At 53.9% G+C, this 56525-nt stretch overlaps 3 protein-coding genes across 10 annotated transcripts; 2 read left to right on the plus strand and 1 right to left on the minus strand.

Annotated features, from left to right (window-relative positions):
* The first annotated feature begins 3540 nt into the window (after nucleotides 1-3540).
* On the plus strand, nucleotides 3541-8328 carry ANKRD63 (ankyrin repeat domain 63). Its single transcript, XM_047861308.1, has one exon. The coding sequence runs from the start codon at nucleotides 4062-4064 to the stop codon at nucleotides 5208-5210; it is 1149 nt and encodes a 382-aa protein (XP_047717264.1). The 5' UTR covers nucleotides 3541-4061; the 3' UTR covers nucleotides 5211-8328.
* A 944-nt stretch (nucleotides 8329-9272) lies between these two features.
* PAK6 (p21 (RAC1) activated kinase 6) lies at nucleotides 9273-45308 on the minus strand. 7 transcript variants are annotated; one of them, XM_047861302.1, is made up of 13 exons: nucleotides 45130-45308; nucleotides 44557-44638; nucleotides 34295-34373; nucleotides 33607-33724; nucleotides 22004-22133; nucleotides 21319-21527; nucleotides 19775-20428; nucleotides 13774-14271; nucleotides 13533-13666; nucleotides 13049-13175; nucleotides 12809-12934; nucleotides 12207-12341; nucleotides 9273-10833 (listed from the first exon to the last, which is right to left on the minus strand). In XM_047861302.1, the coding sequence occupies exons 6-13, from the start codon at nucleotides 21520-21522 to the stop codon at nucleotides 10666-10668; spliced, it is 2046 nt and encodes a 681-aa protein (XP_047717258.1). In that variant the 5' UTR covers nucleotides 21523-21527; nucleotides 22004-22133; nucleotides 33607-33724; nucleotides 34295-34373; nucleotides 44557-44638; nucleotides 45130-45308; the 3' UTR covers nucleotides 9273-10665. The 7 variants fall into 7 exon arrangements, with proteins under 7 accessions (XP_047717258.1, XP_047717261.1, XP_047717256.1 ...); XM_047861305.1 differs by having other exon boundaries at nucleotides 21662-22133; XM_047861300.1 differs by lacking the exon at nucleotides 22004-22133.
* LOC125167326 (uncharacterized) lies at nucleotides 33324-48818 on the plus strand. 2 transcript variants are annotated; one of them, XM_047861309.1, is made up of 4 exons: nucleotides 33324-33845; nucleotides 36502-36627; nucleotides 47886-48103; nucleotides 48562-48818. In XM_047861309.1, the coding sequence occupies exons 1-4, from the start codon at nucleotides 33447-33449 to the stop codon at nucleotides 48734-48736; spliced, it is 918 nt and encodes a 305-aa protein (XP_047717265.1). In that variant the 5' UTR covers nucleotides 33324-33446; the 3' UTR covers nucleotides 48737-48818. The 2 variants fall into 2 exon arrangements, 1 of the variants encoding a protein (XP_047717265.1); XR_007152762.1 differs by lacking the exons at nucleotides 36502-36627; nucleotides 47886-48103; nucleotides 48562-48818 and adding an exon at nucleotides 35852-36045.
* Nucleotides 48819-56525: the final 7707 nt, after the last annotated feature.

Here is a 56525-nt window from a genome sequence, read left to right on the forward strand (position 1 = left end):
TGCAATCCTGCCTCTTGGAGAGGCCTCTGCATAGCAGGTTGGGGGCCAGCCCCAGATACCCACCTCCCTGCTTTCTGTCCTCTGGGAAAAGGGCAAGGTGCCCCCCTGGGAAAATGTCATAGTTTTTGGGCCCTGGAGATGAGTTAATCTCTGGCTGTAGGGGATGTGCAGAGGAGAGGTTGATGCCTTCCCTCAGGGCCCTGACCAGGTGAATTCCTGCTGTGTATCTGTGGGGCTGGGGCAAGGTTCCCCGTCCATTCATCATGCCTCAGTTTCACCTTTTACATAAAGAGAAGGGTCCCCGCCCCTTCCCAGTCCCATTGCTGACTCAGATACTAGAGTCCCCTGCTGACTCACCCCACCCCCTGCACCCCCCCACCCCCTCCCCGGCTCTCTGGATCTCCCAGGCATGTGCCACCTGGCCCAACCCTGCTGAGCTGGTGCAACATGACAGGGTGAGGGGGCTGGTGACACTTGAGGGGGAAAGAAAGGGGTCTGGGAGGGGCGCTGGCTGCAGACAGAATGACAGACTGCAGACCTGAGCCTAGCGCCTCTGGGAGGAAGCTCTTTTGCCAGCCTGGGGCCTGCCCCGGGGGAGAGGCTCAGCAGGTGGAGGGGAGGAGAGTGTGGAGTGCCTGCCTGCTCCCTGCCTCAGCTCCATCTCTTGTCAGCCTTCAGCTCCCTAAGCGACAGCTTCTAATTCTGGCTGTTGGGGCCTCTGCTCTGCAGCACCGTCTCAGCTCTTCCCGCCCCCCCCCCCCCCCCCCAGTTTTGCTATTTCATTTCTCCTCAGAACCCACTGAGCCTACGGAAAAGTCAGAGCTAGGGCTCCAGGGCCTGAGACCCGCCACAGGCCTGACTGGCTTGGTGATGACAGATGGGGCAAATGCACTGGCTGCTCCTTCTAAAGAGTGGCCAGCATGGCGCTGTCTGCCAAGCCAGGGTGGAGGCCCTGACAGGAACCTCCGGCTCCTGTGCTTCCCTGGAACTGTCTCCATCCATCCCAGGAACAGAGGCGGAAGCCCCAGTGAGGAGGGAGTCCATGGTTCTTTAGGACAGAGCAGTGACCCATTCCATGTTCCCGCTGCTTCTCTCCTCTACCTGGGGTGTGTCGCTGCCTGGCGTGTCAGGCGGGCCTGCCACATGCAGATTCCAGGGTTACCTCCTTCCCCGACTCTGGAAACAGGAGGGAAGAAAGCAATTTCCCTCACGCTGCAAAAAGGGGAATTGAGTCATGAAGGGAAGGAAAGCCTTTCTTCTGCTGAGGTGGGGGGGGGGAGAGCTTTCCTGCACCCCCACTGGGGTTGGAGAGTCTATACTCACCCTGAGGCGACACCCCAGGAGGGGCCCCCATGTCTGGGGTGGGCGAGTTTGGATTTTCTACACTCTGAATAACCGTGTAGCTCTTTCCCTGACACTCTCTAGCTTGATCTTGCCAGAAGTAGGCAGGGCTAGTATTGTCGGCTTCATTTTGCAGATGAGACAATGCAGGCCTGGAGCCACACTGCTAATAAATGCCTTCAAGCTGTGACTTAACTCCAATGTCAAATGCTGTGCCCTTTTTGTGACACCAGGAGAGAAAATGGGCAGAGCAGAGGGATTAAAGAATGAAAGAAGATAAAGGGAGTGGGAGCTTGACAGTGTGTACAGGTATATATCACATGCACACACACCACCACCGCCACCACTCCCCCCCCCCCACCGCCCAGAACAGAGGGGTGTGGGAGTCCCCGCCCCATAGCTGGGCTCAGGATGCCAGTGGGCATCCCTGAAGCCTGGGAGCTGGAGAAAGGCAAGAAGCCTGGAGTGCAGGGTCCAATGTGCACTTTGCCACTCACCCATCTGAGCCCACTGTCTTCTTTCTGGAAGGGCAAATCCTCTCCTTGCCCAGAACCTTTCCACAGGCGGCTCCTGCTGCAAAGCATACTATCAATGCTCTGCCCAGGCTCAGGACACCTTTAGGATTCCCTTAATTTCCTGTCTTCTATAGGAAGGTTCTCAGTAAAGCAGCCCTCAATACTGTCCCCTACAGGTGTTTTTCTTGCTTCCTGGCCTGGCCTCAGTAACCCTGTCTGGAATGTCTTCCTCATTTCCTAGCAGCCAGATCCCCCACAGGCTTGAAGACCACCTCAGAAGTCCTGTCTTCAGACTTCCTCCAGAGCCTTCTCCTCCCCACAACTCCACCTTTTCCTCTGAGCACTGTCTCAGTTTTGTATTTAACCATGTATTGAGCCCTTGGTGATAGCCTCTACTTTTTTGTCCCGGTCTTGTCTTCCCTGCTTGGGAGGGAAGGTCTCTTCGACCCAGAACTGAACTTCTGTGTTTCCCCGCAACTGCGAACACAATACTTGGCTCATGAAAAGTCTCAGTAAATTCTGAAGCTGATACCTGATTCTCTTCCCCCCATTCATCCCCCCTACACACACACCTACCCTCTCAGCCAAACCCCCCACCCCCAGCCCGCAGCGTCTCTGAGGAGCCCAGACTCCCCTCAACCAAGGCCTCAGCACCTCGGCCCTTCATCTCAGGAGCGAGTGGGGTTGCCGTGGTTTTTCCACACCCCCCTGACTCGAGCTCTCTTCTTCCCTTTCAAACGGGTCAGTTAGTAGTCAAAATCAGAGCCCTGTGGTCTGGGGGTGGTTTTGTGCTCAGGAGGGAGCCGAGGACCGTAGGGGAGGCTTGCGTGTTTGTCCCTCGCATTTTCCGGGGTGGCGGCGCCAGGGAACTCTTCACGAGGCTGCAGCACTCCAGGCTCCGGCTCGGGCCGCGCGTCTCGGCTCCTCCCTCCTGTGCCTGTCAGCCGCCGGGAGCTGGCAATCAGGCGCGTGGTCGGGGTTGGAGACGTCGGAGATTGGAGAGCACACTCTCCCCTCCACCCCCGCTCAGAGTGAGCGTGTGCGGGAAGAACAATTGTGTGTGAGTGCGTGATTCGCTACACTTGGAGTGGCAGTTCTCAGCCAGAATGAGCCCCCCCCCCACCCTGTGCGCAGCGCAGATACCCCCTCCCCCGCCCCGCAATTACTTCCAGTTCGCCTTTCGCCGCCAACTCCCAGCTCGCTTATGGTCCAGTTCTGCCCTCTTGGGGTCCCATTTCCTTCCACCTGGACCGCTGGGGGCAGCGAGAAGCCCTCCGTCTTCCCCGACGGGTCCGAGGTCCCAAGTTTCTAAGGAGCCAGGAGCATCGACTCTGGTGGGGGCGGAGGGCGGGGAGACGAGGAAAGACGACTGTGACTTTGGGATTGGCCTGGCCTGCTGCATGTGGCCCCCAGCAGCAGCCGCCACCCCCGCCCCACAACTGCCGCCGCAGCCCCAGGGGAGCGCGGAGGAGGAGCCGCTCCCCGACTTCGTGGCCCACAAAGGGGTGGGGGTCAGGGGCGGTCTCCCCCGCCGCGTGCGTTCCTGCCCTGACGGCTCAGCCCGCTTCCAGGGCAGCCATTGCCATGGAGACCCCCGAGGCTATAAAGCCAGGTGTGCAGGCTCGCGGCGGCTCCCGCGCCGCTGAGCCCCCCAAGTAAGGAGCAAGCGCCCCGGCGCGGCCCGGCCCCCGCGAGCGGGGAGGAGGCGGAGGAGCGGCGCCAGCAGCTTGAGGAGCGGCGCGCCCCGCCAAGGCTGGAGGCAGGCGCGCTCGGCGGGCGCCACCGTCTCAGCAGGGGAGCGGGGGCTGCCTCGGGTGCGGGTGAGTGGCGCGGCTCCAAGCCACAAGGGACGGAGGGGCACCGGACACGCGGAAAACAGCGGGACAGACAGAAAGGGGCCGAGCTTTCGCTCTCGTAGTCTTGTAGCGGGCCAGGAGCGGAGCTCAGAGTAGCGAGCAACCTACACTTCCAGGCGGGAAGCTCAGGGAAGGAGCAGCGAGACGCCAGGCGTGCGGCTCAGGAGCGGCGGGGCAGCGGAAGCCGCCGGAGCAAAAGACTGGGAACATCAGGACCCTCGGCTGCAGCCGCCCACGCGCGGAGAGAGCCAAACCAGAACACCAGCGGGGCCCAGAGCCCGGCGGGGCGCGGGAACAGGGGCGCCCCCGTGCGGAGCTGCTGGGCCGCCTGGGAGCGGCGGCCGGGGTCATGCTCAAGCCCAAAGACCTGTGCCCCCGAGCGGGTACGCGCACCTTCCTGGAGGCCATGCAGGCGGGCAAAGTGCACCTGGCCCGCTTTGTGCTGGATGCGCTGGACCGCAGCATCATCGACTGCCGCGCAGAGCAGGGCCGCACGCCGCTCATGGTGGCGGTGGGCCTGCCGGACCCCGCGCTGCGCGCGCGCTTCGTGCGGCTACTGCTGGAGCAGGGTGCAGCAGTGAACCTGCGGGACGAGCGCGGCCGCACGGCACTCAGCCTGGCTTGCGAGCGCGGCCACCTGGACGCCGTGCAGCTGTTGGTGCAGTTCAGCGGCGACCCGGAGGCGGCCGACTCGGCGGGCAATAGCCCAGTGATGTGGGCGGCGGCGTGCGGCCATGGGGCGGTGCTCGAGTTCTTGGTGCGCTCTTTCCGCCGCCTCGGCCTGCGCCTCGACCGCACCAACCGAGCGGGTCTCACCGCGCTGCAACTGGCCGCCGCCCGCGGCCACGGGACCTGCGTGCAAGCCCTCACCGGGCCCTGGGGCCGCGCAGCCGCCGCCGCCGCGGCCCGGGGCTCCAACTCCGATAGCCCTCCTGGCCATCCGGCTCCCGCGCCCAGCCCCGAGCGTCGACGACCCAGTCCTCGCCGCTTACCTCGGCCTCTCCTGGCGCGCTTTGCGCGAGCGGCCGGCGGCCACGGTCACGGTGGCGAGGCAGGGTCAGGGGGCAAGGGCTCTGGCCGGCACCGAGCGCAGGGCAGCGACAGGCCCGAGCTGGGCCGGAGCATGAGCCTGGCGCTGGGTGCTGTAACCGAGGAGGAGGCGGCTCGACTGCGGGCAGGAGCCCTGATGGCCCGACCACAGTCGCCCCAGTCTTCGGGGACCGGGAGGTGGCGTTCGCAGGAGGTGCTGGAGGGAGTGCCTCCGACCTTAGTGCAAGCCCCCATTGGCCTTAGCCCCCACCCGGAGGGCGGCCCCGGCTCTGGCCGTTTGGGTTTGCGCCGACGCTCCACAGCTCCAGACATCCCCAGCCTGGTGGGGGAGGCACCAGGGCCCGAGAGCAGCGCAGAGTTAGAGGCCAACGCTCTGCCCCATTCGGGGCCTGGGCCTCAGCCTTGGCAGGCAGGCACAGAGGCCATGGTGCTGCACTCTCAGCGGTAAACAGCGTCAAGGTTGAGCCCTGCTCCCCCTGCTCTTAATGTCTCACCTCCACTGGGATTTCTCTCTTCCAGGTCCTTCATTTAACTGGCAGTTTCCCCGGCCTGTGATCCAGAACCTGTCCCCCACTGCCAAGGCAAGACCTTTACCAACCCTCTCTCTGAAAAGAGCCCCTATTTTATTTCTTTTTTGTGCTTGTTGGTATTCCCTGCCTAGGTCTCTCGCCTTCCCTACAGCCTACCTTTCCTGTCCTGGAAGAGGAAGAGTGGAAGACTGGTTCCACATGCTACAGCCTTCCAGCCAGGAAGATGGACCCCCTACTCTGAGCCCTAAGGCTCAGTTCTGAGTCTTGCGGGACTCCCGCCCCGACACTTCCTCCTGGCCAGTCTCCCACACCCTAGTAGCCAGGCAGCAGAAGAGCTGACTTGTAGAACAAAGGCCTAGCCTCCCTCCTCTGCATAGTGATAAGACAGTAATTCTGCACGTGACCTAAGTCTCCCTTCCTCTTAAGTGTTGGAGAAGGAGAGCAAGGAGACTGGCCTCTGAGCCCTTCTGGACAGGAGGGCTGATTGTGAAGGAGTCTGAAGGTTACGTTTTTCTGGGGAGAAACTTCTGCCTCGAGACAATGAGAGCATATTTGGGGGTGGCAGAGGCCTTGGTGTTGGATGCTGGTTGTCTCCTGAAACAGCTCCTGGGTGATTCCAGCTCCCTGTGCCTCTGGCTGACCCAGGATTCAACTTCATTGATGATGGGGGGTCATTGCCCCACACCAACCCCTACCCAGCCCAGCTCCCAGCACCTGAGCCAGCCTGTACTTCAGCTCAGGGGCATTTGAGTTTTATCTTTGAGGTCGTGTCCCTCGTGATCCAGCCTTACTTCTGCTAACTGTTAGAGGCCTGAAATGAAAGGACTTGGCACTTCCCCGCCCCCACCACCTCCCAGCTCCCCCCGTCCCGCATGTGGGTGCCATGTGGGTGCTCCCGCAGGGTGGAACGGTTGCGAAGGCTTGGCTTAATTGTATTTCTTCCAATCCTCAAAGAACTCGTGTTTTGAGTCTTTGTATATGAAGCAGAAAGCAGCGGGTCTGATCCGAGGCTTAAGAACCTGACAATGTCTCTTTAAATAGAAGCTCTGCGAGGGGGATAATTGACTGAAGTGTTTGCCACGTTGAACGGCGGCGCGAGGGAGTCGGGAAGCCCACACGAGCCGCAGGTCCGGGTTTAAATTACATCAAACTCTGGCGAGAGCTGGAAGGGGGCTGTTAAAGGGCTCCTGTTTCTCGCTGGGCTGTTAATGGAGGGCAGGGCGGATGGTAGATGCTGGAGGTCGAGACCAAGGACCCCTGCCTCTGCCCCAGCGCGTGGGACGTAGGCCGGGCAAAGCTTCATTACTGGGCAGATTAGTGAGTCAGAGGCAACCGTGGAGAGGTGGTTAAAAGCCCTTTTCCGGCGTGGTCCTTCCTCTCCTCCCCTCCCCTGTCTCCTCTTTGTGTTGGCCTAAGAGGGGGATTCTAGGAGGTCGGATGAACGCGTGCCCTAGGACCCTGCGGAAACCCTAGCACGGGTACCTGTGCGCCCAGCCCGCGGGATGGCTGCGCTTGGGGGCTTTTTTTGTGAACCCCGAAGGTTGAGCTGCAGCACCTCACCCGTCTGAGGTGGGGGCTTTTCAAGGCGTCGATCTAAAACGCCTTTGCAGAACGAAAGGTTTCTCACCATAACTCTAAGGAGACTGCCCAGAGAGAATGATCTCTGCTGAGAAGTTGGGGCGGGGTGGAGGGTGGTGGTGAGTGGGCGTTGTATAGATGTCAGACACCTTTCCAATCCTTCTGCCCCTCAAAAGTCAGCCACCCCACCCCACCCCACCCCACCCCGCACTGGACGTGATCTCTGGTGCCCCCTGGTGGCAGCGCTGCGCCTACCTCGCAGCGCCCTGGCTCAGAGTTCAGACTTTTTCTGGTTTCACTTGGGATCACGGCAATGTACTTCTCCCTCCGTGTGCATTTACCCATGGACTCCCCTTACTCTTGTAGTATATTAAATCCGGATACTTGAAGCCATTTCCCAGCAGTGGAGTGAGGGACAGTAAACAAAAAACCCGGATTTGGAGTAGCAGGAGCCCAGACCCTTCTTCACTAAGGACCCCAAGATCTTCCAAATTAAGGCTCCCAAGTCCAGAGAGTTCCTGCTCTCTTCTGAAAGACAGGGGCTTCCAACCCCTTCTTTATAATTTCTGAACCTTGGGACCTGCATTGTTTTCTTATGATGAGATTTGCTTTCGTTTTGGGGGTGTATTGCCCTCCCCTCATTCCTTTCTCCCCAGACATCTGCCTCTCCTTAGTCCCACTGTCTGGGTGGTGGGTGAAGGATACAGAAGCACCTGAAAAGCCAGGTGGAGAGGATCTGGGGTGGGATGGGGGATAACTGGACAACCCAAGCACAAACTCTTGCCCCCCCCCCCAACTCCAGCCGATCCCTGCTTGTTCACTTATTCCCTTTCTGACTGTGTTTAATTTCCACAGTGTTTTTAATGGTGTAAGAATACAAGTATTTTGACTTCTTCAAAACACTGTAAGGTCTGGGGTGAACATTAGGTTGATGGTGCTGTCATCTTTCAAATGTTGCTGACCTGTGGCTTTCTGGTTGAATGTCACCCTGGGCCTTCCTTATTGAGTAAACAATCATGAGGGCTCCTCTCCACGGAGGTGCCAAGGGCTTGGTGGTTGAAAGCATTGTTTCTAAAAGACCACAGCAGATCTTTCCTGTCTGCAATGAACTGTGTGTGACTGACTTTCTGTTCTTGCAGATTACTTACTAGTCCCAGCTCTGTGCAAAACTTCTACATCTCAGCACATTTTGCTCTCCTGCACTTCCTTCTCATTGTCAGCCCCCAGGCATTGAGGCTGGGGTCCTCTCTAGCTCGCTCACTTTAGAAGAGACCTTTCTAAACAGTTTTCTTTTCCAATCCTTGTTGCTTTCATCGTTGTGAAGAGTCACACAGGCCACTGGAGCTCAGTACCCTAACATCAAACTCAGAACTAGGCTGCATGGGAGGCCAAATACGTCCGCACACGCTTTTGGAATGACACTGGGCGGTGGAAGGACTATTAGAACTCAGAAGAATAGTTAATAAATCCAGTATTATTCAGTTGCAAGAACTGGCCTCTCTTTGCCTCGCCAACTGCTCCTGATTCTGGGCTCCCTATGGAGTGACAAGAGGGTGTGCTTGCTTCCTGTGAAGGTTCTGCCTTCTGTCAGCCTCCATCCCTGCCTGTTCCACCGTGCACTGTGGCCGCCTCCTGAAGGAAGGACTCAGGTACCGCTTCCAACTGAGCTTGTGGGACCAGGACCCTGAGACCAGGGCAGCTCTCCGGGTGGGGCTGGTGTGGGGAGCAGGAAAGGGTCTGTGTGACTCCTGGATGCTGGGTAAGAGGTTTCAGTGAACCCTGGTGCTGGGGGTAGGATGAACTCTCAGGAAGGAAGTGCTGGAATCAGTGTCAGAGCTAGAAGCTTAAAGATCATGCCATCTACCTCCCCTACCTGCAGGACTAGGACCAAGGTGTATTGATTTCCAGTCACTGCACTGCTGCTCCACAACCCCTCAGTTCTGAGAACAGAAACACAGACTGCTTTCTCCCTGGAAGCAGTTCCAGGCCACTTTCTATGGACAGCTGGAGGAAAGCAGCCTCTGACTTTCCTTGGAGTGGGAAGCAAAAGGGAGAAGGGAGACGCCGGTGCAGAAAGTGGCCATCAGCTCCAGTGGCTGTCCGCAGAGCCCCCGTGGTACCAGCAAGCAGAGCGCATGGCCCTGATTTTCCTGGCTGGGTTCTTCTCCCCTGGGAAGGACAGCTCTGTCCCTTTCTCAGTTCTTTCAGTCCCAAGGGCCTTTCGCTTCCCGTTTCCCTTCTTATCTGCCCTCATGGGCCCACATGCCACCAGGGAGTTGGGTTTTCTGTGGACTGAGTGACCGCTGGGGAGCTCATATGGGAGGGGGGCACACCAGACAGCTGCTTGAAGTATCCAGCTTGAACATAGCCTGGCTCCATTGTCAGAGACAACAGCCCAGAGGTTTTGAACACTCAGTTTAATTTAAAACAGGCACAAGTGCAAACAATTCACAAAAGTTTCTAGGGAAGATGCTTTTGTTTTTAAAACTCTGACCCTTAAAAAAGTCCTTGCAAGTTTTTTTTGGGGGGGGGGCCCAAAGCAGGCCACTAGGGAGCAGAGGAATCTAAAAATATTATCTAGATAGGGTCCTGACACCTGGAGTTCTTCCCTGGATTCCCTGACTCACAACATCCCTGAAGGTGGGGAGGGAAGGGGGACAAAGAGACAGGTGTCTGAAGAGGCAGCTAGGGCAGATGGTTTGCACAAAGGGGGTGTCCATTTTCTTGACAGGATGGAGCCCCAGGGGGTGGTTCATCTCCCTCAGACCAAGATTTTTGAAAATAATGGGTCCTTGATGACCTGGTTATTGAGAGAAAGCTCACAGGCAAAACAAAGTTTGTTCCTTTACCATTCCCATCTCTGGCTCTCAGACTCCACAGTACAGGAGACACCTGAAATCCGCGAAGCCCCTGGGATGTGTCAGCTCTCTTCACTGTTCAGGTAGAAACACGGGACTTAGGAGGTGGGAAGCCAGGCCAAGAAAGCAGTCCCTTCCTGGTAGAATTTAGTGGCAGAAAGGATGGGAAGCCTTACTGAAGTAGGTGACCTGTGAGTGACCTGAAGGGAGCCAGGCTGTCAGGGTGACTGTCCTCCACTTACACACACACACACACACACACACACACACAGTGTTCTCTCCATCCTGTAAAGTGAGATTATGTTTACCACCAACTGCATTCTTTCTCTTTTACCCAGACAAATGCCCTTCCTCCACCCCTGGCCAGAGAGCAGGCTGTTCACAGTTTGGAGCAGGCTGTGCAGGGAGAGTGGTGTCAGTGCAGGTGGGTCAGGAAACAGGTGAAGGTTGGACCGTACCTTCAGGAAGTCAGACGTAAAGGAGGAAGACGGCTTCAGGCAATAGAAACCTTCCCTGTGGCCCTCTTGAGACCCCAGGGTTTAGAGCTGGAGCTGAGAACAGCAAGTATCCTGGCGAAGACAGGCAGTCTGCCCTCTCGGTGACCTGGGATGCTAATGTACAACTACTTTTAAAAAACCGCAGCAGCTTTTTCTGCTGTGTTGGCCACGTGGCCAGGAGTGCGGGTCTCCACGTTTCTTAGAAATATCCCTGTGCAAATAACAGAGGGTCATTCTGTAGAAGGGGGTCTCCACCATCCCAAAGGCAACTGGGGACTCTCTTGGGAGGCAGAGAGACCGAGGGGCAGGTCCGGCCTGGCCCAGTGGGCTGAGGGGCAGAAGGGTGTGGGTGGGGTTTCACATTCGATCTTTGGAGAGAATACTGAGAGAATGAGGCAGGCAGGCCCCGCCGGCAGGCTGGCTGCCCAGTGTCCCCGGGCTCAGCAGGTGGAGGTCTGCTTGCGGTAGAGCTGGATCAGGGGCACCAGGCACTCGGGCAGCCCTGTCTGCAGCAGGAAAGGGTGGTCCAGGAGCTCCTGAGCCGTGGCTCTCTCCTGGGGGTCCCGCACCAGCATCCGTTCCAGGAAGTCTCGAAGCACTGGGGAGACCTGTGGAGACAGGGCATCGGTGAGAGGAAGCCACAGCATGGGGTGGCTTCGGGGTTACTTGTCTGCCTGGCCCCACCATCATTTGAAAGTCTTGAATTCTCTCGTTTCTTACTTCCTGGTAGTAGCTCCCAGGCTCAGTACTTTCTGGATTATGGGATAGGTAAAGAAAATTGGCATCGGACCAGGAAAAGTGGCTAGATCACCTCTAGGGGGTGCTACTGAGCAGTGGGATTAAGAAGCCTGGTGTCCTGGGAAGCTGGGCTCCAAATATAGCCCATTCCTCACCCTGCTTCTCAGGGCTCTCAGCCTTCAGGTTCTGTGGCTCTGCGGGAGAAGCATGGGATTCATATTAGTGATCCAGTCCTGGGTCTATCCCTGATCTTGGGCAAGTTGCAATTTTCTCTAGACCTCAGTTTTCTCATCTGCCCAATGGGCTAATGATAAAATGTGCTTGCCCTGTCTTTAGTGAAGATAAGAAAGAGATCAAGGATGAAGTGTTTGGAATAAAAGAAAAAAACAAAGTGGGACCTGAAAAGGGAGATTTCTTTACTGCTCTAAGCCTTAGAGTCTAAGTCAGGGGCTTATCTTAGTTCATTCTGCGCCAATATCTTGGGATTAAGCTAAATCTTGGGCTGTTACAGAAGGCTACCTCCTCTGGGGAATTAGCCAATTGGAAATCTCCCCATATGTTAATCTTGGGGCTGGTGGTGCAGGCTCCAAGGACCAGTTGTCTCGGAAGGTGTCTTCCTGTCTGTTCTCCCATCCAGCTGTGGTGGGGCCATAGAACTATTATTCAGGGACTGGGCTTCACCCCTCTGGGACATTTCTCGATCTGGCCACGAGATGGCAGTGCCATTTTGCCGCCCTGTACTGACCTGCCCACCAGCAAGGAGTGTCCACTGGTAAAGGCCTGTGAGTTTGGGTGGATTTGACAGAAAAGGGTTACACACACACGCACCACCTTTAAGGGAAAACCTGTGGTTCAGACGTGGTCAGGATGTGCACCAATGAAGGACAAGGCAATTTGCTATGACAGACTCGGAACACTGTGCCTTGGTATGGCTCCCCTGCCAGATGGGGTAGAGGGGTTCCTGCTCAACTAGCTTCTCTAGATTCCTGGAAGGCTTGCTTTCCATTTTCTCAGGCTCTTGTCATTTGCCTGCAGGCAGAAACTTGTCTGAGTGACCACAGAGGTTTGTGTACAGATGTGGCTCCACACCCAGGTGCAGGTTTTGTGCGGAGAAAGAAGAGCCTTTTCTGGGAGCCTCTGGCTTCTGTGGAAGGGAGAAGCTGGGCCTGGGAGCCCAGGCTCTGGTCCTCCAAGCCTCAGGAAGAATGGGGTCAGCAAGGGCACACCCTGTGCACTGACTGACCTTGTGAGAGTTTTTCAGCCTGGGTGGGGGGCTGTCCCGGAGCCTCTTCATGGCTTGCACTGGGGAGTCGCTGAAGTAGGGTGGCTCCCCATCCACCATCTCAATCACCATGATGCCCAGAGACCAGATATCCACCTGCAGGAAGAGAATGTCCCTGATTCCACTGACCAGAGCTGACCCTTCAGTAGCAGTGGACCGCGGGGGGATGGGAGCAGCTGGCCCCAGCTTTCATCGGTGAGCTGGCCTCCTTCCTGGCCACCTGCCTCGTGGTCGGTTCCTTTCTGCATGAGTGCCCACTGACTGCAGGGACATAGCTGTCAGCCATTCTCTGAGAATGGCCATCACACATGAGGAAGCCGGCCATACCCCACCTTGCCCTTGAGCTGCCGTAGGAGCATTTTCGAGAAGCAAAGTCACAAGTGAGAGCAGACCCGTCTAAGAGCGAGCAGGGTGTGATGGGCAGTGGGGTAGGGTACTGACTAAGTAGGAATCTGAAAACTAGGGCTATTTTGGGGAGCGGGGGCAGGTCTTTGCAAGGGCCACAAGAGCTATTTGTTCCCAAGCTGCTTCTGGGAGGACTGGGGGATGGAAGGACCAGTTACCTCAGTCGCGTACAGAGACCTGGAGATCACTTCAGGAGCCATCCAGTAAGGGGTGCCTACCAGGGACTTCCTCTTAGGGACGTCTTTGCTGATCTGAGCACAGAATCCGAAGTCAGAGAGTTTCACCTGCCGTTGAGGTGAGAGGGGGAAAAACAGGAGTGAGTGGTGGAGCAGGAGCCGAGCTGGGAATATGGAAGCAGGCGGTGGGACGCGGGTGTACCAGGGAGGGGAGGGGCCTACCCTGCCATCCAGGGTCAGGAGGATGGAGTCACTCTTGATGTCCCGGTGGATGACACCTTGGGCATGCAGGTAAGCCAGGGCCTGCAGCACGGCCTCACACACAGTGGCGATCTGCTCCTCGTTCAGCCTGGACAGGAAAGGCCACAGGCAGAAGAGAATGTTAGCTTTGGCGGGGCTGCAGGGCAGCTGGCTGCCAGATTAGGTGCCCCTGGTACCGAGCCCCACAGCTCCTAGGCAATATGTGTGGGGGTCCAGTCAGGCCAGGGCCCTGGTGGAAATGGGCCTGGACTTAGGCTGGAGACATTCTGGTGTTCCCCAACCCACTCTCCTGAATGCCATGAGTCTGTTAACCCCAACAGACGGGAGGTGCTCACAATGACGTGACAGGCACCCCAGTGTCCTTGGCCTGAGGCTGCACAATACTCCTTCCAAGACAGTGGAGGGCAGCCGGCCCTCCCACTGCCCAGCCCTCGCAGCTGCCCACCTGACTTGGGAGACGATGTCTGTGAGGGCCCCGCCCTGCAGGAACTCCATAAGCACCCACAGCTCCTCGCCCACCAGGTAGCTCTTGTACATCTCCACCACGTTGAGGTGCTGGTAGTCTCGCATGATCACCACCTGGGGGGGACAGGTGAGGTTGCCTGAGTGCCAGGCACAGTCCCCACTGCCCCCGCTCCCAGATGTTCATCCCGAGCGCCCCGCCACGTCCTGCCCTCTCCTCCCACCTCATTAAAGAGCAGCTCCCTGCGCTGCTGCTTCCTGAGGTCCATCATCTTGACGGCCACCTGGCGGCCTGAATGCTTCTCCCGGGCCAGGCAGACGATGCCCGTGGAGCCCTCGCCGATCTTCACGTAGCTGTCCAGCAGCATCCGGGGGTCACCCTGGTCCACCACCATCCTGAGCGCAGCCTTGAACTGCTCGTGTGTCACAACACCTGTGTCCTCGCCAGCCAGGGCACCCTTGGCCACCGTGGGGTCCTGGGGCAGGTACAAGTTGCTGGTGCTGATCTGGGCTTGCCTGGTGCGTGGGGAGCCCGCGGGGGAAGACCGGCCTGGGGGTGGGCCGGCAGCTTGGGCTATGCGGAGGGACTTCTGGGGGCTGCTGGTATCCGAGGTGGTCAGAGGGCTGAAGGTCCCCATGGGCTGGTCTGAGGGCAAGGACTGGGCCTTGGCCACCAGGCTTTGGGTGGGTTCTTTCTGCAGCGGTCGAAAAGAGGAGGTGGGCTGCAGGGAGGGAAAAAGAAACAGAAAGGGGTTTGACTGTGGGAGCGTTTGCTGTGACCTTTCCGGAAGCAGGGGTTGACCTCTGGACAGGGGCAGGTCTAGAGGGTGTCAGACCAAATAGGGTAGGTGCTACAGGCAAGGATTTTCAAACGGAGCAGAAGCCAAAGCTTGGTCCTGCCTGGCAACCCAGCCCCCAGCATTCCCAGGTGAGCAGTCCAACAGCAGCTCTTTACATCCATTCTGCCACTCCTGGGAAGCTGAAGAAAGCAGAGTCCCTGGGGTGTCCTCTGCTGGGTATTTCTTCCTGGGTAATTGACAGCCAGACCCCTGGGAGGCCATCCAGAGGCCGACTTCCTTCTGTGCTGCTGGGCTGTGCGGGGAATCTGGGTCAGAGGCATTCTTCATTCCCAGGGTGCTCCCACCCAAGGGGCCATGTGGGTGGAAGAGGCCCTGGGTAGTGGGGTGGGGGTGTGGACGGCAGGGCAGCTGTGACTGGCTCCCAGCACAGGGCAGGGAAGCCACAGCACGGGCTCTGATAACCCCACTTGTGCCAGACAGCAGGGAGTCTGCGTGTCTATGCTGTGAGAGTGTGTCCCTAACAGAGGACCATAGAGCCGTGTTACCATCTGAGTGTTCTCAGGTATGCTTCCTGGGCTAGAGATCTGGAATCAGGAGGGCAGGTCTAGCCAAACCCAAGCCCTGGGGCCAGGGGTGGGGAGGTTTCCTAGGGGCTCCACAGAGCAGCCTCTCTACCTGCTCCCAAGCATGAAACTCCTGGCTGATGACCCCCACAAGGAAGGGAAGGCAGGGGCCTATCTCTATGGCCTCTGGTAGGACAGGAGGGGAAGTGGAATTGCGTGGCAGACTGGGCCTCAGTGAGCCCAAGCCCTAACCCTGGAAGCCTCTGAGGTTCCTTGCCTTTCAGGTCCTAAGCCCTCCTGGCAGCCCAGCAGGAAAGGGTCCCATTCTTGGGTTCTCTCCAAGGAGCTGGTGATGTGCAATATGACTCTTCCCAGGCATTATATGATTTTAAAAGGGGCACCCCAGAAAGGGCCAAAGTTACCTAACGAGGGACACTTCAGGAGCTGCAGAGAACTTCTTGGAATGTCTCAGAACCCATCATGTAGCAGCTGCCTAGGTCCCCAGTGGGTCCTGGTCCAGGTCCCCAGAGCTCCATTGACCTCCAGGAAATCTCCTCAGGCCCTCAGCTTGGGCTGAGGGACCCTGAGTCTGGGCCTTCGGTCCTACCAGGTTCAGCAGAGCCTTGTCAACCTCTTCAGCACCCTCTCCCCAGGCTTCGGGGCGCTCACACCACCCCACTCGGCCCCTGGTCTTGCCTAGGGGTGAGCATGTGTGCGAGGGCCCCTGCTGGCAGAGAACCAAGTTGTGGCAGAGTGTGCTTGGGTTCAGCCTACACGGTGAAGGAGCCAGGAGAACCTCCCAGCACCCATTGTGACTACTCCATCCTGCCCACTGAGCACATCTGGGTAGTAAATAGATCTTCCCACGTCTTTGCCAGCACCTGGCCCGCACCCACCTTTCCCCACTCTGTGTGGTTGGAGCAGTGAGACCTCTGGACTGGGGGGTCACAATCTAGGTTTCATTACTACACTGCTCTGACCAGCGATAAGTCTTAGGCACCTCACCCTCTCTGAGCCCCGGTCTCCTCTATAAATGCACAGTGATCTGGGGAGCTGGATAAAATGCAGATTTCTGCCTCGGTAGGTTCCCTAGAGCAGTGACCCTGCATTTTAACGAGGCCCCTGGGTTCTGATGTAGGAGGACTGTGGGCCACGCTTGGGCAGCTTTGGACAAATGGGGTCTGTGATTCCATGGCCTCAGGGAGACTGTGGGAGGACTGGGATGGGAGTGGAGGGGGCAGGGCCACTGCTGAGGCTGTGAGGCCATGTCCCAGGAGCAGATGGTTCACAAGACTTCAGCCTGCACAGCTCACTACATCACAGGATCACCAATCACGAGGTAGCCCCTGAGGCCCTGTAGAAAGGCTGTCTGCTGGCCTGTGAGGTATGGCTCACAGAAAACATGCTCTCTGAGCATCTGGGTGGGGCTGGACAGAGTTTGGAGGGCCTACAAACACCTACAGCTGCTCTCTCTACCTGGATTTCTAAGGAAGGCTGTAAAATGATTCCCTTCACCTTCTGGCTTCTTGGCCTCCTACACAGGCTATCTCTGCTCTGTGGTTGAGCGGGTGCTGTCAGTCGGCCGGGGTGGGGGGGGGGGGGCGGGGCGGAGGGGAGTGGGCGTGGTAAGGACAAGCCCTGTGGATGGGCCTAGGAGGGGATTTGCTCCCCCTCCGCTCTCAAGGCCCCTGTGGAGACACTGCTGCAGGTGCTGGCTGAACCCAGGCACCAACGGTGCAGGGGTAGGTGGGTGGATGATACAGTAGGGATCCAGCTGAGAGCCCAGCTCCAGTGTGGCCTGGAACATGGGATAGGGGGTGGTGGGGACCCACCACCCGGACTCAGTCGTCACCTCAGCAGCATCTGGTCCCTTTGTTGGCCTCGCTGCCTGTCTCTGCAAGAAGGGAGTTTCTACTTCATGTCACCACAAGAAAAAATCAGAGGAAACCTATTAAGCCACACCAAGAAAGAGAAAGGGGGACAAAAGATGGAATTCACTGTTGTGGGCTCTGGAGTTCCTGGTGTGATAGAGACGTCTCCTCGGGCGGGAAGCCACCAGAAGAGTCGTGCGTAGAGTTACAATGATGCCTCATTTTCCCTTCCCCGGCTATGATGACAGGGCCAGGCTCTCCAGCCGTGGGCTTAGGGGCTGTACTGTAAGTGCCTCAGAGGCAAAGGCCATGTCATAATATTTTAAAAATGATAGAGCCATTTATTGGGGGTATACCACTCTGACAAGGCCCTTAAATGCATTTTCTAATTTAATTCTCACAACCTTGGGGCTTGTTTTATTATCCTATGGGTACTATTATTATCTGTATTTGTAGATAAGAAACAGGCTCAGAAAGGTTAAGTAACTTGCCCAGCGTCACCAGGTAGTAAGGAGCAAGGCCAATGTCAGCCCTGGTCAGCATAACTCCCTACCCCTATGCTGTGGTCCTACGGGAGGTACTTGGAATTTAACAGAGTACAGTGTACACAGTAGGTGTTTAACCAAGGCTTGCTGATTCTTGAGGTCTTCTGATTTGGCCTTTCTGCCTCTAAGTGGAACCACTCCTAAATCCCCCAAGTTCCTGTCTTAACTCTTTGGCCTCCAGCCCCCACTCAGGGTTGAGGTCTTTTGCTGTTTAGCCAAAGTGAGTGACTGCAGGCCAAGCTCCCTGGGGCTGGGTACAAAAGCCCTAGAGCCACACACCCTCCTGGAGCCTCTTCCGGCTGGAAGTGACAATTGGTGGCTTGACCTCCTAGGGCACCAGTGCATGGACAGCTGCTGTGAGCTTCCTGAACCAGCCCCTGGGATGTGCTGAGGTGCGGAAGGCTGGCTGCTGGTTTGGTCTGGTGGTTCCTGGGGCTGTAGGGGTGGAGTAGGAAGCCGGATGCAGTGGTTCTCAACTGGGGCTGATTTTATCCCCCAAGGGACATTTGGCAATGTCTGGGGGGATTTTTGGTTATCCCGTCTGAGAGGTGCTACCACCATCTAGTGGGTAGAAGCCAGAGATGCTATTAAATATCCTACGGTGCACAGGAAAGCCCCTACAGCAAAGGATCATCTGCTCCAAATGTCAATAGTGAAGGGGTTGAGAAGCTATGGCCCAGAGCAGCTCAGAGGAAGTCTCAGCCCTGCCTTTTAGAGGCCTGGCTTGAAAATCTTTATTTAGAAATACATGCCCAAGGTGCCTGGAAGGAAACTACTCCCCTGGATCTGGAACTGTGGCATCTCCAAGCTGCAGATGACTACCACCTGCCTCTGGTGCAGGGGACAGCCCCACACATGCAGCAGTGGTGGTCTATGGGAGATCCTTGGTAAAGTATGTAGGATGGACGGGCCGACAGAGGCTGGGTGGACAGCCTGATCCCTGCTGTGGGGTGCTGGCAGGAGCTCAGAAACATGCATGTCAGTGCTCAGCCCAGGGCTGACACCCCCTTTTCCCAAACCCCTGAAGCCCTGCCACAGGACTCCCGAGAGGCCAGAGAGCGATCAAGTATCAGTTCTCACCTCTTGGGCAGCGTGAACTGTCCTGCTCCCACCTTGGTTTTCAAGGAAGTGTCTCCCCAGGGGATGGCCTTCCAGAGACCTCTCAGTTCACAGACATGTTCCTCATATGGATACATCAAAGCGACATCTCATTTGTTCTACCCCTAAACCCACACCCCACGTGGAAGCCCAGCCCACGTCCTTCATTCCAGTGACTACACAAAGCCCAGAACCTTCCCTGGATGCCTTGGGCTGCCAGTGACTTGGAAAGGTTAAGGGTCCAGGCCACTCCCCTAGCTGGAACCACACTCATGTACCACCAATACGGGAGGAGCCAGGCTTGCTCTGAAAGCCCTCCAGGGAGGGGAGGTCTGACTTTTTTAGGTCTGACTCCCCACCCTCGTGCTGCAATGTGAGCTCATTTCCACCGGCCCCTCAAGAAGGAGCTAGAGATGCCAGAAACCTTTAGGAGCAAGAGGCCTGAACCCCCGAGGGCCCTCTCACCGTTTCCTTCCCTGACTCATTCGAGACACCTGGGACTTGTCCTACCCTCTCTGAGTACCTCTTGTCATTCTGCCTAATGAGAAAGGCTGGTGCTGTCACCATGGACAGGACATCTAAGGGCAAGAACAGTCTCCTCTGCCTGTCAAGAAATGTCACCATTAGGGTTCCCTTCACTGTTTCCTATTTCACAGGAAAAAGATGTGCATTTAAGGCTGTCACACATGCCAAAAGTCAGTTCTCCTGCTGCTCCCCGGTCCAGGCACACTCATTGCTCTAGTTTTTCACAGGACACATGGACCCCAAATAAATCATTACAGAACGTTCAAACGGCCACTAAAGGAAAAGGGGAGGGAGGAAAGCATTCTCACCGGAGAAGGGGTTAAACCTGAACATTCCTGATGCCTTACGGAGAAGCAGTCTGGACAGGGAACCTCAGCAGGACCTGAGGAGAGCACTGGGGCAAGCAGGGGGCGGAGGCGGGAAGAAGCTGACAAGAGGGAGGCAGAGACCCTGCCCCTGTCCAGCACCAGAGCACCTGGCTCTGGGTGCTGGGGGCGGGGAAAGGTATGGGCTTATGGTTAGAGGTGTTTGCCTGCCAGTGTGGCCCATCTAGACACACCGCAGAGGGCAAGAATGTAAACTGGGATGTACCAAAGGCCCTTCTGAGGCCCCCACCCCGCCCCAGAAAATGAGCCAGCCTGAACCTGACTCACCTGTGCTAAGATTTGGAAGACCAGGGCTTACTTGGTTCAGGGTAGAATCCTCAGCTGAGGCTGAGCTGGCTTCTTGATCACTGTGTTCCCTTATGCCCTCCCTAGCCTGACCCCGTAAGTGGGGAAGGCCAGGCTCCTGGGCTCTGCTGACGGGGCCCATCCCAACCTACCTTGCTCTGAGAGGGAGGGCCTGGCTTGCTGCTGCTCGCAGGGGCTGTGGCAGGAGTAGACAGGAACATGCTTCGGAACAGCCTGCGCTTAAGGCTGCTCTCCTGGGTCTTAGGGCTGGGGCTGCCCTCCCCGCCTGGCCTCCCAGTCGCCGAGCCCACCAGGCAGGACTGTGGCCGGGCCTCCTCGGAACCATGCCTGGCAACCTTGGTCCCACGCCTACCAGTGGCTGCGGGGGGTGAGGCGCCGGGTGGGGAGCTCTGTAGGCAGGCACCCAACTGCAGGCAGCGCTGTGTGGCACCCTGGAACTCGGTGGGGCCTAGCGACTGTGCCTTGGTGGCCAGCCCGTTGGGTAGGACTCTTGGGCTCTGTGGCTCCGGCCACGGCATCTGCCTGCGGCCTGCTGGTGTGCCCCCGTTGCAGCTGAGGTAGAGGCCATGGGGGTCAGTGCGCTCAGACTGGGGGCTCTGCAGGTACATGTCCGGGTCAGCGGCCCAGTGTTCATCCCCCAGCAGCCCTAGGGACTGTGCCCGCCGCCGGCTGGTGGGGCTGCGGCCACGCAGGGTGTTGGAGCTGATGACCGACAACTTCTGGATGTCGTTGAGCAGCCCTGATATGTAGCCGTCCATGGGCACCGAGCTGCCCCGCACCACTGTCTGTAGGGGAGGGAAAAGAGTGTGGGTGAGCAGCCAGTTCATGGCAGGGAGGGGTGGCTCTGGACCAGATCAGACAGCCTTCCCAGGGGCCTTCGGGAGAAACACCTGAGGATCTTGCTTGCTGTGTCATCTAGCTGTTTCTTAATTTTTCAGTCACTCACCAGGGTCCACAGCAGGTTGGGCCTGTGTGGGGGCAGAAATACAGGGAGAAGGCCTATTGTCATGGGGCTCACAGTCCAGCAGGGCAGACAGGGAGTCAGCACGCCAAGTGGTGTGGGCATCTGAGCTTCGGGAGCCAAGGGGGCACAGAGGTAGGGTCCAGACCCTGCCTGGGGTCTGCTGTCATTCTCTAGCTCTATCTGTGGCCTTATGGGAGACACACAGAGCTTCTTGAGGAGGCAGTGGCCAGTCTAGGGCTCTCCTCCACATTAACTGGCTTTGTGGCCTCCAAACCCTGGCAGGGCCCCTGACCCCAGCCCCTACCAAGCTCTTGCCCTTTTTGACCCACCCAACTAAGTCCCCCTGGTCTGGGAGCCCCGGCCCCAGAGGGGCTGCGGGTCTAAATATTGCCTGGGATACACTTAATACTGAAAGATTATTCATTGTTATCTGAAATTCAAATTTTGCTGGGCATCCTGTATTTTTCTTTGCTACATCGGGCAACCCTACCAACCTGCATGCAGAGAGGGACGCCCCAGGCTCCTCCTCCCTGGAAATTCAATCCTCACCCAGGGTGAGGCTGATTAGCAGGGAACGCAAACAGCTAGCTAATCGATAGCTGGAAATTAGGTGGTTCCTCCAGGTGCCTTTGTGGTTTTGCCAGGCACGGGCTTCTGTGGACTGGGAGAGGCCAGACTCTGCAGGACCATCCCTGCCGCTGCCTCCCTTACCTTCATGGGCTGGAGCTGCACCCGAGTAATTCGAGAAGGGTCCACCACGGGCTTGGGTCGCCGAAGCGTGTCCAGGATGTTCTGCCATTGTGGTGGGAGGCCCACAAACTTGCCTTCTTTGGGATCAAAGGAGGTGTGGACACGGTGCTGGAAGTTCTGTGGGGCTGAGATCTCAGGGCGTTTCTTCTTTTTCTTTCGGAACATGGTGCCTGTGTGGGTAGGGTCAGGCTGAGCTCCAGCGAGGGGCTTCATGGGAGCCTGGTCCAGGGAAGCACAGGTGGGTTCTACCCCCACCCCCACCCCTCTCTCAATGCTCCCTCCCCCAGCCCAGGGCTTCCCTCACCTCTCAGCCCTACTTCCTCAGGGAAATGGCCAGCTCCCAGCAAAGCAGTCCCAGAAACAACAAAAGTGCCAGAAATAAGCCAACACAGACTACAAACAAGGGAAAGAGGTGTCTGTCTCTCTGCCTGTCTGTGCCAAGTCTCCTGCCGAGCAGGCAGACTCTGGGGGTGTGTTTTCCTAAGATCCAAAGCCCATTACAAATATCATTCCACTGTCAATAATTTAAAGAGGGGAAAGAGGGAAGAAAGCAGGTAAATGCATTTTATGAAACATGTACGTACAACCTTGACTCTTAAACCAGGTAAGAATAGTACAAGAAAAAGAAAAGCTGAACCAATCTCACCTGTGAATAAAAAGGAAAATCCTAAACAAAACTAGTAAGTCGAATCCAACAGCACGTTAAAGTTTTTTGTTTTTTCTTTCAGATCACATTCAACTCCTGTTTGTCCCAGGATGGTTCAACCACAGAATCCCTGTTTATGTGATAAATAACATTCATAAAAAAGCCAACGTGTTATCCAGTCTGGGACCACATATCATAGGATCAGGGACCCCAAAAGGGCCCTCTTGGTCACCAAGTGCTTGGCCCTCATTCCAGAAAGGTCCTGAGTTAAGGGCACAGCTGGTGTGGGTGAGGACAACTGTACTAGGGGTAGGTCTCCCCAGGGAAGAAAGCACTCCCCCCCACCCTTGGGCCTTTCCCCTTGAGTCTCAGGACTCTGTGCAAAACATCACTTGTAGCCAAACCTCCATTCTTCTCCTTGCTAATCTGGGCTTTGCCTAAGGCCCTGTGAGCAATGTCAACAGCTACCAGGGACATGGGTACTCAGACTTGAGATGGGGAGCCTGGAAACCCAGGGTATAGTGATGACCCCAGCCTGCCTTCAGGGAGACTGGTCAGAATGGCTCACTTGAATACTTTTGTACCTGAAGTGGCTCAAAACAGCTCAATGTGGGGTTTTGGGGGTGTTTTTGTTTTAATTTTTTCTTTATTGGGGCCAAGTACACTGAATGGGCTCTAATGCCACCTGGAAAGTCCACTTCTAAGTTTCAAGAAACAGACATATTTGTTTCTTGAAATGAATGCTTGGATCACTCATCTATCCAGAGATTTGGTGCTGTGCTTCTGACCATTTTCTCTCTTTCCCTAGCTCTCTTTTTTGGTAGTGTTTGGTTTTGTTTTTGTTAGCAGTAAACATAAGTTCTTGTATATAAAACAAACAACCCCTCCCCCCAAAGATTTGGGATACAGAGCCGTGGCATTCTCTTTTGGCTCCTGTTCCGGAAATAGCATTTTCCTAGTCACTTTAGCAGGCTCTGGAGGAGGTCACGAATCTGGGAGGCAGCTGGCACCCACTCAGAAAGGCAGGGAGGCTTCAATAGCCACAGCTTTCCCACGAGGAACTCACCACATGTGAGTTAATCTATGTCACACCTCTTGGAGTGTCAGCAACTTATGGGACCTTAATGTTGGGAGCTTACCTAATACTCCCTCTAGACAAAGCCACATGTGCAGGACCCCCAAGGACCAAGGCCTTTGGAATGAAATAGACCTGTTGAGTTGCAGGTGAATTGTAGGGAGTCTCCCACTAATCTGAGGAGGCTTTGAGCAAGCTACCCAAATGATTTGTGTCCCAGGGCTCTTCGTTTACAAAACAGGGTTAATAAAGGCTGCCTCACGGGGGGGGGGGGGGGGGCTTCGGGAGGCTTAAGTGACCAGACCTCCCAGTGAACAGGGGCTACTTCTTTTACCATGTTACCTCTCTGTGAATGTCTGTCTCTGAACTCAGGGCCCTGCAGATACTGGGATATGAGCAGATACAAACCCGGGAAAGATGTCCAATATCTTTCTTCACAGATTCATTGGTCAAGGGACCACACCTAATTTTGAGGGTCTGGGCACCTCATCACCTCTCCATGATATAGACACTTTGAGGTTTGGTAAAACATCCTCTTGCCTCTCAGCCTTTGGCCCCCGGAGTCTTTATTCAGCAGTTCTGCCCTTACAGCCTCACAGACAGACCCTTTGTCCCTAGATTAGCTTCACTGATGGTTCTACCTTCCTGCCTCACTATGTGAACTTAAATGCAGATGTAGGGATGCACCCTAGAACTGAAGAAGAGCCAGCTAATACTTTTATCCCCAGAACATCCCTCTCCCCAGTTCCGCGGCCTCACCTGAGTGCATTCTGTAGGAATGCACAAGGACAGCATCTTTAGCAAATAGTAAATGGCTCTAGTATCCCCCTCCTGGGTCCCCTCCTGGGAACAAATTTTTCCCAGGGGCAGCAGGAAAGGCTGGAGGAAAAAGGACACCACAGAGTCCTAGGACCCAGAGTTGTGGTGGTGGGTGTGGGGAGCAGCTGGAAGCAATGAACTGAACTCAGGATTTAGAGGAGGGGGGAAGAGAGTCAGAAATCAGAGCCAGGGGCACCTGGGTGGCTCAGTTGGTTACGCATCCAACTTCAGCTCAGGTCATGATCTCACAGTTCATGAGTTTGAGCCCTACATCAGGCTCACTGCTGTCAGCACAGAGCCCTCTTCAGATCCTTTGTCCACCCCCCCATTTGCCCCTCCCCCCTCTTTCTCTCAAAAATAAAATAAACAGTTAAAAAAAGAAAGAAAGAAAGAAAATGGCTGTTGTAATCAGGCCATCATGTCCAAATAAAATAAAATAATCAGAGCCAATCACTGAGCTAGTGGGAAACCCCCACCTAAAGAGAGGCTGTTAAGACTCATCCCAAGTGTGGTGAGACTAACACTATCTGGGACAACATGATTTGTTTACATAGAAAATCGAGAAAGGACTACATACAAACTGTTGGAATTAGGTGAATTTAAGGTCAATATAAAAAAACCAGTTGTATTTCTTCATACCAACAATAAACAAATAGAAAATAAAATTTTAAATGTGTACATGGGGTCAGCTCCATGTACATAAAAAATTTTTTTTTTAATGTTTATTTTTGAGAGATAGTGCAAGCAGGGGAGGGGCACAGAGAGCGGGGGACAGAGCATCTGAAGCGGGCTCGGCACTGACAGCAGAGCCAACAGTGAGCCCAAGTCAGATGCTTAACTGACTGAGCTATCCAGGTACCCTGGAAATAAAATTTTAAAGATTCTGGGGTACAATGGGAAATAGATATTTGATTTTAGTTTCCTGTTCCTGGCACACAACTCCCCAAACCCTTGGAATCCCAAATGGAAAGAATCTTTCAGCCCTACCTCACCTCTGGGGAAGGAGAGGGGCTGGAGATTGAGTTACTCATCAAGGGCCAATGATTTGATCAAGCATACCTGTGCAGTGAGGCCTCCATAAAAACCCTTAAATGACAGGAAGCAGGGAGCTTCCGTGTTGGCGCATCCATCAAGGTTCTGGGAGGGTGAAGCACCAAGAGGGCGTGGATGAAGCTTGGTCCTGCCCCATACCTGGCCCTATGTATCTCTTTCCTTTGGCTGTGCCTGGGTTGTATCTTTTTTAAGTTAAAAAAAATATTTTTTAATGTTTATTTGTTTTTAAGAGAGAGAGAGAGAGAGAGTGCAAGCAGGGGAGGGTCAGAGGGGAAACAAAGCAGGGTCCAGGCTCTGAGCTGTCAGCAGAGAGCCCGACATGGGGCTCGAACTCATGAACAGGGAGATCATGATCTGAGGTGAAGTCAGATACCTAACTGACTGAGCCACCCAGGCGCCCAAGGGTTTTATCTTTTATAAGAATGAGTAATAGTAAGTAAAGTGCCTCCCTGAGTTCCATGAGCCATTTTAGTAAATTATAGAACCTGAGAAGGGGCTCATGGGAACATTCAACTATAGCCAGTTGGTCAAGCCTGACCTGTGGCCCAAGACTCACAACTGGTATCTGCAATGTGTGTGGGGGGAGGGGCGGGGGGGGGGTTTGTGGGACTGAGCCTGTGGGGTCTGTGCGGACTCCAGGTAGTGTCAGAATTGAATTGAATTGTTGAATACCCAGCTGGTGTCCAAAAGTTGGAGAAATGGCCTCAGGAGGGGGAAAAAAAGCCTTGTCATTTGCTATCAGAAGCGTTACCATGGAAACAATCTCTCAGATACCATTTACCATTTTACATTAAAAATGTCAAATACCTAGGAATAAGTCTAATCAAATATGTGCAAGGTCCCTACATTGAGAAGTATAAAACATTATTAAAGATATTAAAGAATGTTCACAGACTGGAAGACTCATTGATACAAAGATACCAATTATTTCTGAATTAACTTACAAATTTGTTTCAATCACAGTCAACATCCCAGCATATTTCTTTTGGTCGAAATTGACAAACTGATTACAAAATGGACAAGGAAACATAAGGGGGCACCTGGATGGCTTAGTCAGTTGAGCCTCCAACTCTTGATTTTGACTCAGGTCATGATCCCAGGGTCCTGGGATTGAGCCCTGTGTCCAGCTCTGTACTGAGCATGGAGCCGGCTTAAGATTCTCTCCCTCTCTCTCTCTCTCACAGTCTCTCTCTCTCTCCCCCCACCACTTTCCCCCTCCCCCACTCACACAGTCTCTCTCTAAAAACAAACAACAAACAAACAAACAAACAAACACAAGGAGAAAAACAGGCTTTGGGGCACCTGGGTGGCTCAGTCGTTTGGGAGTCCGACTCTTGATTTCAGCTCAGGTCATGATCTCACGGTTTGTGAGTTCGAGCTGTCAGGCTCTGTGCTGACAGTGTGGAGCCTGCTTGGGATTCTCCTTTCTCTGCCCCTCTCCTTCTCATGCTCTCTCTCTCTCAAAAGAAATAAACTCTAAAAAAAAGCCAATTAAAAAAAAAACACAATGTACAGAGAAACAAAGAATCAGGAATACTAAAGATAATCTTGAAGAACAAGGTTGAAGGATTACCCTACTATATATCAAGGATTTATTATAATAGTACAAAAATTGATATAGTGTGGAACTGGCACAAGGATTGACAAATAGCCCAATGGAACAGAAGAGAGAATCCAGAAATAGATTCAGTCATATAAGGTCCCTTAATTTATGACAAAGGTGACATCGCAATATGGTAGAGAACAGATAATCTTTTCAATAAACGTAGCTGTAGCAATTAGATATCCATATGGAAAAAAAATTAATTCATGTCATATCCTGAAATGAATCAGATCTAGATGTGAAAGGTAAAATTATAAGCTGGAGGCGGTGATGGGGGGATGGGAGAAGGGGAAACCCACAGACAGGCCATTGCCTGCCCCAGGTCCAGTGTGGGTGACTGCATGGGGTCCCAAGTTTGGTGGGCTCTCCTGGAGCCGCTGGTCTGCTGGGGCCAAAACCTTCACACCCATGGGTCCCAGGGATAAACGGAACTACCAAGGTTTCCTTTGTCCAAAGCCTAATGCTTGATGGCAAAGGTTAGGAGTAGGGGATCCTTTCCGAGATCTCCTTCTAAAGAAAACAAAACATGTTTAAAGAGTGATCATGAGAACTGAGTATCTAAGAGACATACTCATCCACTCAAGTGTCCCATGTTGCCAGGTCACTGGGTGTGGAAACACCTGAGACAAAGACATCCTGCATCTCTCTGCAGGGCCTATGTCCTTGGAACACATCACCTGCCCAGACAGGGGCCTCGACTGGCCATTTCTAGATCTCCATTTTCTACCCCAGTTTCCTACCTTCTGACCCAAGACCAAGGGCCCAGGGGCTGAAGGAAGGTGGTTGCTGCCTCAACCATGAGGCCGCAGTGGTAAATCAGCCCATGCCAGCCTTTAAAGTTGCCATCCCAGTATCTCCACCTCTGTGCATCCACACTCCATTCCCCCAGCAGAGGGGCTTTCCTCAAAGAAGATACCCCTGAGGAGGGAGGGGGAACAAGGGAGGAGGAAGATTCTTCCTCTGAGAGCCAGCCCCTGCCTTTCCTCCTGCCTAACCCAGTGGAAACCCCCTGGACCTGACACTCTGAAGGGCAACTGGGCAGAAGCAGAGCACCAGCTCAGGTTCAGGGTGGCCTTCGCTGACCCAGCGCCTCCTGTCTGACACCTCATCCCCATACAGGGGAGGGAGAGGCTGAGGGTTCTTTTCTAGGCTGGGATCCATCCTTGTGATTGAGGAATGCTTTGAACTTTCCTCTTCTTCTCCTTCTTCTTTTTTAAACGTTTATTTATTTATTTTTAAGAGAGAGAGAGAGAGCACGCAAGCGAGCGCATGCGTGCATGAGCTGGGGAGGGGCAGAGAGAAAAGGAGACAGAGAATCCCAAGCAGGTTCCCCACTGTCAGCGCAGAGTGTGATGAGGGGCTCAAACCCATGAACGGTGAGATCATGACCTGAGCCAAAATTAAGAGTTGGATGCTTAACTAACTGAGCTACCCAGGCACCCCTGGAACTCTCCTTTTCTGAATGTCTGCAGACATCACCTGCTGGCTGGCTGGCCCCTGACTGGACCAGAGGGGGATGCCCAGCACCAGGAGCAAAGAACCCTGCCCAAACCAGTTTGAGAAGGAAGCTCTCCAGGCACAGCTCCTGCTGAGGCTGTTTCCTCCAGCCAGACTCTGGCAGATGGGAAGCCTGTCAGTTCCTGGCAGAGGCTTTCTGGAGGAAATGCTGCCACACCCAGTAAACCTGAGGGTGGAGCTGGTGGGAGAGTTCAGGGAGCCACAGGCCTAGCGTCACTGACGGGTATGGTATGACTGTCTGTCGTGTCAGAGGAGCAGAGGCCAGAAAGGAAATGTGCTAGGCTCTTTCCAAGGATCAATTCACTTAATTCTCACTACAACCGGAGGGAGGTAGGAATTATCATTGTTACCCACAACTCTAGATGAGGCTACATAACTCTAGAGAGGCTACATAACTTGCCCAACGGGATAAAATCAGGAAATAACTGAGTTGGGGTCTGAACCCACATTTGGTTCCAAAGCCCCTGCTCTGTCCACCATGCCTGACCTAAGGGAGTTGGGCTGTTTTAGTCTCTTTCCTGGGGGTGTCTATGAATAGGCATGGGGCCGAGCAGCCCGAGTAAATTCATGGGAGTGTGGAGAAGCGGGGCGGCCAGGGCCAGCTCCCTCCATCAAGATTGCTAGGTTTTTTATCCTGGGCTGATCTGTGAGTCAGAAGCCAGAGGGGATTAGGGCTGTCCTGACTTGCAGGCTGACCCTTACTTTGTTTGGAACCAGGTTTTGGTTTTGCCCTACAAGGGGTGGGTAAAACGCTCCAAAGATTTCATGGTGATGGCTGGTATATCAGGGCCTGGCATACATGAGAAGAGCTACAGAAGCAGCAGGAGTGTATTCTTTCCAGCACAGGGGCTCAGCCTAAAGCGAGGCAACCTGCAGGCTCGGCTCAAGGAGTGCTGGGCAGAGCTTTGTGGCTGATGCTACTGTTCCATGACTAGAAGGGGTTTGGGTGGTGGACCCCCCAGAGCCAGGCACTGTGGCTAGGCTGGTCTAGAGTCCACAGTGGGGACAATCAGGACAGCTGCAGTGGGTGGGTGACCCTCACAAACTGCTTCTCTAAGACATCCATCTGCCAGCGGGGAGGGCCAGGCCCACCGAGCTGTTTCGCTCGTGGTGAGGGCGTGTCTAACACAGTCACCTACGTTACCTTCCGCAGCCAGCTTTGAGTGGGTTTTGGCTGTTTCCACACATCAAATCCGTCTCAAGGGAAGGACTTGTAGCCTACTGAAGGAATCCACAAAAATGGGCAGCAGACTTGGAAGGTGGCTTCCAGGAAGTGAGTCCAAAGGAGTTTGCAGTGACTCTGAAGGGGGCAGGATTTGGCTGGTTGTTGTCAGTCCTGAGATATTGGTAAATTCTTAGGAATAAGGCGGGTGGAGGGGCGCCTGGGTGGCTTAGTTGGTTAAGCGTCCGACTTCAGCTCAGATCATGATCTCACGGCGTGTGGGTTCGAGCCCTGCATTGGGCTGACAGCTCAGAGCCTGGAGCCTGCCTCGGATTCTGTGTCTCCTCTCTTTCTCCCCCTCCCCCGCTCACACTCTGTCTCTGTCTCTGTCTCTGTCTCTGTCTCTCTCTCTCTCTCTCTGTCTCTCTCAAAAATAATAAACATTAAAAATTTTTTTTAAAAGGAATGAGGCTGGTGGGATTCCCCTTCATGGGCGACGGGGAAATGAGAAGGCAGCTGCACCCTGGGCCCCACTCCAAGTGCTAGTGAGCCAGAGTGGAGAGACACATGGGCTTCCGCTGAGGGAGGCTCAGTGTCTGCTTATCAGAGCTGAGTGCCGGCTCGGTGTGGCCCCAGAGCGTAGGGTTCCTAAGTTCCTTCATGTGACCTTGGCCTGCTCTCCTCCTTCTTAGGCTGTAGCATTTCTGGTGGTGACCAGGGAGTAGACTCATTCACCTCTGCCAGCTCACTACTCCAGGTACGGTGAGGAGAGAAACAGTACCTGCTGCAACTCAAGGAGCAATTTTAGGTATTTTTAGTAAATACCCAGTCAGTCAGTCATCACTCAGGGAGTGCGGACTGTAAGCACCAGGCTCTGGGCTGATCATGTCACAGACAGGATCTCCTTACCACAAGCCTTTATATAAGGCAGGACTATCACTGTACCCATTATGCAGATGAGGAAACCCATGTTATGGAGATTAAGTCATTTGCCCAAGGAGAGCAGCAAAGAAGGGGAGACTTGTGTCTATCCGACCTGATGTGAACACTGCTGCAGGCAGGAGCACAACACCCTGTGTCATTCTCAGGCCCATTCATGAGGCCTTGGGAAAGGAACTATTGTAGAATCATGGCGCCGACATAGAGGTAAGCCCCCTGCGTTCTACAGCACTTAGAAAGGTACCCCCACTACTGCCACCATCCAGTCACAGACTGGCCTTCAAAGGACCGTGTCACCCCCAGGGCTGGGCCCTTCCACCCAGAGATTTGTCAATGGGTTGTCTGCCCTCTTGATAACACTCTTTGGGAACTGTCATCCCACACATCTTTCTGCGAAGAATGACAGGCCTCACTGGCCCCCTGATTGAGAAGACCATGGACAGAAGCCAGCCTTTCACTGAAGGATTCTTACTGGCCAGGAATATTTTTCTCAAAACTTACCTTCTGGAGTTCATTTAGATACAAAATTATGTTATTCATTCATTGATTCAATAAATTCATTTACTGTGCATTGACTCTGCTCCGGGTTCTAGGGACCATGGTGAATAAAACAAGATGCTCAGTCTCATGCAGTGTGGCTTGCTTTTCCAAAGAGATGTGGCTACACATCAGGCTACCCCACCCTGATCTTCACTGTGCAACAGAAGAGATGGTGATGCACGTGCTATGGCACTTGCTCGAGGAGTCTGGCCTCCCCTCCATCCCTGGCCAACTTTCAGTCACTTGGTGGCATTCCTGACAGGGAGGTGTCTGTACCTGCTCTTGTGCCCTGTTTGAATACACTCGGTGATGGGGGCTCTTCCTCCTTCCCGAGGCCCCTGCCCTCTGTCCTTCTGTCCCCTTGCCGCTCATCCTTTGTATGAAGCTGATCTCTATCCTCCCTCAGCCTCTAGAAGGGGTCTGGGCCTGCCAGCTGCCCCTCGTCACATAACGTGAGTCAGGAGAGGTGGCATCCCAGCACCATTTCCTGGCCCCCTGAAGTTTCACTAGGGGGAAGGGGCTGGAAAGAATTTCATTTATACTTCTGCCCAGCTGTCACCTGCAGGATGGGTGGGCCCTAGACCCAGGCTGTGCCCCTAACCACCACTGCTCGAAGCACAGTGTCCCCAGGATGCTGAGCAGTCCCCTGAGGTTTTGCTGTCCCGCTGGACAGGCCCAGAGAGAAGCTGAGGATGCAGGGCAGAGGGCACTATGCACACAAGCCAAAATGTCTGGACTCCCTGCTCTTGTCACCATTCCCACACTACAGGTCCCAGTGAATCCCCAGGGGAGAGATACAGGAGCTGTTCTTGAAAAGAATATGATAATAAATCTCATTCAACCTCTTGTGTCAACACTCCAACTGAATGAGAGGCCGAAGAGCCAGGCTGGCCAGCCAGGAAGGTCAATATTGACTCAGGCCCGCCTCGGGGGCCAGCATCTCTGTTGCAGTCCAGCCACGGCTCAAGCCAGAGCAGCCCTCTGACCTATGTTCAGTGTGCTTAGAATCCACAGCACTGGGCTTTCCTGGGCATGGGGTTATGTCCAAGGGAAGAGTGAAGAATGGCCTTCCGGGGAGGGCTGCAGGCCAGGCATCTCTATCACTATTCCAGCTTCTCAGCAGCCTCCACATGCAGGGGCCTGAGCCCTCATCACAGAGTCCTTGGGGCCTAGCCGGAAGAACCTCTAGAGTCCCCTAGTCACAGGATTAAGGCCCCTAATCACACAAGAAGACTTCTGTTTTACAGCCCTTAACTTTCTATGTCTCTGTCTTGTTCTCTTCATTTTACACTCACATTACTGTGAGATGGCTCTCACCTGCTTTACTGGGTGCATCTTAAAGATGGAAGGTGGCTGGGAGAGGAAGGCGGAAAGCTTTCTGGAATATACTACACACGTGCAGGTGTAAAGTGCCTAGCACGTGTCAGACCCTGTTCTAGGTGCTTTTTATTAGTGCATTTAATGGTCATGACACTACAGGGTAGATATTATGAGCTTTGTTTTACAGGTGAAGAAACTGAGGCTCAGAGAGTAAGACTGTCCGAGATGGTAAGTGGTAGAGCTGGTATTCAAACCCCATGTCTCTGACTCCAAGCTCTTCTAACATGCCTGGTGCCCAGAAAAGTCAAATGACCTGCCCCAGATCACACAGCCACTGAGGGCAGAGGCCCCCTCTGTCCTAGGCAGCCCTGTGGCAACAGTGTGTCCAGGGGCACCCATGGACATGTGAGTACCTGTGACATGTACAGAACATACTGCTATCTCTGTCTCCAAAGCTGGACCCTCTTCCAGAAATGGCCCCTTCCCTAGGCCACCTCACTACCTGCCCTGTATGGACCATCTACTTTTACTTTACTCTCATGGCTTGCTCTAACCCCTTCACAAGCTCCTGACACAGAACCAGACCGTTCTCAAAGTTCTCCAAGAGGGGAGGGTTCAGGTAGTTTAACATTTCCAAAGTAATACTGGAGGCTGGGAGGTGGCTCACTGCTGGGGGTGGTCTACATTTATTCTTTATCACTGTGACTTCTCACAACTGTCTTATGAGGAAGGCACGACTGCTCCGTTTCATATAAAGTTTAGAGAGAAGTAAAACAACTTGCTTAGGGAATAAAAGGCCAAGCCAGGATTCGAACCCAGCTCTTTCTGGTTCCAAATGTGTTCTCAGCTACTGTCCTATGTATGGCCTGAGGAGAACTTGCGGTATGATAGTATATGCTGCTCAGTTCCAAAAGATCTGAGGGCAGACATAGACCTGACCTCCCTCTCTTCTCCCACCTAGAAAAACAAGTCAGGGGAGCCCAAAACACACCAGAATAGGGCAAGGCACAGAAAACACAGCCCCCACCCCGGAAGCTCTTTATGTCTTCGCCCTTGGTGTTCCTAGCAGCGTCTACATCCCAGATAGGGTGCCACTCACCCATTGTGAAGAGAAGCTGGATGGATTTTAGCAGGTTGGAGATCTGGGGAATGAGCTAGCGGCTGGGATTGGCCAAACAGGACCTCTGCCTGCAGCTGCCTCCTGGCCTGCTCAGCACAGACACGGGGCCTGCCACTGCCCTTCCTGTTTGGGAGCCTCTTTCCCAAGCATAAATTCAGCACACCAGCCTTGGTGACAGTGACTTGCCCCAGACAGGCATCACACCCAGTGACAGCAGAGGCTGGGTCAGGGGCAGGTGGGGCATGTGGGCTGGGCTGGTGTAAGTAGCAATGCACATTCATTAAGGACTGAGAAATGGCACCTAGAAAGGGCCCCTGCCCCTGCCTGACAGTACCAAGAATGGGCCATCCCAGGGGGGGCACCTGCCTGCCCACTGACCCTTCCAGCCTGTCTCTCAAGGAGGTCTTGAGAAGGCTGCTGGACACCCTACCAGGGCTGAAGGTTCCTCACTCACCTCCTGGCTGCCTTCCTCCCCTGCTCTTCCTCCTGACTCCTCACCCTTCAGTGGGCAGAGCTCTCAGGCACCGAGGAGAGGGAAGACTGAGGACCCTCCCTGGCCCGCAGTCCGAGGCCTGGGTGGAAACAGATCAGAAATTCATCGTGAAATATGTAGTACATGTCTCCACGGATGTTGCGACTGGCCAGAATTCGGAACCGCCCCAGGCCTGCCTCCCGACCGAGCCACCATCTCAGGTACAAGGGGAGGTGGCGGGCTCCCCACGCAGAGCACGGGGAGGAGGGGCAGTGGGCGCCGCACCGCTTCAGGCCCCTGTCCCCACCGCGTTCCGAGCCGGCGCGGTCACCGGCCCCGCCTCCTGGGCGGGAGTGGGGTGCCCTCCGGGACGCGAATCCCCCAGCCCCGCGCCTCAGCAGCCGCGGCAGCCAGGCCGGAAGCGCCGGCGCACACGCGGAGGTCGGTCGCGCTCCCAGCTGCGCCAGCTCTCGGTCCTGGCGCTCAGGGCCCCTCCGCGCGGCGCCCTCCCCACGGCCGCTCCTGCGCGCACAGGGCGCCGGCCAGCCCTGAACTTTGGGGAATGAAAGCGCGGGGAAAGGGGGCCGTGCGGGCGGGGAGACCGGTCCGCGCGTCCCGGCCCCAGCCCGGGGAGGGGTCGCCAGCCTCGAGGGGTGGCCGGGGCACCCACCTGCCGAGCGGGAAGTCCCTGGAGAGCTCGAAGCGGCCGCGGGAGCCGGGCCCGCCCTCCGCGGGAGGGACCTCGGCGCCTAGAACGACGAAGACAGGCCGCACTTACTTGTTTGTGCAGCGCCGGCTTCACCTGGCCGCGAGTTTGATTTCAGGGTGTGGCCTCAGGTAGGACAAGGCGAACACAAAGCCCGGGAAAAGTCGGCAAGGGGTGCCGGGGCCGCGGCCAGGAGCCTCTGTCTGCCCGAAGGGGGTCCCCCTTCTCTAGCCTTTTCCTCTAAGTGCTCAGCCCCGGCTCCGGCCGGTACTTCGCCTCGGGGTCCTGATCTCGGTCGGGCCCGCTGCGACCTGCCGGTGGCCCCATGGCCCCCTGGACGGCCGCGCAGAGGCCTGACCTGGATTATCCGCTGAGCGCCTCGCTGTGCAATTAGCTCATTAATTTGCATTGCAGATGCACATCTGGAGGCCGCCTTGCCGACTCCTCCCGGATATTCAGAGGTGCAGGGGGCTGAGTGCACCCACCTACACACCCTGGGGAGCCTCAGCTGGAGGCCTAAAATCTGGCATTTTGGCCTGTCAGTCCCATCTGGACAAGGCCCTGAGACTATTTTGGGGTAGTTCTCTTGAGCAGGCAGGAAAGCCAGGATTTAAATAGATTCCAATTCCCTTGTCAGAACCTGCTCAGTTTTGAGAACCTGTGGCCTCAGGATTCCCCGGTAGGGGACCTCTGGGAAAAAGAGAGCTTCCAGGAGCCCTGCCCTCCCAGAGAATGGGCCTGGTTACAGAGCTGGCCTCCCCTGGCTGTCCGCAGCAGTCCCCAGCAGTTCCCTGGCCTAGGAGCATGATGGCCATTGGGAATGGCTCACTCCTGCTTGCCCTTTACCCTGCTTCTTTTGAATTAGAGGGTATGTTTGTTGTGGGTGAGGGGCAGAGGCCATGTGCCTGTCACTTCCCTACACAAGGGACTTGCTGTTCTAGACTTGGGCCCCCAGAGAGGGCTGTATCTGGCTTGGAAATTCGGTATATCTAGACCCTAAATGGCTGCCCCCAAGCAGTGGCTGGGTGACTACCAGTGTCACAGAGTGGGACTGAGGACAGTGCTGGGATTATTGTCATTGTTGGGTGCCTCAAACTTTTGTTATTAATCGAGGTCCTATTGCCATGTATCATTTTTGTTCACTGATTTCTTTAGATATATCAGTGCAATTTATAGATAAAGCATTTACACATAGGCTCTATTGTTTATGCATGGTTTACTATAGCCTCCTGCCAAATCGAGCTAAGGTGGCTAGTGGGAATTTGCCAGCCCCAAACACCTGCACTCTGTCTGGCTACACTACAGCCACCCCTCCCAGGGGTTGGGGGGAGGAACCATAATGGTGGTGCCTGCGGAGATGCTGTCCCTGTGAGCCCTGGGTTAGTGGTGTAGAAGCTGGGCAGCTAATGGCTGGTACCCCCGCTGCCCTCCCCCATGCACTCTGCTCCTCTCCTTACCTTCTGTCTTCCCTCCTCCTCTCTGTGTCTTTCCCAAGTGGATTCTTTCTCTTTCCTCTGACAGGGTAACACTGAGGCCTGACCTCATGAGCCAACCCCTGATGTCCTGTGGCCTGCTCCCTCCAGGAAGCTGCCTGCTGAGCCTAGGCTGATGGGACCATGTGGCAGGGCAGGGGCAGCTGGTACACACGTATGGCTTTCCCCACAGATTAAGTACCTAGCGATGTAGGAGCACTGGCTGACTGCTGGCTACTGGAAGCAGGGTGTGCTGGGTGGGAGGGTTCGGGGAAATGGTTGTGGGGGATTTGAAATGAACGGTGAACCAAGCTAGAATGAACTGCGCTGCGTTGTTGAACCTAGAATCAACACCCTAAAAGATTTTTTCCTGACTCACAAATGCGCGCGTGAATTATTTTCTTTTAATACAAATAACTTCTATACCCAAACCAGAGCCCCAAGCAGTATGAACTGTTGAGCTGCAATAAAGTGTGGGCATTAGAATATTATCAGAATTGAACTGGTATTTGATTTGGTTTGAATCCAAGCGTGGGTGTCGCAGAAAGGCTACTAGGCAAGTCCCATCCTCACCCTTTAGGAGTGAGTCTAGGGAACCCTGGCGTCCTTTGGGAGCAGAGATGGGGTTTGGAGCTGGAGGAGGGTGGAGACTCCCAAATATAACTGACATAGGAGGCAATGCATGCCCTATCACTGTAGGTATGCAAGAACCGAGATAACTATCCGTCAGCTATGCTAGAGAAAAGGTTCCTATCCTGGATACTAGACAAGACCTCTTGGACCCATCCCAACCCCAAGTTTCTGCACTTCGAGTCACATCTACAGGTGGGTCTGCTGCACTGGGTTCAATGACCATTTGCAAATTGGGACAACTGGTATGTGCAGAATGGATCCTGAGTGGTCAATTCTGGTATGTGAGTACCCCCACCCCCACCCCCACCTCATCCTCTTCTGATCCATGCCTGACTCAGCCTCACCCAGGCAGTGGCAGGAACACTCTGGGGGACAGTGTCTCCTCCAGCGTCCATGTGCCTCCCTCTGGCCCTGTTCCCAGGTTGCAGTGCTGAGCACAGAGAAAAGGACCAGGCACACCCTTATTTGAAGAGCCCTGGTGGCTGACATAGGCCTTCTGCTTGTCCATGCGCTGCCATTCTACAAATGGGGCAGGAGCTCTGGCCAGGGACACTGAAAGCTGACATTTCACCCTGGGCGATGCTGCTGGAGCCTCGCCAGCTCTGGGGCATTGGCCAAGCAGTACTGTCTGAGAGGGCATCGGGGCAGGCACACTGGGCCGGGCGAGTGCTTCCCAGCTAGCTAGCTCTCAGCCTGTGGGGCCTGTTGTAACATCCGAGCACCTACTGCCAGGGCTGAGAGCCCAGGTTAGGGCCAGAGAGGAAAGATACGGATCTACTTGTGGTTTAGAAACAAAAACACATTATCCTTCCCCTGCACCTTTCTGCTCCGTGACACGAGAAGCTTCCTGGGGATCAAGAATTGCTGACAAGCTCACTTATTCCTTCCAGGGCTCGTTTCTCTAGGTGAATCTGCCCTCCTCTAATAATAGAAATAAAATGCCTGCCAATTAGTGAATGCTTCCATTGGGCTAGCCCCATGCTAAGCCATTCCCACATACTATCTCACTCAAGTCTTTACAACCGCCCAGCACAGAAGTACTATACTATTATATTCTCACTTTACACACAAGGAAACAGGCTCAGGGTGGTGAAGGAACTTGCTCAAGGTCTTGTAGTGACTGAGCGTAGAACCAAAATTTCAACCCAAGTGCATCTGCCCCTAGCCCATTCTCTTATCTGCGCTGCCCAGAGGTCCCTAGTTACAAGGACTGTCTGATGTGACTTGACTATGTGGGGTCAAGTGTCAGTGAACAGTTGGTGGGGGAACGTTTGCCTCCTTGTGCCAACCCTGACCACCACCCAGCAAGCGCCAGTCGTGTGACACAGAGCATATGTGGGGAATATCCCTGCACCATTTCTGATCAGAGCATGAGGATCCCCATGTGGCACTGGGCGTGTGGGACAGAGGGGGCTTCTGCACTCACCCTGCAGTCCTCAGCCCTAGGAGAGAGGCACACTTGGGAAAAGACCCCTTCCTCTCCTTCTCTTCCAGGGTGCTCAACCCCTGTCCCTTCCTGCTTGTGGGATGGCCTGGGCCAGTGCCCCTCACCTGATGGGACTGCCCACGTGTTTCTGCTGATGGAGCCAGGAGGCAGGTGCAAATGTCCTACGGAGGGTCTGGGAGCGTGAATGGAGGGAGATGACATTGCCGAGCCCTTGGGGCTGCTAGGCTGGAGAGGGAGACGGCCCCTCCGAAGGGACCATGGGTTCTTGCAGGATTGGAGTCCTCTGCCTCTCTAGGCTTCCAGCATGCCTCAGTCTCGGTTTCTTGATGTGTAGAACAGGGGACACAGTGTCCGTCTGTCTTGGGAAGGTGATGGAATGATGAGGTCCAGAGCATTGGGGAACCAGAGTCCCGAGGACCTGCATCCCCCGGTCGGGGCGAGAGGTTGTTGACCCACAGCCCTCGTAGCTGCTAAAGGGAGCAAGGTGGACACTTCCCTCCCCCGTTCCATGTATGTACCCAGCTGCCACAGGGGGCACGAGAGCCCAGTTTTGGTGCCAAAGGGGCTGAATCCCAGGGATCCTCCAGGAGAACTTGCTACTACATCAACCTAATAGGTCTATCTACTACATAGCCAAGAGAGAAAACCCTAGCCCTAGGTGGCGGCACTGTCTGGGCCCAATTAGGTGTTTGGGAAGAGTCTATCTGTCCAGCTGCTGGGCAGATGTGTCCTTGTGCCATCCTGAACCTTAGCAGAGGGAAACCACCACAGCCAGAGGCCTCCAGCCTCTCTCTGCCTGCCTTTCTCTCAGATTCTGCATCTGTACTAGGTTTCCTATGCCAATGGGAGTACATAGGCCTGTCCACCCCAAACGCAAACTGACACTGGAGGCTGAACTTGCCTGGCAGTGCCCAAGGGGCCTGGTCATGTGGGCAAGCCACCAGATGCAGAGGCCACTGTCCACCCACCTCAAGGGGCTCAAGCAGGGACACAGCAGGCTGTGGCTGCCTTGCCAGTTACATGGGGGCATGAGCTACTCTGGGCAGGGCTGGAAACAGAAAGAGCCACCTAGATGCCAAGGACACTCACTTTAGAGACATGATGAATTCATGTAATATCTTCTCACTATGATCACTTTGCAGCCCTTGCTCCTAATGGGCTCCAAAGTTCCCTCCAAATGTCTGTTGCTCGCAGTTCACCTCTCCGGCTGGCATTTTTGCTGCCAGAACTAACAGCTGGAAGCTGCTTGAATGGAAACCCTTCATTGTCTTTCCTCTCTCCGCTCAGCCTGTAGCAGTCATCCCTGGTCTGAGGCTGGGGCATGGCCATGACCGGCACCCATGTCCTAGATCCCAGGGCCCGACTTTCAGGAAGGCCAGGGGAGGGTGGGGGTGGGGGTGGGGTGGGGAAGCGGAAGGCTTGTGCCTGACTGGGTAAGAGCACAGGCCAGAGCCCCAGGAAGGGAAGAGTCTGAGGAAACATGATGTTGGCTGCTCAAGCCCCATCCACAACCCTCTGGGTGCAACACCTTCGCTCTAAGTGCACAAAGGCCACACATTCTGGGCTGTGTGACCTCTTGGCAGCACTGGCCATCCAGCTGCAGTGCTCTTAGAACGCTGCCTTCTGCATCCGCCCTGGGTCAGGGTTAGAAGGCGTGGCCTATCTAACTGCCGCTTGACTGGGCTGGACTGTGTTTAGAGGGGCCTGGAGGGGCCCAGGCGGCTACTGCCATCCCTTCTCAGGGTCTTTCCTTCCTTAATCTCTGGCCCACACCTTGATTACCACAGGGATGGTGGCCCATGGGAACTTTATGTGAACACTTACATGGCGGGGCCCTGGTGTGCACTGGCATGTCCTCACTAGTGGCTGCCATAACAGCCTTTGTCGGGATGATGGACTGTGTGGGGGCAGCTCCACCTGTCTGCCCATCCTTTCCTCCACAGGAGCTCTGCACGCATGCTCGCTCCTGGCCTTGCATTCTTGCCCCCAGTCCTGGCTTTGTCCCTCTCCAGGGTATGAGACCCCAACTTTCTCCACCTTTCTGGATCCCAGACACACCACCTTCCGGCAAGACCCACTATAGTGGAAAAGAGAAGTCCAGCTGTGGCCTGGTAACAGGGTGACAGATGACAGGCAACAGGCCTCTTGCTTCTGGGATCTGACCTATGATGGTGGCCATTGGACATTTAATTTCCTGCCTGTGGTCATAGGATATGCTGGTGAAAAGTAAGTAAGTACCGGAAGTAAAGGGTCTCCTGTGTTTTCCTGACTTCTGCCCCAGAATCTCTCATTCCTAGACACATTCATCATTCCTCTCTTCCTTGGCTTAAGACACTGCCAGCCTTATGGTTCAAATGTAAAATGCTTTCTGGGACAAGGAGAACTTGAGTCAATCCATTTATGAATTAGCTGTATCTGTTTATCGTAGAGTGTCCAGGAGGGGAGGCTGCAGGGGAGGGGCAAAGCCTCTCCTTGGGGGGCGCTGATGAGTGAGCATGGGCTGAGCTGGGGCTGCCTGTTGAATGAGCTGCAGGAGCAGGGCAGCCCAGGTGGTGTGTGTGTGTGTGTGTGTGTGTGTGTGGCAGGGCCAGTCCCCTGTTAGGGCAGGAGGCACACAGGAGCATCAGGACCCCTCTGGCCTCCTAGTGTTTTGGGCCAGGCTGTCTCCTCAAGCCTCTGCAGCTTTTGTCTGCCCTTGCCTGCAGGGTCACCTTTGATGTTACTGCAGATAGAAAGGCAGTCTGGGCAGTGAGAGAGTCCTGGACTGGGAAGTGGGGACCCTCAAAGCCTGAAACCAAGGCTCTGCCACCAGTTAGCTATGTAATCTCGGGACCTACTTTCCTTCTCTGGGCCTCTGCCTTCCTCTATAATATTATGGGGCTTGATCAGACATTCTTAGGGACTCCTTTTGGCTTGAATGTGCTCTAGCAATCTAAGGTGGCCATCTCCTTTTGGGAGCAGTCCTTTCCTCCTCTGCACCCCACCCCCCTGACCCCAGACTGCACTCTGGAAGCACATGAGGCTGTGGAATAAATGGCCCCCTGGCTCCCTCCACCCTCTGTGCCTTCCTGTGCAATTCCTCATTTGAAGCTAAAAGAAAGAAAATGGAGGCCGAAGGCTCCAGGCCAGGAAGCTGAACCAGAGAACCAGTCCTCCCAGTTCTAACTCTGCTGCCGCTGCAGCCTTCAGGAGCTAGGACGTGCACGCTGACAGCAGGAGGCCTTGAGTAAAGGTGACCGGCTGGTAGCTATTTGCCCTGAGGTGGAGCGGGCTGGGTCCCTGCTGCACTGGTACCAGAGATCAGAACAACTCACTAGCTGACCAGACCTTTCTGGACCTGCTTCTCTGAGCACCCAGAGGCCCCCCTCTCCACATCCTGAGCAGCCTGAGTGTGCAAGAGAACACACATCAGGCTCCATCCTGTTAGCCAGAGGCGCAGGGGCCTGAGTGCTTTGACACGGGCAAACCAGAGCCAAGCAGAAAGATACTAGTGTTTGCTGACTGAGGGAGCACTTCTGAGGGGGGATGGTCGCCACAGAAAACCCACAGATGTACAAAAAAGGTTATCGTCCTCCCTCTGTAAAGACATGGGTCTCTGCACTGACTGATGTGTTACAATGAGGTTTTATAGAAAATGCTGGCCAGCATGAGTGTCCCTTTGCTGGGGCTAATGTGGCTCCATGCAGTTATGGGGGAACCCTTCTTTGCATGCTGATTTCCCCCCAGCATATGGAAAGTATGCTGTGCTTTGGTTTTACCTTGTTCTTTCAGGTGAAAGAACCCGGATTAACTTTCCTAAATCCATAGAACTTTGGCAGAAAAAGCAAAAAGTCTCTGAGTCTGAACCTTATGGTGCCTGGGCATTTCTAAGTCATTTGCCAGAGTGATCAAGAAGTCCCCTGGGGTCTCTGGTCTGGCCCCCTGCATGAAGCCCCTCCGAGTTTGTGCTTTCAGATGGGGCTCATGAGTATACAGTTATTCAAGGAATCGGGGCCAACATGTGACAAAATTTCAGGCGCAGAGAGAAATGGGACCAGGCCTCTTGGTTCCTTCACTGTCTACAGCCTGTTTTAAGTCCTCAAGGCCTGAATCTAGATCTCAGATGGAGAAGGAAACTCAGGTTTCCTTGAACGACAGACTCCAGTCATTCCTTAGAGAAACTCAGTGGCAGACAATTTGCTATTGGGGAAAAACTGGAGTGGCACCGCATTTCTTTCCAGCCTTCTCCCTCTTCTTGCACTTGTGTATCTCCTTGAGCGTGCGTCCTCTGCCCGTTACTGTTCAAGCGGCTTCTTCTTTTGCTCCACTTTCTCAGCTAATCTGTCTTTGTCCATCTTTGTTAAGTTCTATGTTGAGAACCATCTCCCAGCATCGGTCTAAATTTATAAATGTCCTGGACTTGATGGGTCACGGCTGACAGCTTCAGCAAGGAGTCTGGGGCCCAGGGTGGGCAAGAGGATGCTGCCACCTGTTGCTGATCATGGCTGATCTGTAGCTCAGCTGGTTTCTGGTGGGGTGGCCCCCAGACTCAGCTGCCCTTTCCACTCACGGGGAAGAGCTATAAGCCCCCCACGGCAAAGGCCTGGTCCTTCATTTGTCAGCACTTTCCCCTGCACCCTGTCCCCACCACCCGTGGCATTTTGTAGTCAGGCAGTCCTGTTCCCTGCCTGCAAGCCAGTGAGCCAGAACCAGGTGCCAAGTGCCATCACCAAGTGTTGCCTGGAGCCCGCATCTGGCCAAGAAAAGACAAATTCCCCTTTATCTCATATCCCCCACATCTCACCGTAGCCCCGAGAGGGCCCTGAGGCAGAGCTCAGAAGGGGACAGACAGCTTCCAGTCAGTCTGCTCACCTTGGGCAGCAGGGCCAGCTGGGCTTCAGGAAGTTGAGAGCTCTTTCTGCTTCTAAAGCTTCCATTTTCCATGCTCCCTTCCAAACTGTTGGCTAGCCTACCTCTTTGAGGGGCAGGCGGCAGAATGCCCGTTTATGAGGTTTGCAGTACTGCCCACGTCGGGAACTGCTCCTGAATCCTGGGCCTTCCCACTTACGGTGTGGAGAAAATCCTATGGGGAGGGCTCTGCTTTCAGGCCACAAGACAGTTTCCCACAAGTCCCCCCTACCTTCTGCACCCAGGAAACAGTGCGTTATAGGCATCTCTGGGACTGTTTGCGTACAGAACACAGTCCCTCAGAGTCTCCACCTTCTCCCTGCCCCGCCCTCCCATATAGGTGGGCAGGTTTAAGAAAGCCAGCCCTCCAGAGCCCTTCCTGAGCCTAAAACCCAGGCTGCCGTTTCCTCTCCTGCTTCCTACGCCCTCGCCTTTATCCTCTGCTCCCTCCTAGCCCAGCCAGCTGCCACTCTGCCAGCCTGCTGTTTGGCACTCCACAGCCTCTGGGTACTGGCTGCTGCTCAGCTCTGCATACATTCGAGACCCCTAGGCTTGGAGTCACCTTTTGTAAGGAGGCAATACCCCCACAGCTGGGCTGTCTTCTTCCTACTGGAGCCAGGTATGGGGATTAATGGAATGGGAGACACTTCTGGGTTCATCCCAACTCTAGTCCCACGTGCTCCTCTAGGACAGAGGGCATTCTTGGTCATCCTTGGGAATTGTGCTGAGTGGGCTTTGCTGTGGTTAGAGACCTCAGACCTGCATGCACCTTCCCTGTACCTGGCACATCCCAGAGAGGTCAGCTTACCAAGAATCAGTCCGTCTTTGGGGGACTGGAAGGTCTATGGAGCCCCCACACTCCCACCTTGCGGCCATTATCAGGGTGCACGGAGTTTTCCACCCCAATCAGTTGCTTCCAGAAGCTTTGCCCCTGAGTTCCAATGCCTTCCTGATTAGACACCCTTGCCAGTAGGGTTCCCAGGCTTGCCACTCCTAGGCTGCAGAGGGGACCCCTTGCTTGGCCCAAAGGCCTTATTCTGAGCCAGATGTGCTTTTGTGGGGGCCGAGTCCGGCGGCCCTAACCAGTTCCCACCAGAACTGGCTTAGGGGAAGACCGCAAGCAGGTCCCTCCAACCTCGGTGCGTGACACCAGGGAAAGAAGAAGCTGCATATGCGGTATTAGCCTTGCTTCTTGGTGGGGCCCTAGCACTTTAAACCCCAAGTGCACTGGGCCTGACCTCCGAGAGCCAACCAGGTCATTAACCCTGCAGCAGAGGCGGGGAGCCTGAGGCCTGTGAGAAGGGATGGTGCTCAGCCAGGCAGCCCCCTGTACCTGACCTGACTCCAAAGTTTCAGAGTCAGCATCTCTGCCAGATCAAGCTCTGCAGAAGGGTGTGACTGGGAGCTGGGTCCCAGCGATACTCCATAAATACTTGTGGGCCGAACAGGTGAGCAGAGTGTCCCAGGTGTGGTGGGGTGAGAGGGGCCTTCCCGAGGGCCATCCTGGTGGCACCACACTACCCCGGCCCAGCAAGAGGAGGAGGTAAAGGCAGAAACAGCAGAAACAAGCGTCTCTTCCTATGGCCAGGAAGCCATAGGAAATCAGCTTGCGCCGGGCTGTTTCAAAATCAGTCTGCAAAGGGAGCGGCAGGTCCGCTGGGGCGCGGGGCTACCGATCCTAGCAGCCGGCAGCTGCCGCCCCTGTCCCAGGTGGTGGGCAGCCCGACACTTGGGCTCCCCAGCCCCGCCCGGGAAGCCCGAACCCACAGCGGCAGCAGGGACCTTACCGTGGCCGCTCCTCAGGGCCGCTGGGCCTCAAGCTCCTCACTGCAGGCTGGTGCTTGTCTGGAGCCCAGGAAGCGGCACTCCCTTCAGGCAAAAAAAGAGAAAAAGGAAAAGAAGAAGAAAACCTCAGCGCTTTTCTTGCCTAGCCGCTTCTCCTGAAGGCTCCTGGATGGTGTCGTCCTGCCTCTGTGGGCACACAGCCTCCTCCCTCTGGCAGCTTACTCACCGGTGTGCCCGTGAGGCTGCCAGCTGTATGGGGGAGGCGGGGGGAGGTGGCCCACGCCCCTCTGCCTGACACACCGGAGCATGCTCTGTGGGGGTCTGGCCTAGGCCGCGGGTGGCCCCCAGCTGGGTCCGGAGCGCAGGGAAGCCATGTCCTGGCTGGTCCCTATGGGCTCAGCAGAGCACACCCATCGGTGCTAACTGGCGCCGTGTGGTCGAGTGACAGAATTCCTTGATAGGAGGCTGTCTCCTTAGGACCCGGGGCTGTCACAAGAGGGGGCAGCCAGTGCGATGTCTGACCCCCTGGCAGGTTGGATTCCATCCTCGGGCTACCCCTCTGGACCATTCCCTACCTTGAAGTCCTCCCGTGTCTCTGTCTTGTGGACTCAGAGAGGGCCTGGGTGTGTCTGAGCTGGAGGTGCTCCTCATCCTGGGTACAGCCAGGCGCTTGGTGTCCCTTTTCCGCAGCACCCGTCTCGGGGCCTGGGTGGGCCCAGCATCAGGATGAACTGCTGCCAAGTCCTGCTCTCTGTCCCCAGCAGGGGGACGACACACATGCTCTCACACACACGTGGGGCCACACCCAGCACAGAGCCACCTACCTGCCCCGGCCAGCCTAAGCCAATCCAGCCTTGCTCTCCAAATGCCACTCTGACCCTAGAAGCCACTCATGAACAGCAATATCCTGTGAGAGGTGAGTTCAAAGCCGGCCCAGGAGGACTCCAGTTAGCACGGACCAGTCTCCCCTTCTCTCCCGACACCTCCAGAGGACACAGCAGCCTGATCACCATATCTGTTATTGCACTTTGCCGGCCAGCATCTCTCTCTCGGAACCTCGGGCCCCCACAGCATCTTCCATATCCTTGGGGGATGGTAGCAGATTCCTGATAGGTCCCATCTTCCTCGCAGCCCAAGGTAGAGAGGGGAGAACTAGAAGGGGCGGGACTCAGGTGCAGCTCCAAGTTTCCAGCTCCCAAAATAATCAGATGCAAAAGGGAAGGAAGAAATCTCCGGGCCAGCAGGTGACTCAGTGCCAGTGGGCCGGCTTAGTCACCTGGATGGCTGCTCCCAGCTCCTGGCACATCAGCCAGGGAGCAGTGCCCTCCCCCATCTGCTGTCGACAACAGGGCTGTCAAAGGGAGCGTGGCCTTGGCCGAGGAGCGCCAGCTGGCCTGAGGCTGCCTGGCAGGCTGCACGGGCGGCGAGCTCCGGCCTCCTTCCCAGCCGCAGCACGCCCCTCCTCCACCACGCACCCAGGCTCACTTTGGGATTTCTCCATTAAATTCTCAGGCAGCGACCTGCTCGTTTGGGGCGCTGAGCTGCTCCAACGTTGCTTGGCAATTTTGATATCGTCGGGGGTTGCTATGGGGAGGAGGGTGATGTCATTGACACAAAAAACCCACTGAATTTACAAATCAGCTGGGGCTGGAGCTATTTATAAAAACACGTTTTTTCCTGCCTTCCTTTACTGAGGGGGAGGGAAGGGAAGGGCTGCCTGCCAGCCTCAGTGGAAGCCTCCCCCAGCCCCGCAGAAGCCAGACCCTCCCACCCAGGCTCCCCACGCCACAGAACTGGCCGACCCGGCCACAACTGGGCCGAACTCCCCTTTCGGGGTCTCAGCTGGTTTTGCTGTGAAGGGTGGGGAGAGCGGCATACAATGGGTGGGTGATGGGCAGGGTGGGCGCCAGCTCCCGGGTTGGCAGGGGCCGAAGCCAGCCACTCAGCTGGACCCTTGAGGAACAGGGTCGTGTGCATGTAGGCAGCCTGAGCTCCTCTGGGTGCCTGCAGGCCAGCACCTCTGAGTACACCAGGTGGAGCCCAGCCCTCCTGGCTTGGCCCCCTGCTCCTCTCTTACCACACTCGCTGAAACACCATCCTCTCCGTGGCTTTGACCTGGACATGCTTCCCCAGACCCCACGTCTGGCTGCCCTGCTGCAGGTGCCACCCCCCCCCCCCCCCCCACAGCCACCTCCTGCTCTGAGCGCCCAGTTGCTGACAGTCAGAAGGAGATGCTCTCCTTGGCTCTTCTCACTGCTGGCCCCTTAGAGCCAAGGTGACACTAAGCTGCTTACATTATTTTTGAGAACTCTTTCATAAATCTTCCATAGTGAAGCAATGTGGTGTCTGGTTAAAAGCCCAGGTTCTGGGTTTTCACAGTCCTGAGGTCACCTCCCAGCTCTGCTGTTCATCAGCCGAGTGACCTTTGGCGTGTTATTTAATCAGCTGAACTCAATTTTCTCATCCATAGAATGGGGATGATTTCACCTGCCTCACAGGGTGTGGGAATTAAATGAACAGAGCTCCTGGCATAGGGACTGCTCATAAACATGAAATCTTTTCCTCCACCTTCGTGACTGTGTTTTTGCTGTTCACCCTTATCCACCCACCAAATGGTGGCGGGTTAAGCTTCCAAAACCATGACCCCCAGTCACCTCCTGGGCTAAGGTCTGAAGCTGAACACATAGACATGTTGATTGAACTGCACTGTATTGGACCTCATGGCATGAAGCATAAAAATTTCGGTTAGTCAGGTCCTCCAACTACCAGCTACGGAACCCACCCCAGCTCCATCCTGAGCAGGAAAGGAACTCTTTGATGGCTGTCAGGTAACTAACACCCAGCACTGATGAGAAGTCTGGAGAATCAAGTCCAGGGCAGAAGCCAGCACTTGAGGCATCAGGATTGACTCTGTAGTCTCCATACTCCCCTGAACCTGGGTACACGGTGCCCCGACTGCACTCTCCACCTAGCGCACCTCTGGCTCAGGTCATGGGCAGAGGGGAGGGAGGCTGGGCTTGGACGGTGCTTCTGTTACCACACGTGATGTGGGGAAGAAAACTAGGATGCTATTACTGAAGGAAAGGGGAATGGGTGCCAGAGGCCAAAACCCAGCTGATGTTCGAGGCAGCATCTTTGCTGTTTTTTTCTATTCATCTCCAATTCCTGAGCGTGATAATCAGGGAGCGTTGACTCTTTTACTCTTCCTGTCCATAGGCTTCTGAAAACTGACGGTCTGCGCCAACTGAGACCTGTTCCTCTACTCTGTCATGTTGCATGACTCCTTGATTTGGCGAGACTATCTGCAAACTTAGATCTGTTCCTTTCGTAGGTTGTAGAAGGGGAAGGAGGGACGTGCCAGCCATTGGAAGAAACCCTGCAAAGCTGGACTGCCTGTTGCAGGGCACAGGTGGGCGGATGTCCAGTTGTTCCTGGGCCAGTGGGTCTGCCCTGTGCCCTTCTTTATCCCGGCAGGGCCACCTCGCTGTTAGTCCCAGTGGGCCGTGAGCTGCTCCGGGCCAGGAAACCCAGCGTGGTGCTTGGCACATGGTAAATGCTTCTGTTAACTTTGTTGAATGAACGAACATCTGAAGAGGCTCTGTGCTCCAGCCATCCTTACTTAGAACGCGGTGAATCGTGGAGCTGAAAGGGACTCTAGAATCACCAGCCCTGCCCCCACTTCTACAGGTGCGAAGACTTGCAGCCCAGAGAGGCTGAGTGACTCAGCACAGCCGCAGGGGAGACGAGAGGCAGTCAGGACTGGAACTCCGCTTTCCCTCCTCACAGGCCTGGATTGTTCCCTTTGCCGCCCACACAGGCCTGTTCTAGCTCAAGCCCTGAGTGTGTGACGTATCTGTGGTTCAAAGGCAGTGGCGGTGCTCTCACCAGGGGCGTTCCTGCCGTTGAATCTCCGCTCCCTGAGAGCTGTGGCCGATATGGATCTGCCAAGACGATGGCCTTATAATTTCTCAAGAAAAGTTTTTCACTTTATTCTTTTGTTCTCGAAGGTGGAGATATGCTCACAGCCTCAAAGGTAACTTGCCTCAACTGTGCTATTCTGGTTCCGTCAGCTTCAGCTGGGATTACCGCTTACATCGACAGTGTCCCACTGACCATGTGGTTTCAGCAAATCACCGCGGCTCGGAAAGGCCACGTAACAGTGAAGTCCTAACGTTTTTATGAACCAATGCGTCCTGGGTTTTCCCAAAGAATAAAACATTTCAGAAACCAAGCCTAGGGCTCTAGTGTGTGGTAAATATTCCTTTTGACAGGCAAATTTTTCTAGAAACTTAGGTTCTCCCTCACACTTCCTGCCTCCCCTTCGTGCTGCGTGTACACAGGGTGTTTTACGAAGACCTTCCTAATGGCTGTGCAGGCCTGTCTCCACCTGCCTACACTTGTCAACACCTCTACTGTAGGGCCAGGAAGGGAGGGACAAATTCTTCCCACTTCCAGCCCCTACCCGGAAAGGAAGGGCTTGCGTTAATGAGCAAGTGCTGTCGCTGGAGGCCCGTGTATGTATCCTGCACTCCAGGACTGGCACTACCTTAGAGGGGCCCCTAAGCCTCAGGCCTCCAAGAGAACCAGACCAGAGGCAGAGGCCCACCTGCAAGAGGTTTTCCCAAATGGTCCTGCATGGCAGGTGGGGTGCCTGGGAAGCAGAGGTTTCCAAGATACCCGCCCGTCCTCCAGGGTGTTGGTAGCAAAGGGGAGGTCAAATCCTGGGGGTCCTCGGTGGGAAGGAAGCCTCAGGGCTTTGTCAGATAGGGATGCTCTGGGTCCCTTTTGTGCCCACTTCTCTGGCCCTGCTCCTCTGTCATCCTGTGTGGGTGGGAGCGGGGGCGTAGGGGAAACCCAGGATAAGGAGGTGCCCTGGGGGCTGGGCAAGGTATGTAACGGATCGCTGGCAGGGGAATTTTCTCCATGCTCCTGGGAGTAGGAATGCGGGCTGGCCTGCAGATTAGGGAATTTCTCTAGGAACTCTTCCTCAACAAAAGCAAAGGGGAGAAGCCCAGGTGGAGTTACTGTTGCTGCTGGCTAACAGCCTTGCCTGACCCTGACCCTTGGCCCAATGCTGCCTAAAAGAGAAGAGAGAATGATGAGGCCTTCCAATAGCCCGGTCTGGACTGCAGAACCTACCCGGATACCAATGGGCAGGGGAGTAGGGAGGAGGCCAAGGGACCATAATGCAGTCTGAGGGAAGACTAGGAGGATTCCCTGAGAAACTGGGTTAGCATTCCCCACGCCTCCGTCCCTACAGTGCCCCTGCCTCTGGGTCCACCGGGGGAGTCAAGAAGAGAGGGAGACAGACCCAGAGAAGAGGCCTGGGTCAGCAGATGGCCTGAGAGGGCAGAAGGCAGATACCGTTTTGTATGGTCTTCCCTTCTTGCCATTATGCCCTGTCACAACGCACTAGGAGACACGGGAGAGGGAAGGACAGATCAGGATCTCAAAAGGATTAGGAGTGACCCTGGCTAGGGACTCTGCTGTTGTCCTGCAGGAGTTTCCCTCAGGAGAAACAGGATGAGCCTTTCCTGGGAGCAGCCTCTATGAGAGGGGCTGGCCCACCTCGGTCAGAAACCAGCTGGGACCTCTCTTGAGACACAGCCCAAAAGAAAAGCTTTGTCGGAGTGAAATAGGCCCCCCTCCCCTCTGGCCACAGGGCCTTAGAAGTGAGTTGAGCTGGTTCCAGCGGCCGGGGCGGGGTCAGGGGATTGACCCGGAGGAGTTAACCACAATGTGAAGGCCAGCTCAGAAACCGGTCAGAGCTACGAACTGCAGAGCCCCAAGTATGGGACTGGCGTTATCCTGTCTCCAGCAGAAGATGTGACTGGCCTTTGTCATCCTAGCCCCGTCCGCTAGGAGCAGAGCCTTTGTGATGCACCACAGCTTCTGCATGAGCAAGGGCTTAGTGATAACTCTGGCACCCGGGTGACACAAAGCAGCAAAAGGACATGTGTGGAGGAGGGTTCCCATTGTCTCTATAACGTGGCCAAAAGCTCATTTTCTTGGGCACAATCTGTTGTCTGTGCCCCGTGCTAAACCCTTCCTAGCCATGTATCAGCTCATTCCACCCTCACAGCATTCTAATTCATGAACCCATCCAACCAAGATCTATTGCGTACCTGCTAGGTGCAAAGCTCTGTGCTAGGTACTGAGGGTAACGCAGGGAACAAGACAAGTAGCCGTCCTCACAACGCTTACACTCTAGGTAGGAACTATCCTCCCATTTCAGAGATGAGAAAACTCAGGCCTCCTGAACTTAACTTACTTGCTCAGGTCACTAAGTGACAGGGCAGGGCTTTGAACTCAGGCAATCTGTTCCAGAGTCCAGGATGCTATTTTGCTACCAAATGCTTCCTTTTTTCTTCCCAACACCACCCACGTGGCAGACACTATCGTTTGCCTCTCTGAATCTATCCCCCCTTTTACTTGCTGGAAGAAACTGAATTTATACGGATGTACACTTTTACACTTGTGTGCTCAGGGAAGGGCCCCTTCCCAGGCCCAGCCCCAAGAGTGAATCGTGATTAGTTTGAACCAATCTTCCTAATTCCCTCCTTTTGCTAGGGATTAGTTTAGGCCCCAGGTACGCCCCTTATAGATGACAATCTTATTAAGAAACAAGAAGGGAGATTTGCTGGGAGGGTTCTTGGGCAAAGTTTTCCTGTGCTGCTCCAAGTTGTTGATCCTGGAACTGTGGTAGCTAACTGGTTCCGTAAGGTGACCAGCCTGAGGACAAAAACCAACATGCTGAAGATGGCGGAAAAGCAACTTGGGTCCTCTATGAATTGCTGAGCTCCAGCGCTTGTTGTTACGGGAGATAACAGACACTCACCCCTCACGAAATTTTGGATTGTTTCTTCCTGACTTGTAGCCGAAAACTACCAGATATAAACTGGCTCCGATCCCTGCCATGCCAGGACCCCCCGGCCTAGGCTGGCCCTCACTTCCTCTGAATGTCTTAAAACACATATTCTCCACTCCTTTGACTCTTGGTTGTTTACTTGGAGATGTCCTTTGACTTATCCGTGTATCTCTTGGCTTTTAACCTGTAATATCCCGTTTCTGTAACTAACTTATAAACTCCCTGAAGGGAGCTAAGCGTCCTTCCGTCCCTTTATGCCCTTCGTGTACCGGTCATTAATACAGAACACTGGCAGAGCTTAATAATATTTCTTGGCTAATCTTCTTTGACACATTCCAAGAGATTATTTGCTGCCCTAGAGGAGTAAATGAACACGTTTCAACAAAGAGTAAAACAGGCGTCAGCAGGTTGCAGCTGGAGGCCTGAGTGAATAAGAATGTCAGGAGTCTCCAGTCTCCAACGTGGCTTAGACTCCACAATGGATCACAGTAGCTCCAGCTGCTTCCTGTGCACGCAGCTCTGGGCTCCTGCTGGGGAGACGCAGAGGAATCTGCTGCTTGCTATGAGCCAAGCAACTTTCATCTTTAGCAACCACATCTTGGGTTTTAATTCTCACAATGGCCCTTTGGGTAGGAGCCGTCAGCACCGGTTTCTGGATGGCACGTTGACCTGGCCGGATCAAGTAGCTGGCAAGCAGACCTAGGGTTTGAGCCCAGGTTTTCTAGTTCCTGCACTGAGTTTAAAGGGCTCCCGATGTTCCCCCTTTTCTTTTTCGTATTAAGCAAGTGGTCATCTAGTGCTCATCGGCACAGAAGTTGATAGCAGAGTGTAAAAGAGAAATCGTTCTAAAAGCCTAAACTGTAGCAGGAGGAGCATCAGAAACAGACTGAATGTCTTGGCCTTAAGTGGGGTGAGTAGGCCCTGCTCCCTAAGCCGGGAGTTCTTTCCCCTGGTCAGAGAGAAGAGTGGCATCTGTCAGCAGCTTGAGGGAAAGAAATCTGCATCTTGCTTCCCACCACCGAGGGCACCAACACTGCCTGATGCCTCAGAGCGAACTGACCAGAGGTAGCCTTTTAAGGATTCTGTGCTTTGAACACAGCACGGAAGCAGCAGAGAGCTATAAGCTGGGGGAGACCCTGCAGACTGAAGTGACCTTGTGGACTGAAGACCGGGGACGAGGCGGACCTTCCTGATAGCTTGGTACTTGGCTGATCTTGAGACTGTCTTAAGGACAAAGATTTGGTTCCTGGAAGGTCACCTCCAACAGGAACAACTCCTTTCCCCTTATCTTTAGATTACAGACACCATGCTTCTTTCACCTACCTTTATCTTACTACAGATTTGACTATATGCTATACTATAAATTGACTTTTAAGACAGTAAAGCTCCAACCAACTGGCGGGGATCCCGATCTACTTGAGAGGATGCCAGAGAACTTTAGATTGCTCAAGCAACATGAGAACTAAATCAATACAAGGACCTACAAGTTACGGGTACTAAAAACTTTAATTTGCAATACTCGGTAGACACTCGGGCTGTCCTCATTTTACAGAGAACACGAACTCAGAAACGGTAAGTAACTTGTTCAATGCCACACAGCCAGGATTCAAGCACAGGCATTCTGGTCCCAGAGGCAGCATTTCTAACCACCATGCTAGTGTTTTTGGTTTTGTTCTTTTAATCTTTATTCACTTTTGAGAGATAGACACAGAGCACGAGCGGGGGAGGGGCAGAGAGAGAGGGGAACACAGAATCCTAAGTAGGCTCTAGGCTCTGAGCGCTCAGCACAGAGCCCGATGCGGGGCTTGAACCCACGAACCATGAGACCATGACCTGAGCCGAAGTTGGACGCTCAACCAACTGAGCCACCCAAGCATCCCCGTGCTAATGTTTGATTTGGCACCATAGGCAGGGAGCCACCTCGATCCTGAGAAAGTACTAGCAGACCCCGGGCCTGTGCGATTGACCCCTTATAACGTGAGCACTGCATGGGGGTTTTAAGTGTAAAAAAAAAAAAAAGACACATATCTTGTCCCAAAGACCTTATCTGAGTGAGGAAGGAAAGGCATGCACATGTGCCTGTTCAAGGCGGCTAATAATATAATGCGGTAGGGGAACGTGCGGGTAGGAGCTACCGGGCGGCCCCTAGTGGCCTATACCTAGTGGTGGAACCTCAACCATTGGTCCACATGCTAAGATACTGGATGTGACTGTCTGGGGGAGTCCCGAGCACGTGGAGTGGCTTCCTTATCTGTTCAGTGATGGGGTACAGTTGATGTGTGGAAGGTCTCTCCCAGCACCGCTAGTTAACTTTCATCTACTCTGCCCAGCTCTTATTTCTGCCCGCCTGACCCCCTTGATTTGCTGGGACTCCTCGACTCACTGAGCACACGCGCTCATCCTTAGCTCATTTCCTTGAATGAGCCGATCTCATTGAAACTTCATGTGTCACCTTTTCAATGTTTTATTATTTTATTCTAGCATTACCAGCTTTTCCAATTTTATTTGAAAAATGCAAAAGCAAACAAATAAATGTATGTTCCTCTTTTTGTTCACAGATTTTAATGGGTATTTGGTTTTTATGAGATGTCATCCTCGCTTTGCTAATTGCAGGACTGAAGCAATTAAATAAAAATGCATCACATGACCAGGCCAGTAAGATTAAACTACTTTGAAACTGCAGCATACGCTGATTCACATAACTGTTTCAAATGAACGTGAGGCTGCATTAAACACACGTGGGAAATAAAGTACACATTCCAATGGAATGAATACACCTGTGAAAATAACATTTAATTGTGAAAGGAGTAAACAGGACAATGAAGCGTATCACAATGTAAGGTCAGCTGTCAATTACAACAGAAGGTTATAGAAACGTACATAAGGTGCCACACTAGAAAGTGAGATTATGATTTCATCCATATCTAGAGTCTATGATAGATTTTATTCCCTTTCACCAACGCTCCGGTTTAACTAGTTTTTGAATTCATAGCCGCTCTTTTCCAACATTTTAATTCACAACTTACTGTTGGCAACCATGTGCTAATAGCTAATATCTGGGAGTATATAAAATTAATAGACACATAGTTGTTTGTTCACAAGGAGTTTGAAAACTAGCAGTCTGGGCAACCACTCCTTTCCTGTGGAGAGGCCAATTTGAACTTCTGGGACAATATCTTGGACAGCTGAAAGTCTGCCACAGGAGCATCTAAAGAACAAGATTATTGGTAGTGGTATTCTTTGATTAAAAAAAAGAGGTATATGTTTATAGAAGTTTAGCCTAAGTTCATCATGGTCTGTCTGTTCCTTTCTTAATCATATAATGTCAAGTTTGTGGAAACTCAAGTGTTTATATGAAAGTCGTAAAATAAATTTTGTTTTGAAAAAAGTCAAGTTTTATGTAATTCAATTCCTTGTTCACAGACATAGGAAATTATAAGGAAGATGATAATCATGGAAATCATATATCTAATGAAAAATTACAAAACATTTGAATATATATTAATTTTTAGCACACTAAAAATAGAAGTTTAGATAGATTCTCTTCAATGATTTAAAATTATTTTCACTCTAGGGGTGCCTGGGTGGCTCTTTTGGTTGAGCAGCTGACTCTAGATTTCAGCTCAGGTCGTGATCCCAGGGTCATGAGATCAAGCTCTGCGTCAGGCTCTGTGCTGAGCATGGAGCGTGCTTAAGATTCTCTCTTCCTCTGCCTCCCTCCTCTGCTTGTGTGTGTACGCTCTCTCAAATAATAATAAAATATACATATATATATATATATAATTATTTTTACTCTTGCATTTTAATTCCAAATTAATCCCACTTTGATATTTGGATGATAAACTTCCCAAATTTCCCATTAAAAAAAAAAAACTAACACTTATTAGGTTTTTTATTTTTTAATAAAAGAAGGGAAAAGATCACAAAACCATGGCCCATAATTTCTTAGACAACAGATAAAAATAAAAAAGTAATTAATACATGTACATGGTCAGAAAATTCAAAATGTTTAGAAACACACAAATTGAAAAGTAAAAGCCTTCATTCTGTCTTCTCTCCACTCCTGTACACTCCCCCAAAGGTAATCACTTTTTCCCTTCATTTTTTTTGTTTTTTTTTTTAACCTAAGCTGAAAATGTCTGGAATTAATCTCTCAAAGCCTAATGCAGGTTTCTGCCATCTCTGTGGACTCATGCCAAATTGGAAGACTGGCTTTCAGCACCAAAGCCAAGGCACCCCTACAGTCTACAAAAATGGTCTGACGTCACCTCTGCATTGGTTCCAGGATTCACATTTTCCTGGGGTCTGTCATATTGATCATCCTTTCGGGACTAATGAGCCTTGGAAGCAAGGAAGACAACAATATAAACAGTGCTTTATCTTTGAGCACCTATGCCAATGTTTCTTTAAGATAAATTCTTAGTGGGGCGCCTGGGTGGCGCAGTCGGTTAAGCGTCCGACTTCAGCCAGGTCACGATCTCACGGTCCGTGAGTTCAAGCCCCGCATCGGGCTCTGGGCTGATGGCTCAGAGCCTGGAGCCTGTTTCCGATTCTGTGTCTCCCTCTCTCTCTGCCCCTCCCCCGTTCATGCTCTGTCTCTCTCTGTCCCAAAAATAAATAAACGTTGAAAAAAAAAAAAAAATTAAAAAAAAAAAAAAAAGATAAATTCTTAGAAAATTTTCACAGCTGGAGGGAGTATTTAAATTTAATAAATATTGCCAAATCACCTTCTAATAACATACAATTTGTACCAACTAACGATATAAATGAGTATCTGCTTCCCCTCACACTAACAAACACAATTTTCAACTATTTTCTATGTGAATGATAAAAATTTCAGGTTTATTTTGCATTTTACTTAATTCAGAATGAAGGGTGAACATGTCAGGTAAGTTGGCCATTAAAATGTTTCTTAGTGGACTGTTCATGTCCTTTGTCTATTTCTACTGGTTTTCAAAAATTTTTAAAGAGTTTCTTTGTACATTAGGGTTAAATAGTGCTTTGTCATATTTTATTCATTCAGGCATTGGTGTTAAAACAGGAAACAAGTAAATCCTTGCCCTTAAGAAAGTTAAATTCTAGTAGCGGGATATAGAAAAAAAA

This window comes from Prionailurus viverrinus, chromosome B3 (genome assembly GCF_022837055.1).
Source record: "Prionailurus viverrinus isolate Anna chromosome B3, UM_Priviv_1.0, whole genome shotgun sequence".
Lineage (NCBI taxonomy): Eukaryota > Metazoa > Chordata > Mammalia > Carnivora > Felidae > Prionailurus > Prionailurus viverrinus.

Excerpts from the sequence above, each read along its gene's own strand:
- LOC125167326 (XM_047861309.1), top strand. The coding sequence starts at position 33,447 with ATGGCACCTAGAAAGGGCCCCTGCCCCTGCCTGACAGTACCAAGAATG. Across the intron at positions 33,846-36,501 it reads CGACCGAGCCACCATCTCAG|GTATGCAAGAACCGAGATAA; the intron begins GTACAAGGGGAG and ends CTATCACTGTAG. Across the intron at positions 48,104-48,561 it reads AGCGTGGTGCTTGGCACATG|GTGGAGATATGCTCACAGCC; the intron begins GTAAATGCTTCT and ends TTGTTCTCGAAG.
- PAK6 (XM_047861304.1), bottom strand. The coding sequence starts at position 21,522 with ATGTTCCGAAAGAAAAAGAAGAAACGCCCTGAGATCTCAGCCCCACAG. Across the intron at positions 13,667-13,773 it reads GGGAGCTGCTCTTTAATGAG|GTGGTGATCATGCGAGACTA; the intron begins GTGGGAGGAGAG and ends TGTCCCCCCCAG. Across the intron at positions 12,342-12,808 it reads GGTCTCTGTACGCGACTGAG|GTGGATATCTGGTCTCTGGG; the intron begins GTAACTGGTCCT and ends CTCTTCCTGCAG.
- ANKRD63 (XM_047861308.1), top strand. The coding sequence starts at position 4,062 with ATGCTCAAGCCCAAAGACCTGTGCCCCCGAGCGGGTACGCGCACCTTC.